At 45.9% G+C, this 72089-nt stretch overlaps 2 protein-coding genes across 2 annotated transcripts; one reads left to right on the top strand and one right to left on the bottom strand.

The window, feature by feature from the left end:
* Positions 1-51889: 51889 nt before the first annotated feature.
* Positions 51890-54795, top strand: LOC124698635 (transmembrane protein 230-like). The gene is made up of 3 exons (XM_047231110.1): positions 51890-52009; positions 53649-53917; positions 54509-54795. The coding sequence occupies exons 2-3, from the start codon at positions 53659-53661 to the stop codon at positions 54586-54588; spliced, it is 339 nt and encodes a 112-aa protein (XP_047087066.1). The 5' UTR covers positions 51890-52009; positions 53649-53658; the 3' UTR covers positions 54589-54795.
* Positions 54796-55565: 770 nt separating this feature from the next.
* LOC124702841 (formin-like protein 20) lies at positions 55566-58896 on the bottom strand. Its single transcript, XM_047235018.1, has 7 exons — positions 58877-58896; positions 58760-58845; positions 58452-58667; positions 57943-58343; positions 57618-57839; positions 56987-57530; positions 55566-56713 (listed from the first exon to the last, which is right to left on the bottom strand). Exons 1-7 carry the CDS (start codon positions 58894-58896, stop codon positions 55566-55568), a joined length of 2637 nt encoding a protein of 878 aa, XP_047090974.1.
* Between the last annotated feature and the right edge of the window lie 13193 nt (positions 58897-72089).

Raw genomic sequence — 72089 nt, 5'->3', positions numbered from 1 at the left:
GGTGTTTGAACAACAAGGAGACAATGTAAAGTCTTATAATAGTTACAATATGTTCATATGTGAGCTTTGTTGCACCTTTTATACTTGAGTTTGCTTCAAACAACCTTGCTAGCCTAGCCTTGTACTGAGAGGAATTCTTCTCGTGCATCCAAATCCTTGAGCCAATAACCATGCCATTTGTGTCCACCATATCTACCTACTACATGGTATTTCTCCGCCATTCCAAAGTAAATTACTTGAGTGCTACCTTTAAAATTTCTATCCTTTATCTTTGCAATATATAGCTCATGGGAAAATAGCCTTAAAAACTATTGGGGTGAAGAATATGTACTTATGTGTCTTATTTCTTAATAAGTTGCTTGTTGAGCGGTAACCATGTTTCTGGGGACGCCATCAACTTTTACCTTTGTTGAATATCATGTGAGTTGCTATGCATGTTCGTCTTGTCTGAAGTAAGGGCGGTTTTCATGATCAAATGGTTTGAGTATGCATACTGTTAGAGAAGAACATTGGGCCGCTAACTAAAGCCATGATTCATGGTGGAAGTTTCAGTTTGGACAATCAATCCTCAATCTCTTATGAGAATATTAACTGTTGTTGAATGCTTATGCATTAAAGAGGAGTCCATTATCTATTGTCTATGTTGTCCCGGTATGGATGTCTAAGTTGAGAATAACCAAAAGCGAGAAATCCAATGCGAGCTTTCTCCTTAGACCTTTGTACAGGCGGCATAGAGGTACCCCTTTGTGACACTTGGTTGAAACATATGCTATGCAATGATAATCGGTGTTAATCCAAGCTAATTAGGACAAGGTGCGAGCACTATTAGTATACTATGCATGAGGCTTGCAACTTATAAGATATCTTATACATAACACATATGCTTTATTACTACCGTTGACAAAATTGTTTCTTGTTTTCAAAATGAAAAGCTCTAGCACAAATATGGTAATCAATGCTTCCCTCTGCGAAGGGCCAATCTTCTACTTTATTGTTGAGTCAGTTCACCTACTTCCTTCTATCTTAGAAGCAAAAACTTGTATCAACTGTGTGCATTGACTCTTACATGTTTACTTATTGCACTTGTTATACTACTTTGTGTTGACAATTATCCATGAGATATACATGTTGAAGTTGAAAGCAACCGCTGAAACTTAATCTTCCTTTGTGTTGCTTCAATGCCTTTACTTTGAATTTATTGCTTTATGAGTAACTCTTATGCAAGTCTTATTGATGCTTGTCTTGAAAGTACTATTCATGAAAAGTCTTTGCTATATGATTCGAGTTGTTTATTCATTGTCTTTACCATTGCTTCGAATCGCTGCATTCATCTCATATGCTTTACAATAGTATTGATCAAGATTATGATAGCATGTCACTTCAGAAATTATCCTTGTTATCGTTTACCTACTCGAGGGCGAGTAGGAACTAAGCTTGGGGATGCTTGATACGTCTCAAACGTATCTATAATTTCTTATGTTCCATGTTACTTTTATGGCAATACTCACATGTTTTATATGCACTTTATATCATATTATGGCATTTATTGGACTAACCTATTAACAAGATGCCACAGTGCCAGTTTCTGTTTATTATGTCTGTTTATTGCAGAAAAGGCCCAAAAACCAAAGTGCTCGGAAAAATCCGGAAAAATCACGAAAATTCTATTTCGCCGGAAGACTCACGGAGCCGGAAGGGCCGGGCCGGAGGAGGCCCGGGGCCTCCTCCCCACAAGCCGGCGCGGCACGGAGGGTGGTCACCCCACCCTATTGTGTGGAGCCACCGCAGCCCTTCCGACGCCGCCTCTTCGCCTATATTATCCCTCGAGACCTAAAAACTCGACACAGATTGACGAAACTCCAGAAAGACTCCAGGGACGCCGCCGCCATCGTGAAACTCCAATTCGGGGGACAGAAGTCTCTGTTCCGGCACCCTGCCGGGACGGGGAATTGCCCCCGGAGTCGTCTCCACCGCCATCTCCACCGCCATCTTCACCGCCATCGCTGTCTCCATGATGAGGAGGGAGTAATTCAACCCCGGGGCTGAGGGCTCTGCTGTAGCTATGTGGTTCATCTCTCTCTTTGTGATCTAGTTGAATATCATCTATGTGCTACTCTAGTGATGTTATTAAAGTAGACTATTCCTCCTCCATGATGTAATGGTGACGAGTGTGTGCATCGTGTAGTACTTGGCGTAGTTTATGATTGTGATCTCTTGTAGATTATGAAGTTAACTATTACTATGATGGTATTGATGCAATCTATTCCCCCTTTCATAGTCTGTCGGTGACAGTGTGCATGCTATGTTAGTACTTGGTGTAATTGCAATGATCTATCATGCACTCTAAGGTTATTTAAATATGAACATCGAATGTTGTGGAGCTTGTTAACTCCGGCATTGAGGTGCTCTTGTAGCCCTACGCAATTAGTGGTGTTCATCATCCAACAAGAGAGTGTAGAGTGGTTTTATTATGTGATCAATGTTGAGAGTGTCCACTAGTGAAAGTAGGATCCCTAGGCCTTGTTTCTAAGCATCGAAACTCCGTTTACTTATCGTTACATTGCATGTTTACTTGCTGCCATATTTTATTCAGATTGTTATTACCACTCATATCCATCCATATTACTTGTATTTCACTATCTCTTCGCCGAACTAGTGCACCTATACATCTGACAAGTGTATTAGGTGTGTTGGGGACACAAGAGACTTCTTGTATCGTGATTGCGGGGTTGCTTGAGAGGGATATCTTTGACCTCTTCCTCCCTGAGTTCGATAAACCTTGGGTGATCCACTTAAGGGAAAACTTGCTGCTGTTCTACAAACCTCTGCTCTTGGAGGCCCAACACTGTCTACATGAAAAGGAGTGTGCGTAGACATCAAGCACTTTTCTGGCGCCGTTGCCGGGGAGGAAAGGTAAAAGGCACTCATACTCCGGTCCCAGGTAACTAAGTACTTTTCTGTTGCCGTTGTGTGTGTGCTAGAAGCTATTTCCTTTAGATCCTGCAATTGCATCTTTTTGTTTCTTGTTTTACACTAGTAAGGCATAATGGAAAACATCTGTGAGCTTTTTGTACTATTTCCTGAGTCAAGACATGAATGGTTTAATGCGAAAATTTAAAAACCTATGGAACCTTATTTGCATGCTAGTGTATCATCAAAAGACCACTATCATTATAATCATCATAAATAGGAGGCAAAGTATCATCAAAGAAAATTTTCTCCTCCATGCTTGGGGGACTAAAAATATCATCAAAGAAAATTTTCTCCTCCATGCTTGGGGGACTAAAAATATCATCAAAGAAAATTTTCTCCTCCATGCAAATAAGGTTCCATAGGTTTTTTAATTTTCGCATTAAACCATTCATGTCTTGACTCAGGAAATAGTACAAAAAGCTCACAGATGTTTTCCATTATGCCTTACTAGTGTTTTAACAAGAAACAAAAAGATGCAATTGCAGGATCTAAAGGAAATAGCTTCGAGCACACACACAACGGCAACCGAAAAGTACTTAGTTACCTGGGACCGGAGTATGAGTGCCTTTTACCTTTCCTCCCCGGCAACGGCGCCGTAAAAGTGCTTGATGTCTACGGGTGCTTCTATTCTTGTAGACGGTGTTGGGCCTCCAAGAGCAGAGGTTTGTAGAACAGACGAGCAAGTTTCCCTTAAGTGGATCACCCAAGGTTTATCGAACTCGGGGAGGAAGAGGTCAAAGATATCCCTCTCAAGCAACCCCGCAATCACGATACAAGAAGTCTCTTGTGTCCCCAACACACCTAATACATTTGTCAGATGTATAGGTGCACTAGTTCGGCGAAGAGATAGTGAAATACAAGTAATATGGATGTATATGAGTGGTAATAGCAATCTGAATAAAATATGGCAGCGAGTAAACATGCAACATAACAGTAAATAAACGGAGTTTCGATGCTTAGAAACAAGGCCTAGGGATCATACTTTCACTAGTGGACACTCTCAACATTGATCACATAATACAACCACTCTACACTCTCTTGTTGGATGATGAACACCACTAATTGTGTAGGGCTACAAGAGCACCTCAATGCCGGAGTTAACAAGCTCAACAACATTCGATATTCATATTTAAATAACCTTAGAGTGCATGATAGATCATTGCAATTACACCAAGTACTAACATAGCATGCACACTGTCACCATCACACTATGAAGGAGGAATAGATCACATCAATACTATCATAGCAATAATTAACTTCATAATCTACAAGAGATTACAATCATAACCTACGCCAAGTACTACATGATGCACACACCTGTCACCTTTACACCATGGAGGAGGAATAGAGTACTTTAATAACATCACTAGAGTAACACATAGATGAATAGTGATACAAAACTCATATGAATCTCAATCATGTAAGGAAGCTCATGAGATCATTGTATTGAAGTACATAGGAGAGCGATTAACCACGTAGCTACTGGTACAGCCCTTAGCCTCGATGGAGAACTACTCCCTCGTCATGGGAGACAGCAGCGTTGATGAAGATGGCGGTGGTGTCGATGGAGATGCCTTCCGGGGGAACTTCCCCGTCCCGGCGGCGTGCCGGAACAGAGACTCCTGTCCCCCAGATCTTGGCTTCGCGATGGCGGCGGCTCTGGAAGGTTTCTCGTACCGTGGCTTTTCCGTATCGAGGTTTTAGGTCAGGGACCTTTAAATAGGCGAAGAGGCGGAGTCGGAGGGCCGACGAGGCAGCCACACGGTAGGGGCGCCCCCTTGGGCCGCGCCGCCTATCATCCGGTGGCCCCGTGGCCCCCTCCGGTTTCTCTCGGGTGTTCGGAAGCTTCGTGGAATTCTAAGATGATGGGCGTTGATTTCGTCCGATTCCGAGAATATTTCCTTACTAGGATTTCGAAACCAAAAACAGCAGAAAACAGGAACTGGCCCTTCGGCATCTCGTCAATAGGTTAGTTCCGGAAAACGCATAAATGTGACATATAATGTGTATAAAACATGTGAGTATCATCATAAAAGTAGCATGGAACATAAGAAATTATAGATACGTTTGAGACGTATCACACAACAATGCAATAAAATAAAGATAAGGAGAGGTTGCTACAGTAGTAACAAGTTCCAAGACTCAAATATAAAACAAAGTGCAGAAGTAAAATAATGGGTTGTCTCCCATAAGCGCTTTTCTTTAACGCCTTTCAGCTAGGCGCAGAAAGTGTGAATCAAGTATTATCAAGAGACGAAGCATCTACATCATAATTTGTTCTAATAATAGAATCATAAGGTAACTTCATTCTCTTTCTAGGGAAGTGTTCCATACCTTTTTGAGAGGAAATTGATATTTAATATTACCTTCCTTCATATCAATGGTAGCACCAACAGTTCGAAGAAAAGGTCTTCCCAATATAATGGGACAAGATGCATTGCATTCAATATCCAAGACAACAAAATCAACGGAGACAAGGTTATTGTTAACCATAATGCGAACATTATCAATCCTCCCCAAAGGTTTCTTTATAGAATGATCAGCAAGAGTAACATCCAAATAACAGTTTTTCAATGGTGGCAAGTCAAGCATATCATAGATTTCTTAGGCATAACAGAAATACTTGCACCAAGATCACATAAAGCATTACAATCAAAATCATTGACCCTCATCTTAATGATGGGCTCCCAACCATCTTCTAACTTCCTAGGAATAGAAGTTTCAAGTTTTAGTTTCTCTTCTCTAGCTTTTATGAGAGCATTTGTAATATGTTTTGTAAAGGACAAATTTATAGCACTAGCATTGGGACTTTTAGCAAGTTTTTGTAAGAACTTTATAACTTCAGAGATGTTACAATCATAAAAATATAAACCATTATGATCTACAGCAATGGGATCATTATCCCCAATATTTTGAAAAATTTCAGCAGTTTTATCACAAGCAGTTTCAGCAGTTTTAGCAGTTTCAGGCAATTTTGCACGCTTTGCACTAGGAGTAGAAACATTGTCAACACCAATTATTTTACCATTGATATTAGAAGGTGTAGCAACATGTGAAGCATTAACATTACTAGTGGTGGTAATAGCCCAAACTTTAGCTACATTATTCTCTTTAGCTAGTTTTTCGTTTTCTTCTCTTTCCCACCTAGCATGCAATTCAGCCATCAATCTAATATTTTCATTAATTCGAAATTGGATGGCATTTTCTGTAGTAATAATTTTATTATCATTATCCTTATTAGGCATAACTTTCAATTTTAAAAGATCAACATCAGAGGCAAGTCTACCAACCTTAGAAGGAAGAATATCAATTTTATCAAGCTTTTCCTCAACAGATTTGTTAAAAGCAGTTTGCATACTAATAAATTATTTAAGCATGGCTTCAAGACCAGGGGGTACACTCCTATTATTGTTGTAAGAATTCCCATAAGAATTACCATAACTATTACCATTAGCAGAAGGATATGGCCTATAGTTGTTACCGGAATTATTCCTATAAGCATTGTTGTTGAAATTATTATTTTTAATGAAGTTCACATCAACATGTTCTTCTTGGGCAACCAATAAAGCTAAAGGAACATTATTAGGATCAACATTAGATCTACCATTCACAAGCATAGACATAATAGCATCAATCTTATCACTCAAGGAGGAGGTTTCTTCAACGGAATTTACCTTCTTACCTTGTGGAGCTCTTTCCGTGTGCCATTCGGAGTAATTTATCATCATATTAACAAGAAGCTTTGTTTCCGCCCCCAAAGTAATGGACATAAAGGTACCTCCAGCAGCTGAATCCAATAGGTTCCGCGAAGAAAAATTCAATCCTGCATAGAAGGTTTGGATGATCATCCAAGTAGTCGAGTCCATGGGTAGGGCAATTCTTCACCAAAGATTTCATTCTCTCCCATGCTTGAGCAACATGTTCATTATCTAATTGCTTAAAATTCATTATGCTACTTCTCAAAGATATAATTTTAGCGGGAGGATAATATCTACCAATAAAAGCATCCTTACATTTAGTCCATGAATCAATACTATTTCTAGGCGAGAGATAGCAACCAATCTTTAGCTCTTCCTCTTAAGGAGAAAGGAAACAATTTTAATTTTATAATGTCACCATCTACATCCTTATACTTTTGCATTTCACAAAGTTCAACAAAATTATTAAGATGGGCAGCAGCATCATCAGAACTAACACCAGAAAATTGCTCTCTCATAACAAGATTTAGTAAAGCAGGTTTAATTTCAAAAAATTCTGCTACAGTAGCAGGTGGAGCAATAGGTGTGCATAAGAAATCATTATTATTTGTGCTAGTGAAGTCACACAACTTAGTATTCTCAACAGTACCCATTTTAGCAGTAGTAAATAAAGCAAACTAAATAAAGTAAATGCGAGTAACTAATTTTTTTGTGTTTTTAATATGGAGAACAAGACAGTAAATAAAGTAAAGCTAGCAACTAATTTTTTGTATTTTTGATATAAGAGCAAACAAAGCAGTCAATAAAGTAAAGTAAAGCAAGACAAAAACAAAGTAAAGAGATTGGATGTGGGAGACTCCCCTTGCAGCGTGTCTTGATCTCCCCGGCAACGGCGCCAGAAAATATGCTTGATGGCGCGTGAGACACACGTCCGTTGGGAACCCCAAGAGGAAGGTGTGATGCGTACAGCAGCAAGTTTTCCCTCTATAAGAAACCAAGGTTATCGAACCAGTAGGAGTCAAGGAACACGTGAAGGTTGTTGGGGGCGGAGTGTAGTGCGGCGCAACACCAGGGATTCCGGCGCCAACGTGGAACCTGCACAACACAATCAAAGTACTTTGCCCCAACGTAACAGTAAGGTTGTCAATCTCACCGGCTTGTTGTAAACAAAAGATTAAACGTATTGTGTGGAAGATGATGAATGTTTGCGAAGAACAGTAAAGAACAATTGCAGTAGATTGTATTTCAGATGTAAGGAATTGGACCGCGATCCACACTTCACTAGTGGTGTCTCTCCCATACGATAAATAGATGTTGGGTGAACAAATTACAGTTGGGCAATTGACAAATAAAGAAGGCATAACAATGCACATACATATATCATGATGAGTACTATGAGATTTAATCAGGGCATTATGACAAAGTACATAGACCGCTATCCAGCATGCATCTATGCCTAAAAAGTCCACCTTCAGGTTATCATCCGAACCCCCTCCATTATTAAGTTGCAAACAACAGACAATTGCATTAAGTATAGTGCGTAATGTAATCAACACAAATATCCTTAGACAAAGCATCGATGTTTTATCCCTAGTGGCAACAGCACATCCACAACCTTAGAACTTTACGTCACATCGTCCCAGATTCAATGGAGGCATGAACCCACTATCGAGCATAAATACTCCCTCTTGGAGTCACAAGTATCAACTTGGCCAGAGCCTCTACTAGCAACGGAGAGTATGCAAGAACATAAACAACATATATGATAGATTGATAATCAACTTGACATAGTATTCAATATTCATCGGATCCCAACAAACACAACATGTAGCATTACAGATAGATGATCTTGATCATGATAGACAGCTCACAAGATCTAACATGATAGAACAATGAGGAGAAGACAACCATGTAGCTACTGCTATGGACCCATAGTCCAGGGGTGAACTACTCACACATCGATCCGGAGGCGATCATGGCGATGAAGAGTCCTCCGGGAGATGATTCCCCTCTCCGGCAGGGTGCCGGAGGCGATCTCCTGAATCCACCGAGATGGGATTGGCGGCGGCGGCGTCTCTGGAAGGTTTTCCGTATCGTCGCTCTCGGTACTGGGGGTTTCGCGACGAAGGCTTTAAGTAGGCGGAAGGGCGGAGTCGGAGGCGTCACGAGGGGCCCACACACTAGGGCCGCGCGGCCAAGACCTGGGCCGCGCCGCCTTAGTGTGTCGCCACCTCGTGGCCCCACTTCGTTTCTCCCTCGGTCTTCTGGAAGCTTCGTGCAAAAATAAGACCCTGGGCTTGATTTCGTCCAATTCCGAGAATATTTCCTTTGTATGATTTCTGAAACCAAAAACAGCAGAAAACATCAACTGGCTCTTCGGCATCTCGTCAATACGTTAGTGCCGGAAAATGCATAATAATGACATATAATCTGTATAAAACATTTGAGTATCATCATAAAAGTAGCATGGAACATAAGAAATTATAGATACGTTTGAGACGTATCAATTCCTTGGTAGTGACATCTCGGTACTTAAAGCCGGCCTCTGTTTCTGAGGTTCTTGATTGTTTCGCTATTAAGCGCTATCGCCTCAACAGATGTTCTGTGTTTAAAGTTTGCCGTCTCGCGAAAAGTCAAGCATATAAACCAGAAGAACGGATAAACCAGACACTTGCTTAAAACATATAAATTACATTAACTGTTCAAGATAGTCGAGTTTTTTCCGCCTTGACAGTTTTATGTTGTTCAACTGCTGCATAGTTTCAGCTTTAAAACATTTGTTCAAAGACCATTTTTGTTCCGCCTTACATTTGTTCGTTGAAAATGATCAAAGAAACAATTTAATACAAATATGTTTTTATGTTTATGTATCAGGTACATGACACTTGGACGTACAACAATCCTCGATTTAAGGTGTTTTCAAGCAGATCTAGCACCGCGCGAAGCCCCAGGGGAAGCTAGCCGGATCAAACGAGAAAAGGTTAGGCGGATCCATGGCGTGCACAGCTGAAAAAGCAACTTGAGTCTTGATTCCGCTATGCTTAGCCGGAACCAACCCTCGGGGGCTGCGGTTTGATGTTAGGTGAAAAGTGTGTTTCCTTTCGGGTATCAGTGCTGGAAATTTCCGCCTAGATGCTTGGGATTTACGCTATTCCTAAGTCACATATAAAGATAAAGCTACTCTAAAGAGCACCAAGCCGGATTTTCAAGTAAATTCACCTTGGCGCTCGGGGGCTACATCGATGAAGTTCTCTTTTGAGCAACAAGCCGGAAATTTTCCACCTTGACGCTTGGGGGCTAAGTTTTTGAGCATCGAGTCTCCTTGGAGCAAGCTGACTCAACGCTCGGGGGCTACATACATATGGTTATGTCAAGAAAAATTTCAAAGATGGCGAAAATCTGGCTAACTAGTCGGATCCGCACCTAATTTTTTGGTAGCCGGATCCGCACCTAATTTTCGGTAGCCGAATCCGCACCTAATTTTTGGTAGCCGGATCCACACCTATATATTTGGTAGCCGGATCCGCAACTAGTTTTTGGTAGCCGGATCCGCACCTAATTTTTGGTAGTCGGATCCGCACCTCAATTTTTGGTAGCCGGATCCGCACCTAATTTTTTGTTAGTCGGATCCGCACCTATATTTTGGGTAGTCGGATCCACACCTATATTTTGGCTAGTCAGATCCGAACCTACATTTGGCTAGTCGGATCCATACCAAAGATTACGTTGGATGGTGTCTTCGAAGAATCTGACCATTGGATCATGAAGTTTCCGACCAATACTTGGTTGGAGATATGAAGTTTGGAGTCCTTCAAGATTTTCTATTATTCGTTCCAGCCAAAGGATGAAGATACATGCGCAAGCTGAGCTGGATGGAAGAACGGTGAATCTTGGAGAACTCCGGGGGCTACTGTTGTGGATATACTTCATAGGTATACCATCGACATGGTCCGATTCCGGCAAGCCCGGGTGGCCCACAAGATGGTGGTGATGGCATATGGCCCACCGGGCAGCCCAGTTGTTGTTGATCAAGATGGAAGATGTCCAACCCAGGAAGAAGGAGTCGGATCCCAACCGACCTATGAGGTAGCCGGATCCGAACCGCCCTACAAAGGTAGCCGGATCCGAACCGCCCTAGGAAGGTAGCCGGATCCGAACCGTCCTACAGAGGTAACCGGATCCGAACCGCCCTAGGAAGGTAGCTGGATCCGAACCGTCCTACAGAGGTACCCGGATCCAAACCGCCCTAGGAAGGTAGCCAGATCCGAACCGTCCTACAGAGGTACCCGGATCCGAACCGCCCTAGGAAGGTAGCCGGATCCGAACCGCCCTACAGAGGTACCCGGATCCGAACCGACCTACAGAGGTACCCGGATCCGAAGAGGTCTATGCCAGGAGTCAGATCCGTGAAGGCCCATGAAGGAAGCCGGATCCATGACGACAAGTTAGGAATAGGTGGATCCTTGAAGTACACGGCAATGTAATATTCCGTAGTTAGGCAACTTGTATTCCGGGTAGGACTCTCCTTAGAAACCCTAGATCCGGGCGCCTATATAAGCCGGATCCCGGGAGCCCTGAGGGGAGATCTCGAGCTAGAAGCGAGACAACCACAACTCATTGTAACTACGCGAAAGCGCCCAGATAATTCCAGACAAGCAGCAGTAGGTCCTATCATCGTGCAGGTGTTCCGAAGCTGGGTAAATCGCGTACTACCGTCCCGTGTGCACTCCGCCCTATGGCCCCTACTGCTTCTCCCCTCCATGAGGATCCCTCCTCTAGATTACCGTCGAATAGGCAACGACAATACTGGTGGTGGTGATGGTACAAATTTTAGTCAAATTATTATTTCTAGCAATTTCATCTTCTCTTTCCCACCTAGCATGCAATTCCGCCAACATCCTAACATTTTCATCAATTCTAACTTGAATGACATTCAAAGTTTTACTTTCTTTAACATCATGAGACATAATATTTAATTTAAGAAATTCAACATCATGAGCAAGGCTATCAACTTTAGAAGCAAGAACATCAATTTTGCCAAGCATTTCCTCAATAGTTTTATTAAAAGCAGTTCGTTTACTAATAAAGTCCTTAAGCATGACTTCAAGATCAGAGGGTGCACTTCTATTATTGATGTAGGAATTACCATAAGAATTGTCGTAAGCATTACCATTATTAGAAGGATATGACCTATAATTGTTGCTACCAAAGTTACTCCTATAAGCATTGTTGTTGAAATTATTGCTTTTAACGAAGTTCACATCAATATGCTCTTCTTGAGCAACCAAAGAAGCTAACGGAATATTAGTTGGATCAACATGTGCTTTACCATTAACAACCATAGACATAATAGTATCAATTTTATCACTCAAAGAGGAGATTTCCTCGACAGAATTTACCTTCTTACCTTGTGTAGCTCTCTCGGTGTGCCATTCAGAATAATTTATCATCATATCATCAAGTAGTTTTGTTGCAGCCTTCAAAGTAATGGACATAAAGGTACCTCCAGCAGTTGAATCCAGAAGGTTTCTTGAAGAAAAATTTAGTCTTGCATAAAAAGTTTGGATGATCATCCAAGTAGTCAGTCCATGAGTGGGACAATTCTTTACTAAAGATTTCATTCTTTCCGAAGCATGAGCAACATGTTCATTATCAAATTGTCTAAATTTCATTATGTCACTTCTCAAAGATATAATCTTAGCAGGAGGGTAATATTTTTCAATAAAAACATCTTTGCATTTTACCCAAGAATCAATACTATTTCTAGGCAAAGATAGCAACCAATCTTTAGCTCTCCCTCAAACAATTTCAGTTTTATAATGTCACCATCTAGATCTTTATAGTTTTGCATCTCACAAAGTTCAACAAAATTATTAAGGTGAGAAGCGGCATCATCAGTACTAACACCAGAAAATTGTTCTTTTATAACAAGATTTAACAAAGCAGGTTTAATTTCATAGAAAGCTGCTTCAGGAGCAGGTGGAGCAATCGGATTACAAACAATATCATTGTTGTTTGTGCTCGCAAAGTCAAACAACTTAGTATTTTCAGCAGAACTCATTTAAGAAAAATTAAAACTAAGCAACAGAAATAACAGCTATAATAGAAACTATTTTTTGTGTTTTTGATATAAAGAAGCAAACAAGAAAAAATAAAGTAAACTAAGCAAAACAATAACGAAGTAAAGAGACTGGAGATGAGAGACTCCCCTTGCAGAAATCCTCTTTCTCTCCGGCAACGGCGCTAGAAAACAGTCTTGATGGTGCTTATCGTAACACAGACTTCACAATGTTGGGGAATCCAAAGAGGAAGGTATGATGAGCACAACAACAAGTTTTCCCTCAGTAAGAAATCAAGGTTTAATCGAGCAGTAGTTGAAAGGCGTGACTTCTAAAGATGTTGCTAGCTGACTATTGGCAGGGCGCACTACCGGCGTCAGCAACAACGTGGAACCTAAACACAACACAACCAAAGTACTTTGCCCCAACTTACAGTGAGGTTGTCAATCTCACCGGTTTTGCTGAATACAAAGGATTAAACGTATCGAGTGGAAAGAGATGTTTGCAATAATTAAAGAGAGCAGTGCTTGCGGAAAGTAAACAGAACATGATTGCAGTGGATGAATTTATCAGTGTAAAGGAAAGGACCAGGATCCACAGTTCACTAGAGGTGTCTCTCCATAAAGATAGATAACATGCTGGGTGAACAAATTACAGTTGGACAATTGACAGAATAAAGACCATACATGACAAGATGATTACTATGAGATTCATTTGGGCATTACAACATAATACATAGACTGTAATCCAACTGCGTCTATGACTAATAATCCACCTTCCGGTTATGGTCCAAACTCACGGTGGGCATTCGGGTAACCCGAAATTTTCGGGTCGGGTTTCTCGGGTATTCTCAAATTCGGGTTTGGAAGATTGGCACCCGAAAATCATCCCAAAAAATAGAGACCCGACAGATCGGGTACCCGGGAAATCGGGTTCGGGGCTCGGGTTTTCCCGAATTCCCCGAGATGAATGGGATGCTGGGCATCGAGGTTGCGTCTTCAAGGTCGCTGCAAGGATTTCCTCGTTGGGGAAGTGATATGCGCGGGTTCTGGCGACCTCGACAGAAGGCCATGGACCGCCGGTCGACACAAGGGCGGGCGCGGGATCGAAGAGAGAATGGCAGAAGGCGACGGTGGCGCTAGAAGGAGAAGGTGATGGCGCGCATCGGCGGCGGCCAGTGCGAGCCTGCGAGGTCAAGGTCGAAGTCTGGAATCGGGATCTCGTGGAATCTCGCTCGAGCGCTAGATGCGTGATGCCTGGATCGAGTTAATGAGTTACGAGTTGGGGTCTTGGGGGAGTTGTTGACCAGTGGATTGGGCTCATACGTAAGTAGGTTGCTGCCTTCTAGGCCGAGGCATGGCAGATTTGGCCCAAGGTCGGGTTAAATGGTCCGTTCGGGTCCCCGAGGCTTCCACCCGAGTTTCCCGATATTAATTCGGGTTTCTGGATTTAACACCCGATTTAACATCCGTTTTTTCGGGTTTCGGGTTATTCGGGGTCGGGTCCGGGTAGTTCAGGTTCGGGGCTCGGTTTCGGGTTTTATGCCCACCGTGAGTCCGAACCCTTCCAGTATTAAGTTGCAAGCAACAGATTATCGCATTAAGCAATGTGTGTAAAGTAAACAATAGAATTACCCTCGGATAAAACATTGTTGTTTTCTCCCTAGTAACAACATCACATCTACAATCTTAGAAGTTATTGTCACTCTTCCAGAAAACTAGAGGCATGAACCTACTATTGAGCATAAATACCCCTCTTGGAGTCACAAGCATCTACTTGGCCAGAGTATCTACTAGCAACGAAGAGCATGCAAAATGACAAATAACATATGACAAGAATATATAATCGATCTCAACATAGTTTTCAATATTCATCGGATCCCAACAAACACAATATGTAGCATTACATAAGGATGATCTTGATCATGTAGGGCAGCTCACAAGATCTAAACATCAGGCACAAATTGGAGAAGACAACCATCTAGCTACTGCTATGGACCCATAGTCCAGTGATGAACTACTTACGCATCACTTCGGAGGTGGGCATGGCGATGTTGATGCCTTTGGCGATGATCTCCCCCTCCGGCAGGGTGCCGGGAAGAGCTTCAGAACCCTCCCGAGCTAGGTTCTACAATGGTGGCCGCGACAGAACTTTTCGTGGATGGAGGCTCGGATGTTTAGGTTTTTCCCGAGATCGTGAATAAATAGGTGGAAGGGCAAGGTCGGTGGAGGCCAGGGGGCCCACACCACCCCTTAGAGCGGGTCCAGGCCTGGCCGCACCAAGGCATGGCGTGGCCGCCCTATGGCTCCTCTTCGACCCCCCCCCCCTTTGGACACTGTCTTCGTTACGGAAAAATATTGACTTCGGCTTTTGTTTCGTCCAATTCCGAGAATATTTCGTGTACAACTTTTTCTAAAATACAAAACAACAAAAAATAGAGAATTGACACTGTGACATCTTGTTAATAGGTTATTGCCGGAAAATGTATAAAAGTGTAACAAAGTATGAGCAAAACATATATAAATTGGTATAAAACAAGCATGGAGCATCAAAAATTATAGATACGTTTGCGGCGTATCAACAAGCGAAGAGTACAAAACGACCTAAGGAATGATATTCGTTGATCCTACTACACACTAAATCATAAGCAGTTTATCTACTGAAGCATATATGGAATGGAATATTATGTGGCAGATGACATGCCAAATATCAATTGTGCCCAACGGTCCTAACCAAACCAAAGAACATTCGTTTGGGGTAGTATCAAATATGCTCCTTCTAAGTTTTATAACATCTTATTTGGCCAACTTCCAGAGGACAATGCATTCAAGGAAATTTAGAAATCTAAGGCTTTGCCTAAATTCTTCATTGCTTTTGAGTGTTGCTCATGCATGATAGTTTGAAACTTTGAATACCATGCTTAGGAAGCATTGGAAACTAGAATAAAATCAATTCCCTGTTCTTTGTCATGTACAGATGCTTGAAACAAGAGGTGCTAGGAGGAGCTGAATATTTCTTGGGACATGTCCCTCTAGCTTAGTGACCAGTTTACCGTTGCGTGGTCCCTGCTTTACGAAAGTGTTGGCATGCGGCAACTTGGAACAAATGAAAGGAGCATAAGAGCATCTCCAGTCGCGTCCTCCAAAGCGGCGAGGCGCATCACACATTTAATAGGCCCAGTCGCGCGTCCTAAAGGCCATTTCCACCCGGCGCGGCCCAATACGTTGTCCAGTGCCCGTGGTTGTTCCCGCTCCACAGGGGAGGCTCCGGGGGCGTCGGACATAGCGAGAACATAGGCGGGTACCCACCTATCAGCGACCACATCCAGAACAGTTGGTTCCCACCTTTTATTTCTCATCGCGCGTCCCCTCCCGCCTCCCACCCTCCGCCGTCGCTCGATTTGCCGGCCGTCTCGACAACCAATATCTCCTGAGTCGGGCACCGCCGTGACGGATGGCTCCCTCGTCGTCCTTTTCGCCGCCGCCGCTTCGCCAATGCGTCCTAGAATGCACCGGCAAATCCCCCTCCTTCACGCATAGAAGGTGTTCGGTGGCTTGTCTGGTAGGCACGACAGGTTGTTGTCCGTTGCCTCCTCTGCCGCGGATGAGTTTTAACTATTTGTTTTGCTTCAGAAATGGATAGTGAGGATGAGATGATCGTGCAAATGATGGAGGACGAGCAAGCCTTCGATGACGAACTTCGGGAGCATTTGTCGATCATCGCGTCCCTCCAAACATGCTTGTCGTTGCCTAATCGACGGTACCTCGGAGGAGGGATCCTCACGAGGGGGAGAAGAAGTAGGGGCCATAGGGCGGAGTGCACACGGGACGGTGGTACGCGAGTTACCCAGCTTCGGAACACCTGCACGATGACGGGGCCTACTGCTGCTTGTCTGGAATTATCTGGGCGCTTTCGCGTTGTTACAATGAGTTGTGGTTGTGCCTCTAGGGCTCCCGGGATCCGGCTTATAAAGGCGCATGGATCTAGGGTTTACATGGAGAGTCCTAGCCGGAATACAAGTTGCCTAACTATGGTACAATGTCTTGCCGTGTACGTCAAGGATCCGCCTTCCTCTAAGTACGTGCTGGATCCGGATACTTCATGGGCCGTCACGGATCCGGCCTCCTTCGTAGGTCGGTTGAGATCCGGCTTCCTGTTCCTGGGCTGGACTTCATCCTTCAGGATCTACAGCAACTGCGCCGCCCGATGGGCCACATGCCTCACCACCATCTATGGGCCACCCGGGCTTGCCGGATCTTGGCCATACCGTTGATATACCCATAAAGTATACCCACAACAGTAGCCCCCGAAGTTCTCCGAGATTCATCATTCCTCCGACTTCATTCAACTTGGATCCGAAGAGAATCTTGAAGAGCTTCAAAACTTTTACTTGATTCCGGGTTCATTCACTCGGAAATCCTTCGTCTTCAGATTAGGTATCACAACGGAGATTCCTTTTTTCCCGCGCACAACCTCCTTTTTTCCCGCGCTAAATTTTCGCAGACGCAAATCTTCAGCCGAAAATATCGGGAGTGCATGGTTAAGTTACCTCCACGTCGTTTTACCGCATTTGACCTAAGACACGTGTCATCCATCCAACGGTGCGACCGTTCCATTTCCACCGTTGGATCCGAATCCCGAATCTCCGCGCGTGGCCTATAAATACCCCCGCGGCTCGGTAATTCCTCATTCTTTCACCGCACCTCACCACTTCGTCTTCTTCCTCGCGCCGTGGCGCCCATCAAATCTCATCTCCGGCGAGCTTCGCCACGGTGAGCTTCGCGCATCGCCGGCCCAGGCTTCTCCTCGTGCCAAGATTCCCACGGTTGAACGGGAAACCCTGTCCGCCGCCGATTCGTGGTCGCGCGAAGCGATTCCCTGCAAGTCCGGCGACCTTGACTCCACCGGAGCTCCATCGAGCCACCGCGCCATTGACGGTACGTGCGCCGGCCTTGTAGAAGAAGAAGTAGTTGTAGTATAGTTTTTCCCGTTACTCAAATTAGCTCGCATGGGTGGAGCCGGAAGCATGCCTCACGGTTCTCCTCAGTGCACTGGTAGTTCTCCGAGTAACCCGGAACCCAGTGCCATGGAACCAATTTGCCCGGATCCCATTGCGTTCCTACCACCATATGTTTCCGACATCCGGCTAGCTCAACCATTTTCCGCATCTTCCAGCACCACTCTGATACGTCTCCGACGTATCGATAATTTCTTATGTTCTATGCCATATTATTGATGATACCTACATGTTTTATGCACACTTTATGTCATATTCGTGCATTTTCTGGAACTAACCTATTAACAAGATCCCGAAGTGCCGATTCTTGTTTCTCGCTGTTTTTGGTTTCGTAAATCCTAGTAACGAAATATTCTCGGAATTGGACGAAATAAAAGCCCAGGGGCCTATTTTCTCACGAAGCTTCCGGAAGTCCGAAGGAGAGACGAAGAGGGGCCACGGAGGGGCCACACTATAGGGCGGCGCGGCCCCCCTTGGTCGCGCGGCACCGTGGTGTGGGGCCCCCGTGCCGCCTCTTGACCTACCCTTCCGCCTACAAATAGCCTCCGTGACGAAACCCCCGAGCACCGAGAGCCACGATACGGAAAACCTTGCGAGACGCCGTCGCCGCCGATCCCATCTCGGGGGATCCGAGAGATCGCCTCCGGCACCCTGCCGGAGAGGGGAATCATCTCCCGGAGGACTCTACGCCGCCATGGTCGCCTCCGGAGTGATGAGTGAGTAGTCTACCCCTGGACTATGGGTCCATAGCAGTAGCTAGATGGTTGTCTTCTCCTCATTGTGCTTCATTGTTGGATCTTGTGAGCTGCCTAACATGATCAAGATCATCTATCTCGTAATTCTATATGTTGTGTTTGTCGGGATCCGATGGATAGAGAATACTATGTCATGTTAATTATCAAGTTATTATACATGTGTTGTTTATGATCTTGCATGCTCTCCGTTTCTAGTAGAGGCTCTGGCCAAGTTTTTACTTTTAACTCCAAGAGGGAGTACTTATGCTCGATAGTGGGTTCATGCCCGCATTGACACCGGGACGATGATGAGAAAGTTCTAAGGTTGTGTTGTGCCTGTTGCCACTAGGGATAAAACATTGATGCTATGTTCGAGGATGTAGTTATTGATTACATTACGCACCATACTTAATGCAATTGTCTGTTGCTTTGCAACTTAATACCTGGAGGGGGTTCGGATGATAACCTCGAAGGTGGACTTTTTAGGCATAGATGCAGTTGGATGGCGGTCTATGTACTTTGTCGTAATGCCCAATTAAATCTCACTATACTTATCATGTCATGTATGTGCATTGTTATGCTTTCTCTATTTGTCAATTGCCCGACTATAATTTGTTCACCCAACATGCTTTTATCTTATGGGAGAGACACCTCTAGTGAACTGTGGACCCCGGTCAATTCTTTAATACTGAAATACAAATCTGCTGCAATACTTGTTTTACTGTTTTTTCTCTGCAAACAATCATCTTCCACACAATACGGTTAATCCTTTGTTACAGCAAGCCGGTGAGATTGACAACCTCACTGTTTCGTTGGGGCAAAGTACTTTGGTTGTGTTGTGCATGTTCCACGTTGGCGCCGGAATCCCTGGTGTTGGGCCGCACTACATCCCGCCGCCATCAACCTTCAACGTGCTTCTTGGCTCCTCCTGGTTCGATAAACCTTGGTTTCTTTCTGAGGGAAAACTTGCTGCTGTGCGCATCATACCTTCCTCTTGGGGTTGCCCAACGAACGTGTGAAATACACGCCATCAAGCTCTTTTTCTGGCGCCGTTGCCGGGGAGATCAAGACACGCCGCAAGGGGAGTCTCCACTTCTCAATCTCTTTACTTTGTTTTTGTCTTGCTTTATTTTATTTACTACTTTGTTTGCTGCATTATATCAAAACACAAAAAAATTAGTTGCTAGCTTTACTTTATTTGCTATCTTGTTTGCTGTATCGAAAACACAAAAAAATTAGTTTACTTGCATTTACTTTATCTAGTTTGCTTTATTTACTATTGCTAAAATGGACAACGCTGAAAATACTAAGTTGTGTGACTTCACTAGCACAAATAATAATGATTTCTTATGCACACCTATTGCTCCACCTGCTACTACAGCGGAATTCTTTGAAATTAAACCTGCTTTACTAAATCTTGTTATGCGAGAGCAATTTTCTCGGTGTTAGTTCCGATAATGTCTGCTGCCCATCTCAATAATTCTGTTGAACTATGTGAAATGCAAAAGTATAAAGATGTAGATGGTGACATTATAAAATTAAAATTGTTCCCTTTCTCATTAAGAGGAAGAGCTAAAGATTGGTTGCTATCTCTGCCTAAGAATAGTATTGATTCATGGACTAAATGCAAGGATGCTTTTATTGGTAGATATTATCCCCCTGCTAAAATTATATCTTTGAGGAGTAGCATAATGAATTTTAAACAATTAGATACCGAACATGTTGCTCAAGCTTGGGAAAGAATGAAATCTCTCGGTTAAAAATTGCCCAACCCATGGACTGACTACTTGGATGATCATCCAAACCTTCTATGCAGGACTAAATTTTTCTTCGCGGAATTTATTGGATTCAGCTGCTGGAGGTACCTTTATGTCCATCACTCTTGGTGAAGCAACAAAGCTTCTTGATAATATGATGGTTAATTACTCTGAATGGCACACGAAAAGAGCTCCACAAGGTAAGAAGGTAAATTCTGTTGAAGAAACCTCTTCCTTGAGTGATAAGATTGATGCTATTATGTCCATGCTTGCAAATGGTAGGCCTAATGTTAATTATAATAATGTTCCGTTAGCGTCATTGGTTGCTCAAAAAGAATATGTTGATGTGAATTTCATTAAAAATAACAATTATAATGATTCTAGGCCATATCCTCGCTAATGGTAATTCTCATGGTAGATATGTTTCACCTAATGAAGAGAAGATGTTGGAAATTGAAAGATCCGTTAAGAGCTTCATGCAATCACAATATGAGCAAAATAAATTGTTTACTAAAACAATGAATGAGCAATCTACCTTGTTGAAGAATATAGGGAATCAACTTGAAAATCTGAATAGGGAGATCTCGGGGTTACAAACTAAACTTGCTAATGCTGAAAACCGAATCTCATACATGTCTGCATCACAATCTTCTTTAATTAATAAAATGGCTGCTAAACCCGAGGATTTAGATGATAAAATTACTACTACAGCAAATGCCATCCAAGTTAGAATTAATGAGAATATAAGATTAATGGCTGAACTGCGAGCCAGGTGGGATAGAGAAGAAAATGAAAAACTAGCTAAAGAGAAGAATATAGCTAAAGTTTGGACTATTACCACCACTAGCAATGCTAATGATTCATATGTTGCTGCACCTCCTACTATCCATGATAAAATAATTGGTGTTGGCAAAGCTTCTACTCCTAGTGCAAAGCGCGCAAAATTACCTGAAATCGCTAAACCACTGAAACCGCTTGTGATAAAACTGCTGAAATTTTTTCCAACCTTGGGGATGATAATCCCATTGCTTTAGATTGTAATGATTTAGATTTTGATGATTGCCATATCTCTGAAGTTATAAAGTTCTTACAAAAACTTGCTAAAAGTCCCAATGCTAGTGCTATAAATTTGGCTTTCACAAAACATATTACAAATGCTCTCATAAAAGCTAGAGAAGAAAAACTAAAACTTGAAACTTCTATTCCTAGAAAGCTAGAGGATGGTTGGGAGCCCATCATTAAAATGAGAATCAAAGATTTTGATTGTAATGCCTTATGTGATCTTGGTGCAAGTATTTCTGTTATGCCTAAAAAAGTCTATGATATGCTTGACTTGCCACCATTGAAGAATTGTTATTTGGATGTTAATCTCGCTGATAATGCTAAAAAGAAACCTTTGGGAAAAGTTGATAATGTCATATTATGGTTAACAATAACCTTGTCCCCATTGATTTTGTTGTCTTGGATATTGAATGCAATGCATCTTGCCCCATTATATTGGGAAGACCTTTTCTTCGAACCGTTGGTGCTACTATTGATATGAAGGAAGGTAATATTAAATATCAATTTCCTCTCAAGAAAGGTATGGAACACTTCCCTAGAAAGAGAATAAAGGTACCTTATGATTCTATTATTAGAACAAATTATGATGTTGATGCTTCATCTCTCGATGTTACTTGAGATACACTTTCGCGCCTAGCTGAAAGGCGTTAAAGAAAAGCGCTTATGGGAGACAACCCATGTTTTTACCTACAGTACTTTGTTTTATATTTGTGTCTTGGAAGTTGTTTACTACTGTAGCAACCTCTCCTTATCTTAGTTTTATGTTTTGTTGTGCCAAGTAAAGTCTTTGATAAGAAAAGTAAGTACTAGATTTGGATTACTGCGCAGAAACAGATTTCTTTGCTGTCACGAATCTGGGTCTAATTCTCTGTAGGTAACTCAGAAAATTATGCCAATTTACGTGAGTGATCCTCAGATATGTACGCAACTTTCATTAAACTAGCATAGTGGCCCGCGCACATGCGCGGGCAACATCTGAATTGCTCATTTTATTCTCATTTTAGTTCATTGAAATTATTCTTAGGACCTATAAAATTTATTGTGTCTAGTTTTAATGTAGTAACAAAGGACCTATAAGTTTGTTTATTAAGCCCATTTTTTTCCCTAAAATTGACGAAAGATTATTTTTGTTGTAAATATCTAAAAAAAGTATTAATTATTTTTCAAATTATATTGGGTTCTCAAGAAGTTAAGATCACCATTGATAGTGAGCAGGAAATTAGAGCGAATTAAGGAGAATATGATGTTGTATTTTTCTTGCAAATATATAATGGCCTATCCATTTCTCACGTTGGACATCCGATGGATCTCAAGCTCCAAACGCTGGGCATGACGCTTGAGAATCTCTTCCCGAGTTCCACAGGCTTCAGCAACGCCTTGCACTACCAACGCTGTGGATGTAGCATTCAAGTTCCAACAGATTTCTCGCTTCAAAATTAACCTGATGTGGCTCATGTCCAATGATGGGCGCCAACAAACGTGACACGGCATGTTCATTTCTACATATATTGAAACAACTACTGCTAGTTTACCTTTTTTACTTTTTTACTCAGTGGACATTAGGCATTGCATGTTAAGTTGTCAACTAATGCTTATGTGGAACCTTATATGCGGTAGTATTTTTAAGGGTCATAACCCATGAAGCTTTAAATTTTGATGTTAGTACTATCTTAATATTTTGATTTTCTTCATGTAAATAGACCATTAAGCTATCTAAAAAGATATATTCCCTTACGGTTAAAATACTTCTCTTGTTTTAAGATAGTACCATTCTAATTCAGTAGTACAAATTGTGAAAGCAGTTAAGAATAGTACATTTATTGGGATATGTATATACTTTCTTGGCAACATTATGGACCCATTAAATTAGCAAATTAGCAAATAACATTACATTATAAGCAACACTTATAATATATAGGGTTATACATTTCACGGATAATGAGTATATGTAATACAAAATATTGCAGATGTTTTTTTTTCACCCTCAATTTTTTTGCTGGAGTATGAGTGTTATTCTACATTATATTACTCTATGATTAAGTGCGCTATTAGAAAATTAGATTACAGTATAATTATATTTCACTCTCTTCCCTCAGACGTCCCCCTTTTCCCCCATAGCTTACCACTTCATTCCTCTTTGGCGGCTTCTCCCCTGTGGTCTCCAAATTTGGTGGCCTCCACCTCAGAGAATCCACCAAAATTAGATCGCCATTGTCCTTCGTTGCCGACGGTTGTGGCCTAGAAATGGATCATTAGATACTGTTGTTGGAGGGCCATGGCGGATTTTTGGGCTGAAGAGCGCCAGACATGTTCGGTTCGATCAGGAGAGCGAGGTTGGCGGCCGAGGTTGCGGCTTATGGCTTTGAGGTCTGCCAGCCGTCTACTTGGAGAAGAATAGACGTCCTGGTGCCTGCTTTCTTTTGGAATCGGCAAGGACGCAGCCATGAATTGGTACCAGCCTCTTTTATTTATTTATTTATTTATTTTGTTTCTGCAATATTTTAGGTTCACAATTGAAGCACGAATCATTGTCTTGTGATATAGCACGATTTTCTTTTCTCAGCTACATATGGGCCCCCCAGGTTTAGATTTCTCCATTCGTAGTATTAGCATGCCTAAGGTAGCATGAACAAAAAATTCTAAAAAAAAAGGTAGAATGAACAAAACTATTATCATTTTTATGTCGAAAATCTGCATAACGAATGTGAAAATATTATTTTAATCATGTTTTCGGCATCTTGAAATTGATAACCTATTTTTCAAACCTATAAAAGATAGTCTAGTATGTTGATCTGTATTAGAGCATTCATTCAAGGACATGATTCATATGTGTTCGTACAGACTATAGCTAGTACAATATTTGAGAACCATCTAGATTCGTTCGTTTACCTTGTCTTCAGTTCCGGTATATGTATGTTCTCCAAATTTCGATATATGAGCTTGCTCGCTGAACATTAAGTCAACATTGGAAAGACTCTTTTAAAATGGACTTTTGGATGGCCATGTCGGTACCAGATATCGTGGGAACTGGGAAGTAGATGACCATGTGTGTATCTATAATTATACTCCCATAACACAAAAGAGGAACGTTTGGTAGTTTTGGAATAACTCCTAGGTGGGATCAAATAGAAATATAAAGTTCGACATATTTTAAATAGAAGCAACATCAATAGCAATGCTTTATTGATCAAATAAATTATTTGACAAAGCGTCATTCTATAATCAAATGAGGATAATACAAACATCAATTCCTCCAAATTACAACGGTAAAGGGTACTCAAATTTATCTATCGGAAATATAGGGATGCAAATCCTTGTCTGAGCGACAACCACTTCAGGAATACAATGTTCAGTTTTTCCTTAAAAAAATGTGGATGCACAAAATTATTTTGTACTGTGGCGGTTGGCCTCGGACTTCTTGGGGCGGAGGTCGAGCAGAGGCGGGATCAGGGCATGCAGAGGATATCTCCCTGGACTCTAAATAATCAGGAAGCAGTAAATGAGAACATGTAGCAGAGTACCAAATTGAATATCATGGTATATCCGCAGCTATGAGTCTCCTTTCATGTACCGTATCATATATCTTCAATTTATTTCCAGGTGTGATGATATGCCATTATCTGACAGACCTCATTAATTGAAGAGGTGTAGCTTGAGATTCCTTCCTATATCTTCAGGTTCGAATAGATGATTGGGTTAAGAAAATGAAGATTCTACATATATTTATTGTTAGTCTTATTCTGCAACTATAGAGGAAATAATCAGGAAGTAGTAAATGAGAACATGTAACAGAGTAGCAAATTGAACATAATGGTATATCCGCAACTATGAGTCTCCTTTCATGTACAGTATCATATATCTTCAATTTATTTCCAGGTTTGATCATATGTCAATAGCTCGTCATCTTGGTCAAGTCTACATTGGAGAGAATAATATATTAAAGCAAACAAAGTGTAGCAGACTACTCCAGGAAGAAAAGGCATTTTGCACCTTGGCCACTCTGCTGTGTTTCCCATTTGTGTAGTAATTGAGCTGGCTGTTCATCTAACATACATGGCCAGAAAAAGAAGGCTTAATGGGCCGCATTTATTCTGGGACAATCAATTGGTTTGAGAAGTGAATGAATAAAGTTTCTGTCTGTGGTCAGCTGAGATATATACATACTGAAACTTTAAATAGGAGATCATAGAGGAACCAAAAAAACGAAAATTAGAAGCCCATGGTTGGAGAAAAGATGCATGATTACCAACATGATAACATGGGCAGAGTGGGAGCTCCACAGCTGATGGAGCTAGTCCCTTCAGAGCTGCACTGCCATGATGCTCAGTTGCTTTGCCGTTTTCTTAGCCAATACAACTCCTTATCGCATTCCAGTCATAGTTGGCCTCCACCGTACCTGCATGGTACCAGCATGTATGATATGGTGACGGATAAACTCTAATATTTCTGTAAAGACGAATTTCTTTATTTCTAATCGCAAGTTTACGATCAGATTGGTTTAGGGTCACCCAAAAAAATCACTTAGCATCAGCGAGCACACTTTCGTTTTATTGGCCCTGTCGTCGTTGGTATCAGACTGGCCGATGGAACACAATGGTCGGGACAGTAAAATTGACGGAAGATTTAGTTAATAGAAGGTCTAATCCAGATGCAGGCCTTGCTTTATGGTTTATGCTTCTTGAGTACCCGTAGCTGAATCCTCAACCATGTCATGGATCAAACTTGCCGGACAACCTTGCCACTGAAAGCTACAAATCAACAAATTAAAATAGTCTAAACAATACCTGTACGTTCCCAGGGAATTGCACATGGAAAGAGCAGTTTTACATACGTGGGAAATTGAGGGACCACAGAACCTGGATCTGCCGTCTGAAAGCAGCAGCGGGCCTTTGAGCACTGCCATATCCTTTTTTCGTTGCATCTCCTCCTATCGAGGGGGGCAAAGGCCATGGCGGCGGTATTGTTCCTTCTTTTGTCGTACGGAAGTTAGGGTTGACTCTTTCTATTCCTTTTGCATGCTGTGTTTTTTTTTTTGTCGCTCTATTCGTTTTGCTACAGGACGGGATCGTGGGTGGGAGTTGACAGATAAAATTACCGGCTGAGATATACTAATGACTAAATTTAACGGTCCGATGTTTCTGATTTTTGTGAGATTTTCTAGCTAATTCTCTAATTTCTGGTTACCCCTTAATGTACTTTTAATATATAATAGATTTGAGCATTTTCGTTTGAGCAAGTCTGGTGGCCTAATAAAATCCATCTTTACGGACTGTTCTGTTTTGACAGATTCTGTCTTTTATTTCGCATTGCCTCTTTTGCTATGTTGGATGAATTTCTTTGATCCATTAATGTCCAAGTAGCTTTATGCAATGTCCGGAAGTGTTAAGAATGATTGTGTCACCTCTGAACATGTGAATTTTTATTATGCACTAACCCTCTAATGAGTTGTTTCGAGTTTGGTGTGGAGGAAGTTTTCAAGGATCAAGAGAGGAGTATGATGCAATATGATTAAGGAGAGTGAAAGCTCTAAGCTTGGGGATGCCCCGGTGGTTCACCCCTGCATATATTAAGAAGACTCAAGCGTCTAAGCTTGGGGATGCCCAAGGCATCCCCTTCTTCATCGACAAATTATCAGGTTCCTCCCCTGAAACTATATTTTTATTCGGCCACATCTTATGTACTTTGCTTGGAGCGTCGGTTTGTTTTTTTTGTTTTGTTTGAATAAAATGGATCCTAGCATTCACTTTATGGGAGAGAGACACGCTCCGCTGTTGCATATGGACAAATATGTCCTTAGGTTCTACTCATAGTATTCATGGTGAAGTTTCTCCTTCGTTAAATTGTTATATGGTTGGAATTGGAAAATGCTACATGTAGTAACTCTAAAATGTCTTGGATAATTTGATACTTGGCAATTGTTGTGCTCATGTTTAAGCTCTTGCATCATATACTTTGCACCCATTAACGAAGAAATACTTAGAGCTTGTTAATTTGGTTTGCATATTTGGTTTCTCTAGAGTCTAGATAACATCTAGTATTGAGTTTTGAACAACAAGGAAGACGGTATGGAGTCTTATAATGTTTACCATATGTCTTTTATGAGAGTTTTGCTGTACCGTTCATCCTTGTGTTTGTTTCAAATAGCCTTGCTAGCCTAAACCTTGTATCGAGAGGGAATACTTCTCATACATCCAAAATCCTTGAGCCAACCACTATGCCATTTGTGTCCACCATACCTACCTACTACATGGTATTTACCCGCCATTCCAAAGTAAATTGCTTGAGTGCTACCTTTAAAATCCCATCATTCACCTTTGCAATATATAGCTCATGGGACAAATAGCTTAAAAACTATTGTAGTATTGAATATGTACTTATGCACTTTATCTCTTATTAAGTTGCTTGTTGAGCGGTAACCATGTTTACGGGGACGCCATCAACTATTCCTTGTTGGATATCATGTGAGTTGCTATGCATGTCCGTCTTGTCTGAAGCAAGAGAGATCTACCACCTTCATGGTTGGAGCATGCATGTTGTTAGAGAAGAACTTTGGGCCGCTAACTAAAGCCATGATTCATGGTGGAAGTTTCAGTTTGGACACATATCCTCAATCTCATATGAGAATAATAATTGTTGCCACATGCTTATGCATAAAAGAGGAGTCCATTATCTGTTGTCCATGTTGTCCCGGTATGGATGTCTAAGTTGAGAATAATCAAAAGCGAGAAATCCAAAATGCGAGCTTTCTCCTTAGACCTTTGTACGAGGCGGCATGGAGGTACCCCATTGTGACACTTGGTCAAAACATGTGCATTGCAAAGATCCGGTAGTCCAAGTTAATTAGGACAAGGTGCGGGCACTATTAGTATACTATGCATGAGACTTGCAACTTGTAAGATATAATGTACATAACTCATATGCTTTATTACTACCGTTGACAAAATTGTTTCATGTTTTCAAAATAAAAGCTCTAGCACAAATATAGCAATCGATGCTTTCCTCTTTGAAGGACCATTCTCTTTACTTTTATGTTGAGTCAGTTCACCTATCTCTCTCCACCTCAAGAAGCAAACACTTGTGTGAACTGTGCATTGATTCCTACATATTTGCATATTGTACTTGTTATATTACTCTATGTTGACAATTATCCATGAGATATACATGTTACAAGTTGAAAGCAACCGCTGAAACTTAATCTTCCTTTGTGTTGCTTCAATACCTTTACTTTGATTTATTGCTTTATGAGTTAACTCTTATGCAAGACTTATTGATACTTGTCTTGAAGTACTATTCATGAAAAGTCTTTGCTATATGATTCACCTGTTTACTCATGTCATCACCATTGTTTTGATCGCTGCATCCACTACATATGTTTACAAATAGTATGATCAAGGTTATGATGGCATATCACTTCAGAAATTATCTTTGTTATCGTTTTACCTGCTCGGGACGAGCAGAACTAAGCTTAGGGATGCTTGATACGTCTCCGACGTATCGATAATTTCTTATGTTCTATGCCATATTATTGATGATACCTACATGTTTTATGCACACTTTATGTCATATTCGTGCATTTTCACGGAACTAACCTATTAACAAGATGCCGAAGTGCCGATTGCTTGTTTTACTGCTGTTTTTGGTTTCAGAAATCCTAGTAACGAAATATTCTCGGAATTGGACGAAATAAAAGCCCAGGGGCCTATTTTCTCACGAAGCTTCCAGAAGTCCGAAGGAGAGACGAAGAGGGGCCACGGAGGGGCCACACTATAGGGCGGCGCGGCCCCCTTGGCCGCGCGGCCCTGTGGTGTGGGGCCCCCGTGCCGCCTCTTGACCTACCCTTCCGCCTACAAATAGCCTCCGTGACGAAACCCCCAGTACCGAGAGCCACGATACGGAAACCCTTACTGAGACGCCGTCGCCGCCGATCCCATCTCGGGGGATCCAGGAGATCGCCTCCGGCACCCTGTCGGAGAGGGGAATCATCTCCCGGAGGACTCTACGCCGCCATGGTCGCCTCCGGAGTGATGAGTGAGTAGTCTACCCCTGGACTATGGGTCCATAGCAGTAGCTAGATGGTTGTCTTCTCCTCATTGTGCTTCATTGTTGGATCTTGTGAGCTGCCTAACATGATCAAGATCATCTATTTGTAATTCTATATGTTGTGTTTGTCGGGATCCGATGGATAGAGAATACTATGTCATGTTAATTATCAAGTTATTATACATGTGTTGTTTATGATCTTGCATGCTCTCCGTTTCTAGTAGAGGCTCTGGCCAAGTTTTTACTTTTAACTCCAAGAGGGAGTACTTATGCTCGATAGTGGGTTCATGCTCGCATTGACACACGGGACGATGACGTAAAGTTCTAAGGTTGTGTTGTGCTTGTTGCCACTAGGGATAAAACATTGATGCTATGTTCGAGGATGTAGTTATTGATTACATTACGCACCATACTTAATGCAATTGTCCGTTGCTTTGCAACTTAATACTCGGAGGGGGTTCGGATGATAACCTGAAGGTGGACTTTTTAGGCATAGATGCAGTTGGATGGCGGTCTATGTACTTTGTCGTAATGCCCAATTAAATCTCACTATACTTATCATGTCATGTATGTGCATTGTTATGCTTTCTCTATTTGTCAATTGCCCGACTGTAATTTGTTCACCCAACATGCTTTTATCTTATGGGAGAGACACCTCTAGTGAACTGTGGACCCCGGTCCATTCTTTAATACTGAAATACAAATCTGCTGCAATACTTGTTTTACTGGTTTTCTCTGCAAACAATCATCTTCCACACAATACGGTTAATCCTTTGTTACAGCAAGCCGGTGAGATTGACAACCTCACTTGTTTCGTTGGGGCAAAGTACTTTGGTTGTGTTGTGCAGGTTCCACGTTGGCGCCGGAATCCCTGGTGTTGCGCCGCACTACATCCCGCCGCCATCAACCTTCAACGTGCTTCTTGGCTCCTCCTGGTTCGATAAACCTTGGTTTCTTTCTGAGGGAAAACTTGCTGCTGTGCGCATCATACCTTCCTCTTGGGGTTGCCCAACGAACGTGTGAAATACACGCCATCACACTCCAGGCCGGATCCCCTCCCTTAAAGAACTCCAAGAAGAACTCGAAGGTCAAGCAAGGATGGCAACCAAGGTGCAGGAAGCGGAAAACAAGAGGGCTTCTAAAGCTCGGATCCGCGAAGGAGAACGGGGTCAATGGTGGCCCTGTGAAACCACTGATGTGGAGCTCAGAGAGCTTCAGAACGAGGGTATGATCTCCGCCTACTGGAGCTTCATACGTGACACCGACGTCCCCAAGCCCGGAGCTGACGAAGTGGTCATGACTAAAGCTTGGGTGGAGCGCGGACTGTCGCTCCCCTGTTCAAAGTTTTTTCTCTCCATCCTCAGCACATATGGGCTCCAGCCGCACAACATCTGCCCAAACTCATACCTCCTCCTCTCCAACTTCGTTACACTTTGCGAAGGGCATCTCGGAATCCGTCCGGATGTCAAGTTATGGCAGTTCTTCTTCCGAGTGAAGAAAGAAACGAAGGAAAAAAGTAATGGTGAACTGTGGGAGCATGACGTTCATGCTCCGACCTGGACGCATGTATCCACCTCACGATTCGCACGAATCCGTCCGGTACTGGAACGCCGGATGGTTCTATGAAAAGAACATCTCAGTTCCGAACGTCCACGACGGCCTGCCCAAATTCGTCAACGAGCCTCCGGAAGAACTTGCGAGCTGGAGCTTCGTTCATTCACTCGCCCAAACTCCGATCTTGGAGAAGGCAGCGCGGAGAATATCTTGGCTAGTCCATGATGGGCTAACCGGAGCTCAACTCACACTTAGTTGGTTCACCCGGCGGATCCAGCCACTGCGGCATAACGCGCGATTAATCTGCGCATACACCGGGGCGGACGACCTGCTCCGGGCTACCCGCCACGACCTTCCGGCTGACTCTCTGAAAAGGAGAATCAAAACGCTTGTGAAGATAGGCCGGGGCCAGCCGGTCCCGGAATTGATCAAGGATATCTACACCAACGACCAGTGTCCTCCGGTAAGCTCAGTTTCCTTCGTTATTTCAAACTTCACAAGTTTTTAGATATTGATCTTAACTTATACGCTTATTTCTTCCAGCTCGATACTCTGGCGGAGGAAAACTTTCGCACCATTCTTCGTGTTCCTGTCAGCGGCGACGGGGCGGAGGAGGTTCCGGACGACGAAGAGGAGGAAGAGGAACAGGCACCCCGCAAGGCGGCCCCTCGACCTTCGAAGCGTCCCCGCGCCAAAGCTTCCGGCTCAGAAGCCGGAGCCAGCGGCGAGGCCTCCACCAAGAAGCCAAAGACCGTGAAGCCCCCTCCGCTAAATTCGAAGAGAGCGGAGCAAGCACGTTTGAAAATGCTGGCAACAGCTGGCAAACGCTCGCGCCCCATCATCCCCGGCGCCCCGTAAGTTTCCGAGTATGGTACATCTCTACTTGGATAAAGTTGTTTATGACGTGAACCCCTTCGCTCGCATGTAGGAATCCAAGCACCGCCGCTACCCGGACCACCAACCAAGAGCCCATCACCAAGTACATGAAAAAGTCTCCGGCTGTAGGTCCACCCACTCCAGCTCCGCCAAGCACGTCTCATACTGCTCCTCAAGCGTCCCCTTCTCAAGCTGATCGTTCTCCCCCTCCTGCCGCCAATACTCCACTGGAAATAGTTCCGATTAGCAGCGAAAAGGTGGGCGGAGAAGATCCTAAAGACAAAGGACCTGCTCAAGATGAAACAGGAGTACAAGGTCAAGGAGAAACCGAGGTTACTTCTTCCGAAAGAACCGGAGCCGGTGCTGGCGATGTTGTCGTATTTCCGAAGAATTTTGGAGATCCGACTGACCTCACTTCCACCCCCAAGGCATACGCAACTAAGTTTTTCAATAAACTTACTGAGGCGGAGAAATGGGAACTTGAACAAGACTTGCTCAACGCCATGTTGGACAACGCCTGGGGGAAACCTGATGTTGCCACAGCGGAGATTCAGGACTTCAAGAAGAACGTCGGCCATTTCCTCGACAAACTCGTCTGCAAGCAAAAGGTACCCCCAGTAGCCCCCAAGCATGTAAGCGGAAACGTAGATGTACGTTAGCGCTTAAATGCTTAGACGAATATCACTTCTGGAAAGATTTTTAAGTCGATGCAGTAGCCCCCAAGCATTATGGCGGAAAAGTTCCGGCAATAATGCTTTAAAGGAATCCACTGAAGCAGGCGGAATTCTTACTCCTGCTCTGTCTAACTTTACAGGAACAGCAGGCGCTGCATTATGAGCTGCACAAAAACATTGCCCTTCAGCGCCGCGTTACCTTAAGTCAGGCGGAAAATATCCGGACTCTGAAAGATGCGAATGCAGATCTAAACAAACAACTGGCGGAAGCCCAAGGTTGGTTTCCGCCCTTTGCTTATCACTGAATTCGTATTGCGATTTTAACCTGTGTTATTATAGGTGCATCCTCGTCCCTTGCCACAGCCTCCACGGAGCTTGAGAACCTGCGCTCCTCGTACCAAGCATTGGAGACGAAGCTAAAGGAGGCGGAACTGAAAAGGGAGCAGGCCGAGAAACAGCTGGCGGAGAAAAGCTCCGAGCACGCCAGGGAGAAGGGCGAATTTGTATTGAAGAGAAATGCTGACAGCGAGACCATCAAGAGGCAGCAAAAAGAACTCACTGGGCTCCAAAAATATATGGAAACCGCGGAACATCATTGGGACGTGCTTAGTGAGAACGTCTTGGGTACTATTCTAGAACCTTATACAAATGCTTGCTCCGACCTTTCTCGTGTGCTCAAACTGTATACTTATATCCGATTATCTCGTGCAGAACCTCTTGGGTATCCGGAAAAGCGTCGGAATTTGTTCCCCCGAGACGATCTCCTTCAACTTGCAGCCGATGATTGCAAAGACCTCATCTCCGCCTCCCGGAAGATATGCTACAACTTGTCCATCAAAAGGAGTCGTACTTGCAGAGTTCACAAGCTTATACAAAAGATGGACGTTCTTCCGGAGCTGGTGACGGATCTTCAAGCATCATCAGCCCGAGGGGCAGCTGCGATGGCCTTGACCATGTGCTTGACGCATAACCCGGAGCTTGATCTTGACCAGGTGACCGCCGGAGTTCCTCCGGACGCGAATGTCAATGCGCTCTTAGATGCAGTAAACGGCTACGACACCCGCATCGCGCGCAGGATCCGGCACGAAGAATTCTATGACAAGTTCGTGCTTCCCGCGGACGAACCCCTGGAAGCAGAACTTCAGGAGAAGCGTGACGTGGAGGCACGTCCTGCGGAATCCGGCACCCAGTTTACCTGGACCAGCTCCAAGGATGCTCCCCAAGAGGAACCCAAGGACGGCGCTGCGTCTTCGTCGGAAGAAACTGACGAGGACGTGTCGTCTCCGGCAAAGGATGCCGAGGAAAATGACCCAAAGGGCAAAGCTTCTCCTGCTAAGGGAGAGTGAAAACTTTATTCCTGCGGAAAAAACAATGCATCATTTTGGCCCCAGCGAGGGTTTGTAATAAGACTTTAAATTCTTAAGTAGCTAGGGACGAAACAACTATGCATGGGCGGAAACAACTTATCCCTGCTATCCCTTAATATTATTCTCGCATGTTTCGTTTTTGTTGGAAAGCAAGTGCTGATGTTGATGTTTTTCGGCTTACTCGCTTGACCTTCCGCGAGCCGGAAGACCTTTAACCGGAAACGCCGCCGCCGGCGACGAAACCCAGTGGTAATCCGTCAATAACCGCGGAAACAAGCCCCCAGCCAAGGTGCCGGAAATCGCTACTAGGAATCCACGAATTCGCAACAGAAAACATTTCGACCAGAAAACTTAAGCTTACGTCCTGAGGGACGATTTTTGAAAATCACAACTTTCATACACGCCTAGGTAAATGAACAAGTAAAGGAGGTAAATGACTCATAGAGTGAACCAAAAATGAACAAGTAAAGGAGGTAAATGACTCATAGAGTGAACCAAAAGCTTTATTTCATTGATCATGTATAATATTGTTACAAGGTATGTAATTCTATGCTAAGTGTGGAAAGGACGTAGCTGTGCGATGTTCCAGGGGCGATCTGTTTCGTCGTAGATGTCCTCCGGATCCTCACGCTTGCGTTTCCGGCGCCAATTAGCAGGTCTGTCCCTCAGCTCTCGGAAATCAACAAGGTAGTACGATCCGTTATGAAGCACTTTGCTAACGACGAAGGGTCCTTCCCATGGAGATTGCAACTTGTGATCTTTCACCTGGCGAAGGCGGAGAACCAGGTCTCCGGCCATGAATGAGCGACTCCGGACTCGACGACTGTGATATCGTCGGAGCTTCTGCTGGTAGATGGCGGAGCGCTGGTCAGCTAAATTCCGAGCTTCTTCGATCAGGTCCACAGATAGCTGTCTGGCCTCGTCAGCTGTTTCTTCATTATAGGCGGAAACTCGCGGCGAATCGTGGATGATGTCGGAGGGAATCACGGCTTCGGATCCGTATACCAGGAAGAATGGGGTAAACCCTGTTGACCTGTTAGGGGTAGTTCGCAAACTCCACAAGACATCGTCCAGCTCGTCAGCCCAAGCTCCGGCTGCTCGTCGCAGCGGTTCCTCGAGGCGTGGCTTGATTCCTGATAATATTAGACCGTTAGCCCTTTCAACTTGACCATTGGATTGTGGGTGAGCCACAGATGCGAGGTCCAACCGAATCCCCATTGTCTCACAATAATCCTTCAATTCTCCCTGAGCGAAGTTTGTGCCATTATCTGTGATTATGCTGTGTGGGATGCCGAATCTCATCACGAGGCTGCGAGACAAATTTTAGTGCCGTAGCACCGTCGGCTTTTCTCACTGGCTTTGCCTCGATCCACTTGCTGAATTTGTCAACAGCGACCAGTAGGTATTCAAAACCACCAAGAGATGATCTTTTTAACTTACCAACCATATCGAGCCCCCAGACCGCAAATGGCCAGGTGATAGGTATGGTCTTCAGCTCTTGGGCTGGAGCGTTTGGTTGAGTAGCGTAGTACTGACAACCTCGGCAGGTCTTGACTATCTTGTCGGCATCTTCTTTAGCTGTGAGCCAGTAAAAGCCTAGCCGAAAAGCTTTTGCAACGAGTGACCTGGGAGCGGCATGGTGCCCGCAATCCCCTGCGTGGATCTCTCTGAGGATTTCAATGCCATCTTGATTAGAGACGCATTTGAGAAACACCCCTGTTGCGCTTCGTTTGTAGAGTTGTCCATCAACAATTGTGTAGGACCTTGCTCGTCTAATGATCTGTCTTGCGAGGACCTCGTCCTCTGGCAACTTCTGATCAATGAGGTAGTCCAGGAAAGGCTGCGTCCAGTCCGGAATGATAGCCATCACTTCTCTAGCCGGAGATACTGCCACCTCTGGGTTTTCCGGGTTAGCGCCCTTCACCGAGGGTATCCGTAAATGCTCCAGGAAAATTCCACGCGGAATTGGCTTCCTGCCGGATCCGAGCTTGGATAGCATATCTGCCGCTGCATTGTCGTCTCTCCGGACATACTTGACTTCGTATCCTAGAAAGCATCTGGCGATCTCGTCAACTTCGTCTCGGTAAGCCGCCATGACGGAATTTCTGGCGTTCCAGGTTCCGGCTACTTGCTGTGCCACCAGGTCGGAATCTCCGCAACAGATGATGTGCTTGATCCCTATTTCCTTGGCGATGCGCAGTCCGTGTAGTAGAGCCTCGTACTCCGCCATGTTGTTTGTAGCTTCGAAGTGGATCTGCGAACGTCATCGCGGTTCTTCTCCCAGTAGGGGACTTCAGGGTGACTCCGGCTCCTGAGCCTTGATGCTGCTTGGATCCATCGAAGTGCATAACCCATGTCTCTGGTTCCGGCTCCAGATTAGCATCCGGAGCTTCTGTCCAATCTGCAACGAAATCCGCCAAGACCTGTGATTTAACCGCGGTCCTGGCTTTGTAGCTGATATCGAAGGCGGATAATTCAATGCCCCATTTTGCTGTGCGTCCTGTTGCGTCAGCGTTGTTGAGAATCGTTGACAGCGGAGCCTTGCTCACGACTGTTACTGGATGTTCTTGGAACGCTTCCTGCTGCCCAGGAACACTCCGTAGGCTAACTTCTGAAAGTGAGGGTAGCGCTGTTTGGATTCCGTAAGGACCTGTTATCACCAGATTTTGGACGAATCCAGAGGTGGGCCGGGCTTGGAAGATTACCTGTGGAAGAATTCTAAGGCGGCCTGGCACGAAGGGTCTTGGGCTGAATTGCCCGTGTATCTTTATTTAGTAGTTTATTATTTTAGTTTAGAGATAGAATCCTAGTCGTGCACGGTTTAGTGCACGCCCTCATTAGAAAGTCCCCTGGACTATAAATATGTACCTAGGGTTTATGGAATAAACAACAACTCACGTTCAACCCCAAAAACAAACCAATCTCGGCGCATCGCCAACTCCTTCATCTCGAGGGTTTCTATCGGGTAAGCGACATGCTGCCTAGATCGCATCTTGCGATCTAGGCAGCACAAGCCCCACGTTGTTCATGCGTTGCTCGTAATGAAGCGTTTTTGATGGCGAGCAACGTAGTTATCATTAGATGTGTTAGGGTTAGCATTGTTCTTCGTTTAAGCATGCTTACGTAGTGCAACCCTAGCATATCTAGCCGTCCTCACGCCTATCTCAGGTGTGGGGGCGGCACCCCGCTTGATCATTATTTAGTAGATCTGATCCGTTACGATTGCTCCTTGTTCTACAAGGATTAGTTTAATATCTGCAATAGTTTGGCCTTACAATGGGGGGAGGATCCAGAGTGGCACGTAGGGTGGCGTTCGCAAGTCCTAAACGGGATGTTCCTAGGATCAACTTCATGTTGGTTTTTTGGCCTTGTTTAGGATCGGCTTACGAGCACCGTGCGTGGCCGCAAGGCCCAACCTCGGAGTAGGATGATCCGGTTATGCGGTGAAAACCCTAAATCGTCGTAGATCTCATTAGCTTCATCTTGATCAAGCAGGACCACCAAGTATTCGTGCACCCCGTACGGATCATGGGTGGATCGGCTCTTTGAGCCGATTCACGGGATAACCCGAGAGCCGATCGAGGCTCGTATTTAACGTTTACATGTATGCCCTGCAGGAAACTAAGCGAGGCAACCTCATCACCTTCCCGACCAGGTATAGGTCAGGTGGCACGCCCTTGCACTTCGCAACGCCGCGTGTGACCGGAAGAGCATTGCGGGCCGTCGCTCGGAGGGGTCTCGGCCAGCCGCAGCTCTAGGCTCCCCCGGCTCTACGGTGTTGACAAGGCCGCTGCCCGCCGGTGGGTTTTGGCAGTCAACACATTCTGGCACGCCCGGTGGGACAATCGTCTACCTCAACCACATCGCCATCTACATCTGAGATGGCGGACGGCACGCCGGTCACCTACGAGGATCCGCCCGACGACCTCAAGAAGCAATACAACGAGATCAAGGCTACCCTCGAAGCCGACCTCATCGGCTCTTTCCAGAGAACCCGTTCTGGTGGCATCAGATGGAAGGGGTTCTCACCAGAAGGTGCACTCGATGGGATGGACCTCTCTACCTCGTCGGAGGAACGCACCAGGGGTCTGCGGCGAGGAGATCAACTACCCGGTGGCTCACTCGCTACACCGCCACTCCGAGAACTTGGTCAACGTGCTCGGAGCGTGTCGCTCTGCGCGTGATCCGAGAGATCATGAGCCACCAGTACTCGCCGTCGGGACCAGCTCTCGGGACGCATCAAGGAGAGTTGCCGTTCCGAGTCCCGTCCACCGCTGCCATTTGCGTTGGCAGCACTCGCTGAAGTGCCGACTACACCGGCATTCCTCGTCTACAGAATTGGTGGCGACCCCAGTGACTACCAGTTCTTAATGGAGGCGCCTAAGGAGATCCCTCATGGGTACGCGTGCATGTATGTGCCGGATTGTGGTGACCGGGCACTCACAAACCAGGCCACAACATCGGGGACTCCGGCGAAGACAGGAGGAACGTCGGCGACAGAGCGGACGTGGCTAACTAAATACGCCACACCGACGAAACTCCCGAGCCCGGCTCCTGCAGGCTGGCTCGGAGCTGGAAAAGCAAACGTGGCAGGCCAAGTACGCCACCCGGCGAATCTTCGGAGTGCAACTCCTACGGCCAGCACAGCGGATCGGATCGGTACCATACCGAGAGACCAGTTCGGCATGATGCCGAAAAGAAGGGCAGTCGGCTATTCCAAGCCGTACCACGACGATTACGAGATGATCCCGCTGCCACCAAAATATCGGCTCCCTGACTTCTCCAAATTCAGTGGATGAGATGGCTCCAGCTCCATCGAGCACGTCGGCCGATATTTGGCTCAACTAGGACCGGCTTCGGTGTCGGATCAGCTACGCGTGAGGCTCTTTTCACGGTCCCTCACGGGATCGGCTTTTGGATGGTACACCTCTCTACCAGCGAACTCCATCCAGTCTTGGAAGCAATTGGAAGAACGAGTTCCATATGCAATACCATTCGAAGCTTCCGAGTCCGGCATTGCCGATCTAGCACAACTACGCCGAAGCGCGGGGAAACGGTGACGAGAATACATCCAGCGCTTCAGGAATCTTAGGAACCGATGTTATTCGGTTCGTATAACCGAAAAGGAAGCGATCGAGTTGGCGGTAGCGGGCCTTGCAACACAGCTCAAGGACATGGCCTCCCAAGCAGATTATCCCTCGCTGGCGCACATGGTTCAGAAACTATCGGCATATGAACAGCGCCACCCCGACCTGTACCAAGACAAGTTCAAGCGTGCAGTAGTCATGGTCGATACGGAGGAGGATGAAGTGCCTGCGGGAGGCCAAGAGATAGCAGTGGCTGAGTGGACTCAGGGGGGAACCCCCGTGGCCTGCAAATGGGTAAAGCCACCGGGGCCGCCCGGGGGATTTGATTTTGATGTGACCAAGACTCGAACAAATCTTCGACCTCCTGCTCAAGGAGAAACAGTTGACGGTTCCTGAAGGTCTCAAGTTCCCCACGGCGAAAGAGCTAAACGGAAAGCCGTACTGCAAATTCCACAACTCGCTTTCCCATGCCACCAACGACTGCCGGGTGTGGCGCCAGCACATCCAAGCGGCGATAGAGAAGGGGCGGCTAATTTTCAACCAGTACGCCATGAAGGTCGACACCCAACCCTTCCCCGCCGTTAACATGGTAGAAATCACCTACCTGAAGGTTGCCAGCCAGGTCCCTCGTTCAGCATCAACATGGTAGGACCTGGAAACCACTCTGGCAAAGATGGAGATGAGGGCAGCTGCTCTCACAGCAAGGATACAGAAGAGGCCGCTCTACGCGATCGGCTCCGTCATGATGGCAAGCGCTATGTCACAGAGGGAGAGGTGAAGAATATAAGATATCAGCGACCCCTCTCTGATCATCTCCTCAACAAATATGTTAGTCAGTATGGTCAACGCCGGCGACCCAATTACGGTGATAGAGAAGATCGTTTGGCTAGAGAAGCCAGAAGACATCGTCGGCAGAATCGCGATGAGGAGGAGCACGAGCGCTGTGCCACGGAAGCATCCAGGGAGCAAGATGACAACACCAGACACTGGGACTGCCCCTTCTTCAGACACTGCTGGGATTCAGGAATGAGCCGATTGCCCACAATCGGCAATTGCCCAGAATGCAATCAGAAAAGAAGGAGGCAGCCAACGTGTCTGTGTTCGAGCGCTTAGGGCCTCTCCCGCCACAAAGCAAACGCGCTGAGTCACCTCGTTGGGCAGATCTTGAAGATTCAGAAGACGAGGGAGAAGTGGAAGAAGACAGGTACCACCGGCCAAGGTGGTGCCCTGACGGACTCAGCCGTTCCCAAAAGCGCAGGGTTCAGCGATTGCGCGGCCTGGAGGAGGCCGAAAGGTTGTACCTGCATACGCTAAGAAAGGCACGGCCTGATCTGGCTGCAAAGGTTCAGCGAACCCTGGATGAAGAGGGTCGTCCACGGAAAATGGAGTGGCGCCCTAAACAGAGGAAAGCCGATGATGAGACATCGGCTGGCACAAACATGGTACTCGTCTTGCCGATAGAGCGTAGCGCTCCACGACTCTACGGAGCACACAAGGTGGACGACAGCAGGCGCATCAAGTCAGGAGGTTGGGTTGGTTTCATCCAGCCTGACCAAGTAGCAAGATCAAACCAATGGGCAAACCAGGAGAGGCTGATCCTTGTGATCGGCCCCAAAAATTTACGAAGGGAACTTACAAAACCTTCAACGAGCAAGCAACGTGGAGGCCGATTCCAGCAATCGGCCAAAATTATCCTCACCTGCCTTTCTACCTGGGTTCAACATGTTATCCAACAGAGCCGATACCATCAATTTTCTTGACAGAATCGGCTCGGGGGGGCACCCAGGTATATAAAAATACGAGGATATGCAACAGAAGCATCTCATCTTTTGTTGATGGGTATTGAAATATGGGGGCCGATGTAAGTCGGCCGTAAAAAAAAAAAATGAAAATTTGAAAATTTTCGAGCACAGCCGATGCAGCAGACATCGACTTCAGAATCAAGAAACAGCCGATGCGTAGCCATCGACTCTAGTTGTGCGAGGATTATCAAGCCTTCACCAAATCCAGGACTTCCAATCTGTGGGGCTAGTGCAGCTGAAACGAAAAATTATCGGCCGACAGAGGAAGAAAGAGGATCGGCTGTGGCACATTCTCGCCTCGAGAAAGAGCTCGGGGGGCAGCTCACCTTGAAGGCTTTCCGCTCAGAGAAGCCGATTTGTGTTCAAATCGGCTGACGCTGCATAAGGAACTTCCCCACACACGATCAGGCCCAGGTCTCCACAGTTCATGCGCGTATTCCTCGTCTCTGTTTTGCATTGACTGAGACTCGGGGGGCAACAGGCCTGGTAGATCGCTCTGTTGAAGGACCGATGCGTTGTTATCGGCTCGTTACACATTGGCAGAGAGGCAAATCGGCTCAATCAAACTCAGAAGAAATCGGCAAACTCGAAATGGGGAACAGTTCTTCATTGATAGGCGAGATTTCTTACATAAGGAGCTAATTGCCCTCAAAAGGAAATACTAGGGGGTACATTGCCCCATCTGCTATTACTGGCCCTATGCTAGGGGTCCTATCTACGGGCCATCACTGCCTTCGTCGTCATCCTCGGAGCTCTCATCGGCACTGCTGCCGATGGGCTCCTCGTCGCTACTCCCGTAGCCCTCCACGGGGGCTTCGTCCCCGTCTTCGTCATCGCTGCTGTCGTCGTCCCACCACATGCGAAGGCGCTTTGCTGGTGGGTAGCCCTCGAGGGAGTCGTCGTCATCGTCCTCCTCCTCCTCTTCTTCCTCCACCACCCCCTCGGAGGAGGTGAAGTCGTCCCAGGAGAAGAGATCGTCGTCGCTCTCCTCCTCCGATTCCCCGCCGGCGAGGAAACGGAGGTCGCTCTCCCCGTCCGTCGAGGATTGGTCGTCCTCGGACCAGATGGAGAAGTCATGGTCCGACTCCTCCCCGGCCTCAATGGCGCGGCGGATGTTGGCCGCATGGGCCTCTTGTGGGCTCGGTGCTGGCATCGGTTCGGGGGAAGAGGATTCAAAGGAAAGTCCCGACGAAGCAGAAGAGGAAGAAGACATGGTGCGCAGAAGGGTTTTTTGGGTGCCGATGGTTGGAACAGAGGAAGAAGATGAAGAAAACTAATCAATCGGCACAGTTAAATAACGAGAAGCCTGGTGAAGATTTAATGTATAAGTTCCCGAGGAGATGACGCCAGTGCTATCGAATTTTGCAGAGAAGCTGAGAGGACAGGGCACAATGATGACGGATACTGCGACGGCTCGCTCTCGCTACGACATGACCCTTCGAAGGGAAAGCATAATGATTTTGGAAATGTTATTTCCAAAACCAGGGGGGCATGTGTTATCACCAGATTTTGGACGAATCCAGAGGTGGGCCGGGCTTGGAAGATTACCTGTGGAAGAATTCTAAGGCGGCCTGGCACGAAGGGTCTTGGGCTGAATTGCCCGTGTATCTTTATTTAGTAGTTTATTATTTTAGTTTAGAGATAGAATCCTAGTCGTGCACGGTTTAGTGCACGCCCTCATTAGAAAGTCCCCTGGACTATAAATATGTACCTAGGGTTTATGGAATAAACAACAACTCACGTTCAACCCCAAAAACAAACCAATCTCGGCGCATCGCCAACTCCTTCATCTCGAGGGTTTCTATCGGGTAAGCGACATGCTGCCTAGATCGCATCTTGCGATCTAGGCAGCACAAGCCCCACGTTGTTCATGCGTTGCTCGTACTGAAGCGTTTTTGATGGCGAGCAACGTAGTTATCATTAGATGTGTTAGGGTTAGCATTGTTCTTCGTTTAAGCATGCTTACGTAGTGCAACCCTAGCATATCTAGCCGTCCTCACGCCTATCTCAGGTGTGGGGGCGGCACCCCGCTTGATCATTATTTAGTAGATCTGATCCGTTACGATTGCTCCTTGTTCTACAAGGATTAGTTTAATATCTGCAATAGTTTGGCCTTACAATGGGGGGAGGATCCGAGTGGCACGTAGGGTGGCGTTCGCAAGTCCTAAACGGGATGTTCCTAGGATCAACTTCATGTTGGTTTTTTGGCCTTGTTTAGGATCGGCTTACGAGCACCGTGCGTGGCCGCAAGGCCCAACTCCGGAGTAGGATGATCCGGTTATGCGGTGAAAACCCTAAATCGTCGTAGATCTCATTAGCTTCATCTTGATCAAGCAGGACCACCAAGTATTCGTGCACCCCGTACGGATCATGGGTGGATCGGCTCTTTGAGCCGATTCACGGGATAACCTCGAGAGCCGATCGAGGCTCGTATTTAACGTTTACATGTATGCCCCGCAGAAACTAAGCGAGGCAACCTCATCACCTTCCCGACCAGGTATAGGTCAGGTGGCACGCCCTTGCACTTCGCAACGCCGCGTGTGACCAGAAGAGCATTGCGGGCCGTCGCTCGGAGGGGTCTCAGCCAGCCGCAGCTCTAGGCTCCCCCCGGCTCTACAGTGTTGACAAGGCCGCTACCCGCCGGTGGGTTTTGGCAGTCAACAGGACCTCGCTAATATAGTAAACTGGCCTTTGGACTCCATATTCGTGACCTTCTTCATGTCGTTCCACCACGATGACGAGGCTGATGACCCTGTTGGTGGCTGCCAGGTAAAGGAGCATAGGCTCTGACTCTCCTGGAGCTGCTAAGATGGGTGGGGAGGTAAGTATCTCCTTCAACCCTTGTAATGCTACATCCGCTGCCTCGTCCCAGACAAACTTGTCTGTTTTCTTCAATAGCTTGTACAGGGGAAGTGCCTTCTCGCCAAGACGGCTAACAAACCCTGCGATTGCTCGCGACGCAACCAGTGAGTCGTTGCACATCTTTGAGACAAGTTGGCCTTTTGATGCACAAGATTGCCTTGATCTTTTCCGGGTTCACTTCAATGCCCCTGTTAGAGACAATGAAGCCAAGGAGTTTTCCGGCTGGTACGCCAAATACGCACTTCAGCGGATTCAACATCATCTTGTACCGACGGAGATTCTCAAAGGTTTCTGTGAGGTCGCTGATCAAGTCGGATCCTTTCCGAGTCATGACCGCGATGTCGTCGACGTAGGCGTGTACGTTCCGGCCGATCTGGTCCTTCAAACACCGCTGCATCGTACGTTGGTAGGTGGCACCTGCGTTTTTCAAGCCAAAGGGCATAGTAACATAGCAGTAAGTGCCAAATGGGGTGATGAATGAGGTCGCCTTTTGGTCAGACTCCTTCATCCGGATCTGGTGATACCCGGAATACGCATCAAAAAAACACAGAAGTTCCGCCCCTGCCGTCGAATCAATGACTTGGTCAATGCGCGGCAGGGGAAACGGATCTTTTGGGCAATGTTTGTTCAAGCCGGAGTAATCGATGCACATTCTTAGTATTCCAGTGTTCTTTTTGGGTACAAGGACGGGATTTGCGACCCAATCAGTATGGATTACTTCTATTACAAACCCTGCCTCTAGTAACTTTGCTAATTCCATTCCTATGGCGCGGCGCTTCTTATCTCCAAAGCGTCGCATAGCTTGCTTCACCGGTTTAGCCCCCGGGTTTATGTTGAGGTAGTGCTCGGCGAGTTCCCTTGGTACGCCGGACATGTCAGAAGGTTGCCATGCGAAGATATCCATGTTAGCGCGAAGGAACTCGACGAGCGCGTCTTCCTATTTGGGGTCCATGTTGGCTCCGACTGAGACCTGCTTGGAATCGTCGTCTTCCTTGAAGTTGACTTTCTTCGTCTCTATCGCGGCCCTGAGGAGTTTTTCTGTTCGGAGATCTGCTTCTTGGTGGTCTGCATTTCAGTCGGATCCACCGCGGCCCTGTAGCCTTTCAGCTCTTCTCCGGATATCACAGACTCTGCGAAGGCGGCTTCGCCCAACTCGCACTCATGAGCCTTTTTGTAGTCTCCGGTTATGGTGATCATGCCGTTAGGACCCAGAATCTTGAGCTTGTTGTAGATATAGCATGCTCTTGCGTGGAACTTGTGGTAGGTGGGCCTGCCGAAGATGACGTGGTAGGAGCTCTTGAAGGGCACAACTTCAAACGCGATCTTCTCTTCGCGGAAATTGTGAACATCGCCGAAAGCCACGGGAAGTGTGATGCTACCGAGGGAGTTCGCCTTCTTACCCGGAACCACACCGTGAAACTCAGTGTTGCTGTGTTTGAGCTGTTCCTTGGTGAGGTTCATCCGCTCCAGAGTCTCCAGGTACATGATGTTCAAGCTGGCTCCACCATCCATGAGACACTTGGAGAAGTCATACCCGTCTATGCGGGGACTTACAACCAAGGCGTAGTATTCTTTTGGCACAATGGCGGGATGATCCTCCCTGTCAAATGTGCATGGAACTTCCGACCACCTGACATACTTGCGGCACGGCCGGAAGCTGTGGCGTTCGGGATCCGGGTAGGCTGACTTTATAGCGCGGACCGTTGGGGTTCCGAGGAAAGTGTGGTAAGCCCCCACGCTCTTTTTCTCGAAGGGGTTGGATTTACCTGCGGATCCGGCTTTGGGATCCGGCGAGTTATCATCCTCGTCCATCGCCTCGGAGCTGTCCTCCTCCTTGTCTTTGTTCTTGCCCTTGCCTCCTTTGCCACGAGGGCGGTGCTTCCGGGCTCGCTTGTATCCTGCTTCCGGGTCGTTCTTTAGATCGTTGACCCACTTGCAGTTGCGATTGGTGTGAGTGGACTTCCCTGTGACCGGATCCAAGTGGGCCAGGAAGGGCATGTCTCTGTACTCCTCGTAGGTTTGCGGGGCGCGGGATCCGCCAGCGGTGACCTCAGTGCCATGCTGCTGACCCCTGCCAGCTCCGGCTCCACGGCCGCGTCCTCTTCCGCCTCCTGAACCTCCGCGTTGGAACGCCATGGCGACCATGTCGGATCCGCCACTCTTCTGGTCATCAGGGTTTTTGCGTTTATGGCCGCTGTTGTTGCCGTTATCACGGTTCTTCTTTTGTTGGTGTAGGGGGATTGCTGTAGCTGCGATATCACCGCCTGCGTCATCATCGGCGGCAGTATGGTCGCTGGCAATGGAGATCATCTCATCCAAAGTCAGTTTATTTGCGTTAGCTAGACAAGTGAGCTTATGCCTCAGCAATCCTCCTCTCTGCAGTCCACCGATGAAGGCGTACATGGCAGTGGTGTGGTCGACGTTTTCGCACTCATTCCTGCATGCCAACCATCGTGTGAGGAAGTTTCTCGAGGATTCTCCCTTCTTCTGGATACAAGCTTGTAGGTCGCTTGCCGTGGCAGGTCTTTTGTAGGTGCCCCTGAAGTGTTTCTCGAAAGCGGTCTTCAGGTCGAACCAGCAAAAGATGGAGTTCTTCTCGAGGTCGGCTGAGTCGGATCCGGGCTGGACCTACAAGGTACAAGCTGGAGCATGCGGCGAGCGATATTAGGGGTTCCTCCGGCAAAGGTTCTTGCATTATAGTAATCCTCAATCCGGGTATCCGGCCTTTCGGTGCCATCATAATGCTTCAAGTTTCCGGGTAGCTTGAGGTTCATCCGTGGCTTTGGTTCCTCTCGAATCATCCTGCCAAAGCACTTCGGTCCGATGTAGTCGGTTCTGTATTCGTTGAGGCGTTCCCGCGCGTCGCGCGAGCCGTGGCGGGGGGATTGTGAGCGAGAGTGAGATCTCCGGCCGCCGCCTCCGCCTCCACCTCCGCCGCCACCGCTGGGTGGTGGTGAGGGAGATCTGCGAGGGGGCCGATCCGACCTCTTGCTTCCGCTTTCAGATTCTCCCCGGCCCTCCCGGTGCGGCTCCGGCCACGTGGCTGCCTTCGCCGTGGCGCTGGCTGCCCTGGTCGTTCCGGCTCCGGCGGGGCTCCGGGTCGCGCTCCTCATTCCGGCTCCTCCTAGGCTCGGGCTCACGATCGTTGTTCTGATTCCGGCGAGGCTCCGGCGTGCGCTCCCTGTTTCTGTTTCTTGAGGGCAGCACGTTGTCGCGGATAACAATCCCACCATGCCCCTGGGGCCTGGTGTTTCCGGATGGACTACGGCGGCGAGGGGGACGCGGGTAACCATTGGGCGGAGGAGAGGGGTTGCGGTACTTGTCTCGTCCAGAGTACATTGCGTCCTTTCCCTTTCTCGGATCTGACGGTGGCGTCTTTGATGGTACGGGGATCGGATTTGGGTGTTCCCGGCTTTCCTTCTGCGTTCGAGGATCCGGTTCGCGATTCGTCATCTCGATGGTGATTGTCGTGGGCGTCCTTCTGCGCAGTGGAGACGCAATGCTCCGGGTTAGATTCCAACTTGCGCGAAGTGTCTGCCTTGCTCTGCTGTTTGACCGCTGAAGCGACAAGCGTGCAAACGTAGTCGATGTCAATCTCCTCGTTACTTTTCTTCAAGATCTCTGCAGCTTTCGTCATATTGTCCTTTGGGGTTGCGAACGGCTACTGCTCCATTGGAGTTGCGAAGGTGATCTTGCGGGGAGCTATCAACTCACGCCGGACCTTTGTGACCTCCTGATGAGCTTCAACGATCTTGTCCTCCCAATGCTTTCGGAGTTCCTTGACTTTCGCCAGTCCTTCGTCCACCTCCTGCTCACGCTGGATGAAGTCTTCCACAAAAGCTGCGGCGTGCTTCCTTTCCTCCGGCATGGCGGCTGCGGTGTCCTTAAACTTCTTGGCTGTCGCCAGCAGCTCCACTCTCTTAGCTTCTAAAGCTTCTACGTCTTCGGGAGTGATGGGTTTGTTAAGAATATCCGAGCGATAAACCGCATCCATGCCTGCTTATGCGACCATCTCTTCAGGCGACAAGAGGCTCTCCGAGGAAGAATCCCTACGGGGTCGCTCCCGCGACATTGGAGATCCGTGGTGGGATGCGATTGGGTGCCTGCCTCTTCTGATCCGTTTTCTCCCAGCGCCGCTATAGTTGCAAGTACCTGCTTTGGTGGCGGAATTAACTTCAGGCTGATCACCGTATCCATATTCCTTCACCTTGCGATCGAACTCTTCAGTGTCCATGGATTGGGTGTCTCCGGAAATTGGGCTTAGGTTGCCCAGAATCGACTCTTCAACCGGATCTCCGCTTTCTCCGATAGCTTCTTGCTGATCCGGAGCAGCGTTGTTTTCCGGGGCCTCCACCTGCTCGGGACCAGCTCCGGCTTCTTGAGGGGCGGTTCCGGCGGTATGGGGCAAGAAGTGCACGAAGTGACACCTTTGCTTTTCTAACACCTGGGAGACCCAGGCGGATCTGCATTGGTCTTCCACCGTTACTTCCTGCTCAGGGGCGGATTGGGTGGGATTTGATTTTTTCAGATCTAAGGCGGAATCTTCGCGAGGAAGTTCTGCGTCTCGAGATCGGATCTTCGCGGCTGCGTCCCGCTCGGCGGCGGTCGCGTCGGCGCTACTTACTAGTGGGTTTCCGTCGGAATCGACGGTTTCCCGATGAAGATGTGTATGCCGCCAAGCGGGACGATGGAGAGCTTGACGGGGTCGGTTTTAGCCGGAATCCAACACTCATCCGGAGGGACGATCGGCGAGACTTCCGGCGTAAAGGACACGCCCCACAGCGATGGTGTCGTCGTAGCTTCCCATGGCGGAACCCTCCCGGTTCCGGCCTCCGGACGCCGCGAGGCCCCACGGTGGGCGCCAGCTGTTGTTGCCTAATCGACGGTACCTCGGAGGAGGGATCCTCACGAGGGGAGAAGAAGTAGGGGCCATAGGGCGGAGTGCACACGGGACGGTGGTACGCGAGTTACCCGGCTTCGGAACACCCGCACGATGACGGGGCCTACTGCTTGCTTGTCCGGAATTATCCGGGCGCTTTCGCGTTGTTACAATGAGTTGTGGTTGTGCCTCTAGGGCTCCCGGGATCCGGCTTATAAAGGCGCACGGATCTAGGGTTTACATGGAGAGTCCTAGCCGGAATACAAGTTGCCTAACTACGGTACAATGTCTTGCCGTGTACGTCAAGGATCCACCTTCCTCTAAGTACGTGTTGGATCCGGATACTTCATGGGCCGTCACGGATCCGGCCTCCTTCGTAGGTCGGTTGAGATCCGGCTTCCTGTTCCTGGGCTGGACTTCATCCTTCAGGATCTACAGCAACTGGGCCGCCCGATGGGCCACATGCCTCACCACCATCTATGGACCACCCGGGCTTGCCGGATCTTGGCCATACCGTTGATATACCCATAAAGTATATCCACAACAATGCTTGACGCCGACACGGAGAAGAAGAAGAGGCCGCACCGTGGAGGTTCAAAGCCAGGAAGAAAGAGTCGAAGCCCCTGCACAGGATGGAGGGGCATACCATGCTGCACAACGACTACTTCGCAAATGGCGCAACACAGGCTGACAATTTTTGGCGTCGGTATTGGATGAGCAAGGGTTTGTTCATGAATATCCTCCACGGCGTTCGAGAGTTCGACCCCTACTTCAAGCTTAAGCACGACGATGTTGGCACGGTCGGGTTCTCGTCGATTCAGAAGTGCACCGCCGCCATGAGGATGCTTGCATACGGAGCACCTGCCGATACACATGACGACTGCCTCCACATGAGTGAGTCTACTTCCATTGCATGTATAAGTTTTGTCGAGCTGTGGTGGGAAAGTTTGACAAGTACTACTTGACTACTTGAGAGGGACAATTGAAGAAGAGACTGCAAGGATCATGGTCCAAAATGCAGCGAGAGGATTCTCTGGGATGCTTGGAAGCATCGATAGTATGCACTGGTCATGGAAGAACTGCCCGTTTGGTTGGCAAGATATATACAAAGGGCTTCATGGATATTGCAGTGTGATGCTTGAAGTTGTGACAAATTATGACATATGGATTTGGCATTCTTTCTTTGGCACAGCGGGATCACACAATACATAAACGTGTACGGTCTCCAGTGTTTAGCAAACTAGTGGAAGATCATGCTCCACCATGCAATTATGAGATCAATGTCCACCAATATACCGAAGGCTAATCTCTAGCTGACGATATATATCCAAAATGGGCGAATTTTGTTAATACAATCACAGTGCCATCAGGTTAGAAGAATTGCCACTTTGCTTTGCGACATGAGGCTTGCAGGAAGGATGTCGAGCGGGTATTTGGTGTGCTTCAAGATCAATTTGCTATTGTTTGGTACCCTGCTCTAAGCTAGTCTCACGACAAAATGTGGGAGGTGATGTAGGCTTGTGTGATCATGCACAACATGATCATCGAGGATGACCGCAAGAATCGGGTCAGGAAAAAATGTTGGTCCCCATGAGTGCCAGGGCCCTCTTGCGGAGGTTGATCATGAGGTGCCTGCAGATTTTGCTGATTTTCTCGCCGTGCACACAAAGATCCATGATAACAATATTCACGAGCAACTTCAACATGATCTCGTTGAGCATCTGTGGAGGGTCATAGGATTATCAGCAATTGCGGCGGTGCCTTGATCTAGCCTAACTTACTATATTTGTTTAATTTTTATTGTTTGTTGTATTTTAATTTGGAAACAATTTTAGCGAACATATTTATTTGTATGCTATGTTTAATAAATTGGTTGTGTTTTTCGAATACTCTAACAAAAAAATTAGGCCCTCATTTGGGGGCGCGATTGGGCAGCGACACACCCAAACATGGCACCAAACATTAACGTACTCCAAAAACTCGATCCTACGTGATTTAGGAGCCGCTTCAGGGGACGCGACTGGAGATTCTCTAATTAATTTATTTTCTAGCATCAGCACACTCCTTTGGACGGTGGAGAGTTAGGTTCCAAAGTGATCACTCTTACATAGGTTCAAGGTTAAGGCCACCTTAGTTCAACTCTTTATCTGGGTGTTTCATTTTTGTTGTTTAGTTCTATGTCTCCTTCTGACTTTTTCCCTCCCTAAGCCATAAGTGTACTTTGTGGCATGTGTTTTTTTTGTTTTAATATAAAATTTACATGTAGAGACTTTCCCTACGATAAAGTGGTAAAAAAAACCAGTCCCAGTGCCCTAAAACATCAACCATAATCCGAGCAATTCGGCGCGTATCAAGTTGCTGATGGACCATGCATCGGGGAGGGCGGAGGAATGAACCAGTCCAGTAATCCACCATAGAACATAATTTTATAGTGTATTTATTCAATATTTTAATTATTGATTTTTCTCATTGGTTGGTAGTCACGATTAGTAAGATTTGGCTTCTATTTTGAATTCTGAATTTGCAAAAATATTGATGATGTCATCACTTTGTATTTGCATGCATACAAATAATCGTCACATGATCCTATTGTTGTATTATGTGACTATTATTTGTTTGCATCATATTTTATCATTTTCGTGTAGCTTGAAACACAAAGAATTATGCATTGATATTTTGCACACTTGGAGGATACATGATCACACTTTTTTTCAAGATTTTTTTGAAATTTGTACATATAATTTTCAATTTTTTAAACTTGTAAATATAGTTTCCAATTTTTTAAAATTAAAGCAACCTATATAATTGTTCTTAGTGAAAATTCTGTGGTGCACCAACACAATGTAATACCAACTATAGATTTTTTTTCAGAGGACAAATTATAAAGTTAGAGAGTAGAGACGCCGCACTTCAAAGAAGTATGATATTTCCTCTATCTGGAAAAAGATGTAATACATTTGAATTTGGACAAATTTGCTATATCATTTTCGGGATGGAGCGAGGATCTTTGTTGTTCCTGTCTGTTTCAGATGATTCGATCAAAAATCAGGTCATTCACTTATAAACCTACTAGGTAGAAATGTCTTTTTTCTTATAATTGCAAAGGCCCATTTTCCTCCAAATTTGCTTCGTAAAATGTTCGACTGAAGAATGGCCAACTGGTGATCTTCGTAGTGCGTCTTGAATTATTTGAGAGATTTTATAATTTGTCATACTTTTTTTACGTCTCTATTATTTGTCACGTAACCACCACTCATTGTGTGGTGACTATATATGTAGAAAATGATAGAGGTTCGGTGGAAAATGTGTCAAATTTTAAAATATTTCGAATTATCCCAACGACAGCTAAAAATATTCCCAACAATTCCTTTTCCCCTATACTGTAGCAGTCTGCAAAGTCTTACCCCTCCTTTGAATCGATCGATCCCGTTGGTCGATCCTCCCTTTCGATCGTCGATTGTCGCTGGAAGATCCCACTCAATCCCAACGCCCTCCATCCAGTTCGCTCGCCTCGACGCCCCCCTGGTCGGGTAGGACTACTGGCATCCGGGCGCCGGCAGCAGCGCAGGTAAGGCTCCCTTCGTTCCATTCCCTTTCACTTTTCTCCCCAGATTCTTCTCTTAGTAAACCCTAGGTTTGATATGGTGGAATTATCTTTGACCCTACGTTCTGTATCTGAGAGCCCAATTTGTTTTCTCAAAAAATGGATGTACCATTTGATTAGCTCACAAAATCATTCTCGTGAAAAAGATTTGAGGTACATTTGTTTGCGAGAGAGTATTTGAGATAAAGAAAGAGAGAACAGAATTGTGTCTACTCTTTTCATGGAGAGGGCAGCCGGGCTCAGGAACGGAGCTGTGTTTTCATCTTTTGATGTATTTCTGTTGCAATAGACCAATAGTCGGCCTGTGTCGTAAAGTTACAAATGATAAACTAGGACATCTTTTGATGTACTTCCAGGGCAACTTAAAAAGATGCTTGCAAACTAGGGGAAACTACAAATGTCTGTCAAGTTTGGGAAAATTTCGCCTCCAGATTGTATCAATGCAATGGCTGTGCAAGTCTTTTGTGTAGTACTGAAGAGAAAAAACATTGTATGATTCTTAAAATCCAAACACTAGGTAACTTAAAATCCATACACTAGACCACATGGAATATTATGGCGTGGAGGTCTTACTGAACATAGGTACATATATACTCACAGCTAGGTACCTTAAGATGGAGATGTGAATTTTAAGCATGTTTTTTACCATCCACATCTGTATAATGATGCATCATACCATATGATTATGTCATGCTTTCATAAGACAAGAGGTTATGTGAATGGAAACCATGATACTTCGTCCACTCATAACCCCTAGAATCGATGCAGTCAAATCATTCTAATTCAACCAACGATACCATTATGAGTATGTGGATTACATATATGGAAAGGAAAATGGTATGCTTGTATTTGAGTAATCCTTTCATAAATCATAACTTCTTTTTATAACTTATGCAAAATATAGAGCAGAAAACTTAGTGATTCAAACTGCGTCTTCTTGACTTTGAAATGTAAATACATTTCGTTTATTGATATAGATCGTGTACAAGAGATCTCAAAGAAAAATCTATTAGGAACAATTGGAGTAAATGCAAATGCATTTAGATGTTGAAATTTACGGGAATCTTCCTTGTGATGCATAAGGTTACAAAAACCCAAATTTATTAACTATTTTTTCATTGTGTTTTGCCTGTTCTTGCTGCTAATTTCAAATTACATGTAGAATTGAACTCCTGATGAGCTTCACTGAAAAACCTTGATATACGTTTTCTTAGTTATATGATGAGATTTGAGCCTGTTCCCATGGAAGATTGCACATGAAATGCTTAATGTCCGTTGCCTGGCATTAATGTACAGTAACATATTTTAGATGGCTTCCGATTTGGATAACTTCAGTTTTCTAAACCGACACCATCAATATGTCATATGTAATGTCATTATCTTGACTGCTTAAATTTATAATGCAACCTATATTGGCAAAACAGGTACTTTCAGTTATTTGTATTCCGAAAAGTGTACTTTTGAGTTATCTTCATTCATTGGTGGTGCTTTCACATTTTTTTATTTCAAATTTCATATTAAAAGTCAATCATGCTCTTTCGTCTTATGTTTATTACTTTGGTAAATTGTCTACATGTATTCACCGTTTGTGTTCCCACTGTAGATACTGCATTATGACGGCCAGACGCAACGTTCCTTATTCTGTTCTTCCCACAGAGGACAAGGATGAAGACAATGTTGATCGTCGGTTCACATACACTCCAAAATCCTTGAGGAGGATCCCCTGGAAGTCAATTGCCCTAGCATTGTTCCTCCTCCTCCTAGGAAGCTCTCTTCTGTTCCTTTCATATTTTATATCCACAGGTCACATGGAAGGTGACAGCTCTCAGGTGTATGGTTTACTGTTCCTGGGTATCCTGGCCTTTCTTCCTGGTACGCTAATGTCTATCCCTTCAGTTACCGTAATGAGATTGATATGTGACTATTTCATATTCCAGTATGAGTATTTTCTTCCTCAAATTATTCCATGAAAATTTAGACATGCTACCTTCAAACGTGTGCCTTCTCATTATGTACACTTCCTATAAAAACAATGGCCACTTGTAAAGAATGGCCACTTCCATCACTTGGAATAAGTTATGTAATATAAGATACATTGTTGATATTTAACCATTACTGGTAGTACACTCTTACATTGAGATTCACTGTTTATGGTGATAGGAAATTGACAGATACCCTTACCGTTAAGGGTTTTGATAGGCAGTTGACAGGTATACTTATAACGTAAGATGAAGCAGGTCCACATCTCAATTATTATGCTGATAACAGAAGTTTCCTTACTCTTCTGAATCATAACTATTACGTGGAAAATAAATATTTTCTTGCTCCTTAGCATCTCAATTAACAGATTGTCCGTGGAAAATTATGTCCTTTGGTTTGGTTGCAGAAAAACATTTGTAGAACTGATCTGTTTTCCATAAGAGCCAGTAATTTTTACATGTACATATTTACATTATTCTGCAGGATTTTATGAGACTCGAGTTGCTTACTATTCATGGAGAGAAGCACCAGGGTACACATTTGCATCCATTCCAGATTATTAAGCCTTCGATTTTAACTCATCAACTGGGCCGTAAAGATATTGAACACCAAGGACAAAAACATGAAACTTCATGGAGAACCAGATGAGCACTTAGTGTTAGTAGTTAGTACTGTAAACAGTTAACATGTAGATGAATTCACCTTATGATTACTGTGTCACATAATGTGTTGCTTCATCAGGGAAGCAAGACAAGAATAATTTACATTTGCTGCCGAGCTAAAGCTACTTTCTTGTCTTTGTTTGTTGCTATTTAGACTTCTGCTTCTTAGCTACCTCATTTATTAGTTTCATGGTTCTGGTATGTTAATCAACACATATATTCTTAAGAGTTTTCTTCTGTTTTCCTTGCTGTAATTACTATATACTTATCTGCTTTTTCTGTCACTTGCACAAGCATTGTGTAGTTCCTCTGAATGCTGATACGTGAATTGTATGTAAGTATGCTCTCACCAATATTCTTATGCGTTTTAGTCTGTGACAAAAGATGTGATGCATTCTTTGGTTTCAAATGACCATACTGCTAGTCCGGTACAACAGAATTTCCTTGTAAGATTGATATGCATACATATTCTGCTAAAAGAATAACCAGTTCATCCTTAATCCTGAATATGTGACACTGAACACCAAGGTTGTCTACGGAATCCTAATTGTGAGAATGAGCATGAGACATGCTATCAGTTTTGGTCGTTTTTTGGGGCTCAGGACAACACAAGTTATGGCCCTGTGTTTTTTATGCATCTCAGATATATCTTGACAAATTTGACTCCTGTACATGAGCTAAAACGCACCAATTGTTCATTGTAACTAGCAAACAAGTCAATTCAAGATCACGAGCTAACCAAAGGAATCACAAGCCATGAAGCTGTTCCAGTTATCAACACCCCCCAACAGTCTCCATGCTCAACAGCTCAGTGTTTGTTGTTAGGGAACTGAGGTACTATGTGACATTGTGATTACAAATACATTCTGGAGCAGAACTCAGGAACTTAATCTCGTTGGCCTTGCTGGTGCAGCTCCAGTTCTGTTATTGTCTTTGGAGCTGGAATGGGTAACTGTGCTCTTTGTTGATGGATGTGTTCTTGTTGATTTTGGCGATAGAGGGGACAAACTTCTGGCACTGGCTCTGGATGGTTCTGGATGGTTCTGGATGACTCTAGATGTTTTTGGCGATAGGGAGTGTCCATCGCTCGCTCTTGGGGTTGATAGAGATTTGGATAACTCGCTGAGTGATGCACGGCGAGGCAACCTGACTGGAGCTGATGTGCCCTGCTGCATATCTGGCCGAGCAACTGGCACTGCTCTGTGGGCTTTGGAACCAGCCAGTGGCGATCTTCCTGGGGATGAAGGCGGTGATATGCCATGTTTATTTGCTCGGGGTGACAACGAAGAAGCAGCTATGTGAAATCCGGAGCTAGGACGAGATGTGTTGACACCAGGGAGTGAAGTCATAGTCCTGATCTTTCCTGAGGAAGCAATAGTTGCCATTTCTGAGATTACTGGCAACGACAAGGATTTCTTCATAACGGCTGTTCGACGAGGAGTGTCTACGACTGATGATACTGTTGCCTCTTGTTTTTGTGTTTTCCCAGTCATAGGGTTCTCAGAGGGACGAGTAACTGGTTTCTTATTTTTATCCAATGGACTATGGCTGCCTTTGTTGTCTTGTTGATTTAGCTCTCGGCCTAGAGGACTCGGTGCAAAAGATGGAGTTGTGTGCCGGGTGAAAACTATTTGTTTTACCTCTGACCTTGTGGCAGTGCCATTTGCGAAATTCTTTTGAGCCGTCGGATCTCCCCTTGCTTGTTGTTGAGAACTATGCTTCAAGTGTTCCTTAGAAAGGTTAGATGTTCGTCTTGCTTGAGCTGCCCCTTGCTTCAACCTGTTAGCAATGTCATATTCTTTGGGAGGAGATGAAGTTGTCTTTGCTTGAGGCGTACTGCCCCTGGAGCTAGAAGTAGCAACAAGTGCCCCCTGTTGTGAGGCTACTCTATTTGATATTGTAGGATTCTTATCATCTGATCCAGTATCTTTCCTGATTTTCTTTCTAATGATGGGAACTGGTGAGATAATGGCAGCTTGTTTCTGTCTAGTTTTTCTCATAGGCTGGTGGTTTAGGGCTCCATATGCTGCCTCATTGCTTTGGCTGACTTCATTGCCGCCTTCTTGCATGGGAATCTGTCCTTCAGGGACTGCTCCATGTGCACTTGTGTTAATTTGAGAACTAATTGGCATCTCTTCATCCATATTACTTGTGGGGACAATTGGCGGAATAGAACTGCTGCTTCCAACTTCCAGTAGATCAGCTTGTTTCTGCCTAGTTTTTCTCATAGGATGGGGGTTAAGGGCTCCATATGCTGCTTCCTTACTTTGGCTGACTTCATTGACACTACTTGTACTACGGCCATCTTGCATGGGAATCAGTCCTTCTGGGATTGCTCCTTCTTGTGCACTTTTGTTATTTTGGCAACTAGTTGACATCTCTTGATCCATACTTCTTGTGGGAACAATTGGTGGAATAGAACTGCTGCTTCCAACTTCCAGTAGATAACTTGTTTCCCCTAATCTAGGATCTTTGCTTTGTCTAGTAACATTCCCTCCATGGATCAGCCCAGCCTCATCATCAGTGCTAATACCTCCTTTCTCTTCGGAACTATTACTTGCGCTATCTGATGCCCCGATATCATCATCATCTCCTCTCTCTTCTGAACTACCGCTTGCACTGTCTGAAGCTCCGGTTTCACTCCCCTCTGTGTGGAGATCTGCCTCTTGACTGTAAACTTGTCGTGAAGTTTCGCCATGCCATTCATGATCCTTTAGATCAAAATCCGAGTCGATCAAGATCTCGTCAAAGTCATAGAACTCATCTTCATTTCCAAGTGATGAAAGTTCACAGTCGTCATGGCTCTCATCAATGTCTGATAGTTCCACCTCTGAGAAGAACACCTAGTACAAGGAATGCAGATGTTCATCAGACGGGACACCAATAAACTGTACCATTTCAAGGGAGCAGCAAGGGTTGAGAGTATATACCTCAATCTTGAAGTCCTGTTGAAACTTCTCCTTGCTGCCATTCCATGGCAGATCAATGTCATCCAGGGTGAAAACCATCATGTTAGACCGCAGAAAACAAGTGTTGAACATGACCCTGAACATTATATCCTCATGATTTTCATCACCAACATGGATGCACTCGATGACCACATCACCTTGTATCTGACACCCAATGTCAGCCTTGATCACCACGCAATCTGCCTGTAATTGAGACAAGGAAGGATTATATCATGACATCATATTCCTGAAACGAAGTAGAAGATTATATGAAACCATCATTCCTAAGACCATTGTGAGACATCACCTGCTTATAGTGCTTGAACTGTTGCTTGATCCTTGATGTGCTAAACAGAACCTCGGGCGACGCATCGGTGTGCGGCAGACGCGGCTCGCCGTGGACACGAACAACCGGCCTACAGCCACCGCCGCCGTCAAAATCCGGAACAGCTCTGAAGATCAGGCAGTCCAGGACGAAGCGCTCCTGCTTGGCGATGCCAATCAGGGAGCCCTTGTCCCTGAGCCTTGCCACATACTGCAGATACCTCAGATGAGACGGCCGCGGATCCAGCGGCGAGCCGGCACTGAGCATCTCCACCGGTGCTCTCCCGTACACCGCATCCAGAGTCCTCTGCTCCGGCGCGGCCTCCTCGATATACACCAGTAGGCTAGCCATGGCGAAGGCGAGGACAGGCCACGCCGCGCCGTTGCGGCCATCGCAGTGCATGAGCAGGATATTGCGCTGGTGTCCGGACACGAGCCAGTCCACGCACGAGCCGAGGAACGTGCGTATCATCGGGAGGGAGAGCAGCGGGCAGCCGGCGTACCGGGACGGGTAGTCGGTGACGACGGCGGTGGTGCCCTGCCGGAGGAGGGAGTGGACGGCATCGGTTCCGGTCGGTGCCGCGGCGAAGTTGATGACCATGAGCGAGGCGTACGGGTTGGAGCCCTTGAGCTGGATGATGGTGCTGGTCAGGTAATCTTTGTGCGTGTCCTCGTCGAGTGCTTCGGTCGACATGCAAGAGTTGAACACTGCAAAGAGAGGGGGGAAACAAGAGGCATATGAGCCGAGGGACACTAGCTAGGTTTTGCTTGTGTGTTCTCGGTTCGACGAGGGTGCGTACCGAAGACCCGCTCAGAGACAGGCGACAATCCATCCATGGCCTTCCGAGCGAAGAGCTTCCTCATGAGCGCCATGGTGGCTGAATGTACCTGCCAAGGGGAAAAGGAAGAAGAGAAGAGAAGGGAGATGAGTTGACATGGAAATGGGCAACTGAGATCCCTGTGGTTAATTGGTTATCGATCGGAAGGGGGAGGAAAGCTACGTGCGGGGATGGAAGACGCTGAGACGAGTTCATGCTGCGCAGCGCGGGGCGGGCGCTCTGAGCTGTTTCTTCTCCGCGTGTGTGATGTTTTTTTTTAATCACCAAATAGTGTCCACGTGTGTAATGTGAGTGGACAATCACGATAACTGGTCGTTTCTGCGGTTATCCACGATTTTGACGCGCTGGTTTGTCCAAAACGACAAAAACAACTCTTTATCGATCCAAACTATTTTTTTAAAAAAAATATTGGGTGAACTATTTCAAAAAGTAGCGCCTGGGCCTGGGGCGCTACCCTCAACCTGGTAGTGCCGAGCTATGGGGCGCTATGGAACTACATGCGCGACAAATACGGACCCAACAATTAATACGGTAGCGTTATTGTCCGGGCCGCTACCTTTATAGGTTCCGGAGAATATATATTAGACTCAGATTGGTGAAATTTTCAAAGTCAAAGATCTTTTTAAATTCGGAGTGGGGCGGCAAGGCAATCCGAACAATCTCACACATCACATCAAGTCCTAATCTTATTGATGTAGTTCTTGAGGAATTACAATGGTGTTGCCTTGCCGGGACCCGAAGAGCTGTGATGAGAAGACTCTCTCTGTAACCCTCTGGTATCACTGGAATCCAACCCTCTTTTTTGTTGGGACACCTCTCCTTTTATATCCGGGGAGAGATCTTGATAATGCACACGTGTAGGAGATCAATTGTAGTACATTTTGAATAGAAAAGATTATAAAACCCGCGAGAAGCTGAATGTATTAGCTAGTAAATTCAACAATTAACGATACAAGATGTGAGATTTGCATTTTCTGATTTATGGTTTCGGGAAAGTAAAAACACATAAAGGAACATCGTAGTAAAGTAAATTAATGTTATTCTTAGAAAAACCTCAACCCTCTCTTCAACAAGAGGAGAAGCTTGGGTGTGTTTTTATATGAGACAAGTGTTCCCAAGGATGACATAGACTTCATGGCATAAGGATTTGTAGTTCACTATGGTAAATACTTTGGCATGTTTTATTCTAATCAGATTGAGCCTAAAATAGGTGCATCCACAAACGTAAGCAAACACACCCCTAATGATTAGTCTATTAGCCATTTACATGTGCCAACTAGGTATTCATTAAGACATAAATGTCCAACCATTGCCTTAGGTTCTCAAGTATTCGGTCATATAACCCCCTACAAGGTATTAACTTGTCAATGCCTACAACTACAAGTTGTAGACTAGGGTTTCGTGGAAAGTAGAGGGCAAATAGATCTCGAAGGTTTCAGCCGAAAAGGTGCTCGATCGCTAAAAATCAGGGTTGTGTTGACAATGAATCGATCCTTTCTTTCTCCCTCGACTCCCCCTTTATATAGGAGGCGGAGCCGAGGGTTTCGTGATGTACAAGTTACAAACATCGGGAGACTATTTGATTTCGTCCCGTATAGTTACAAGTCTCTATTCCTGATATATCTCTATCTTCCATATCGACGTTTTATTGGGCTTCCGGGCTTTGTAATCTTCGGATCGTGGGCCTTCAGTAAACTCCGGGTACCTTCTTCGGCAGGCCCATTAGGGATGCCTATGTCAGTAGCCCCCGAGATTTTGCTTGAATCGTAGAATCGAGTAAAATATCCATCATTACAATTAACTCATAATTTCTTCGAGTCAGTAGACAATTTCCATAGAACAGTTATATTTTGTGCAGGGATAATGGTAAATGGGGCTGGTTCATCTGACGGATCAGGTACCAGTTAACTGCTCTCGTGGCAATCCCGCAAGAACCTACTTCAACGGCAAGTCCTTGGACACGACCCCGGTATACTAGCGTAATTCGACATGTGCCGCTTAAGGTCTTACCATGATCTGAATTCCAGTCATATTTTATCGAGTACCTAACGCGTCCGTTAGGATTTTTCTTTGTATCTGTTGATACGGAAAAAAGTAGCAGAGCGCATTCAGGTGCCATACCATGCCACACAGGACGGATCCCGGGGACTTACCTTCGTAAAATATTACGGCATTCAGAGATTTTTTCGTGGCGGACGCACTCTGAGAATATATTGTTGAGTGACTTTTCCGGCTGCTGGAATGACATATTTATTCGAGTCATATAATGACTTACTATCTTGACCTCCCGATGGGAGTATATGAAGAGTTATGTTTTAACTCGAACATGTACAATGATACTCCCTATATTTCATCGGGTGCGCGACCAGCGCTCCCGATGGGAGTAGCCCCCGAGGCTACAACCAAGTGCTTGTACTTGATCGTAGGCTCAACTTTTTGTTGTCTTGTCGCTATATTGTCAACTTCCCATCTTTTTTATTTTTATCGGGTGCGCGACCAGCGCTCCCGATGGGAGTAGCCCCCGAGGCTACAACCAAGTACTTGTACTTGGTTGTAGGCTCAATTTTTTCTATTTTATATCCGCTCAATATTTTGTTTTGCTGACTCTCCCTCTTATCAGAAATATGAACCATATTTCTGATAAGAGTAACCCCCCGAGCGTATGACCAAATGCTTTTGTATTTGATCAAAAGCTCTCGATGTTTTTCTGGTTAGCTCACTGGCGCTTTTCCCCGTCGCTATATTTGATAGAAACACTCGATATTTTTCTTCAGAATGATGTCATTGCTGACGATAGCCACGACCACCTCCTTGAAAACCACGGCTCCTGTCAAGTCTCTGAAGTGTGGGTCCAAAGTTCTGCACGGTCGACACATTGCGCAAGTGGGGGACACACGTCCTCCGCAATTACCGGCACGCGCGCAGTAACTTCTATCCAATAACTTCTTGTCGAAAAGACGATTATACCCTTGTTGACACGCGTAAGGTGTAAGATTCATTTCCCTTTCATCCAACGGTGCGACGGGTCAGTTCCTCGCTATAAAACTGCCCCTTCATCCTCATTCTCCCCCTTCGTTGCGCCGCTCATCTCTCTCCTCTCTCCAGTTCCGCCATTGCCGTCCTCAAGCTCCACACGCTCGTGCTTGCAATCATCCTCCTTCTCCACTAAAGCTCAGTTCTATGCCGCCGCACACCAAACTGCTGAGGCACACCGCTCCAGACACCAACGCACCGATAGAGAACGTGGAGATCTCTGGATGGGAGAGATCCAAAATCTCCAACTAGGATCAGAAGACCCTCAAGAAGCTTGGCCTGGTCAAAAAGGAAGGCTCGCTGATCTTCCCTGGCGACGAAAGCTGCCTGCGTCCTCCGATTGGATACCAGGCAACTTTCATCGATCACCTCATTCACGGCCTTTCCACCCCCATCCACGAGTTTCTTCGTGGACTTCTCTTTGTTTACGGGATTCAGCTACATCAGCTGACCCCCAACTCCATCCTCCACATCTCGATTTTTATCACCCTGTGCGAATGCTTCCTCGGGACCCATCCTCATTGGGGCATGTGGAAATGCATTTTCTATCTCCGGCGCAACAGCTCCCGCAATGTCTCCTATAATGTGGGTGGCGTTCTCATCTGCGTCCGACCCGACGTTGACTACTTCGACGTCAAATTCCCCGACTCCGTCCAAGGTGGCGCAGAAGGTGGTTGTACGTCCAGGAGGAATACAACAAGTCCCAGGAGTACAACATCGCTCCTTTTGACGGTACCGCAAAAATTCTCAGGCGCCAATCCTGGGACGCCGAGGCTACTGCCGAAGAAAGAACAGCTACGGATGCTGCGATGAAGCGCATCCACCAGCTCCAGAACACCCACGGTGATCGAAGAACCGTCGGGTGTTCAAATCACTGCTTATTTCCTTAGGATTAGGGTGCAGCCTCTGCAGGCTCGCAAGAACCCCCTTTGGATGTGTAAGGGTACATTGCCCCTATGTGTGGTTTTGGTAATTAATGACAACCCCTATGGACTAATGTTTTCATTGAGTTTATATGAAGGAATATTCCATAGGTACTACTTGCTCTCCATGTGTTGGATTCAAGTATGGATGCCATGAAGATAAAGGTATATCTTGTGTATTGGCATCAAGATCATCGATACAAGGTTGAGTTGGGCAAGTTCAAGATGAGCGTCTCAAGTGAATCACATACTTGAAGCTTGCCGTCCATTGGTGATAATGGACATGTGAAGATGTGCATCAATGGGGCTTTCCCATCATAGTGTATTGGAGAGTATTTGTGAGTCTTCACGAAGCAACATTGATCAAGTGAGGCATTCCGGCTTGAGTGAAGCTTGAAGAGTTATCATCAAGATCAAGCGGGATGCGCAAGGCAAAGGTATGGAGTTGCTAGGTTTTCCTTTTACCGGTCTCAAGGTGGATGTTGGGAGACCGGATTATAGGATAGATAGCCGCACTATTAAGAGGGGCTTTCGGTTAAGTAACTTGATCACATCGTCTTAGGGAGCTCAATCCTTTGCATAATTTGCATATCCTTATTGCTTCTTGTGTTTCTCTGTGTGAGGTTCTTGAGCTTGTTGCTAGCTTTACAACAAGCCCAAGTTCATCGAAAACGGAATCCGCATGCATCTTCTATTGCGTTTTCGAGTTTGGACGTCTTCACCGTTTCTTGATGGTGGGAGACTCCCTCTCTAAAATCATCTAAAATGTTCTGTGAGGAGTCTCCATAATATCAGGGGTTTTTGTTGGGGTTCTATTCGTCGTTATCTTTCCAACAAAATTGGTTTCATGTTAATCGGAGTTCGGAAGCAATAGTTATTAAAGAAAAGGTAAAAGAGAAAAAGAAAAAGAAAAGAAAAAAAAGGGGGGGCGGCCGGTTGCCGCCCGCCTGCCGGACCGCATGCCGGCCCACCCGGTCGACCGGGCGGCCACCGGCCCGGGCGCCGAGCAGCCCAGCACTGCCATGGACCAATCTCGCAAATCCTCCGAACGCGAGAAAACTTCTATCCGACAAGCTCAGGAAGCTCTGGAACTGAAGGAAATTGCGCTGGCCGAAGCTTTACAGGCTACCTCGCGAGAAAATTATATGCTTGACCTGATGACTGACGCAAGTCTAGATATGGCGGGTACGTTGCGCTTCATCTTGCTTTTTCCTCGACAATGCTCGTATGTTTTGTCATATGTTGCTTTTGTTTTTTGGTCTAGGTTCCTTTATTGATGCTGTTGCTGAAGATCAACGCGTTGACTCGCGGGTTGAGGTCCTTCTCCGGCTTGCCAGACAAATGGCAGTGATTTTTGGGCTAGCGAGGATCGCACCCGACGAATTGTTCGATTCCAAGATCGTGCTGCTCAGGTCCGAGAATATCTTGAGTTCTGCACTAGTACCTTAGCCATGGTGTATAGCGCTATGTTTCCTCGGAATCCTCAACCCGAAACTTTTCCTGAGTTGCTGAAGAAGTTCAAGAATGTTAATCAGATCCATAACTTTGTGAAAACCCAACTGATGGCTGGCGCCATGTTTGCATTGATCTGGTTGAAGATTTTCCACTCAAAACTGGATCTGGATAAGGTTATCGACGTGTTCTACGCCAAATTAAATAAGAGAAGAAGAAACGTCGACAAGCTCAACGATGCAGTTACGCCGGTTGCCGAGAAGATGATTGAAGAACTCCCGAGGGTTGATGCTGTTTTCTTCCATGATTATCACTATGCGGATGTTCCGGATGCTCCTGCGAAGGGTGGAAGAGTAACGATAGATGATCTTGCTATAATTGTTTTGTTTTTTCTTTCTATTATGCTCAATGTTGGGTCAGAGTGTAAAGTTACTGGGTCACTTGTACTGTAAACATTATTTGCGAGACTCATGTATAGTCAAAGCAAGTTTGTACGTTTTTTGTTTCCCTCTAGCCCCGAGTGTTTCGGTGGTCATATCTATGTTTATTACTCGCAAGGTTTTTAAAACCAAGGCAAATAGTTTCGAGCTATATTTTGTGAGAGCCGAATATATATTGTGTAATTCTTTGGGTTCGAGTACTCGATCCTGACGAGGAAAAATATATATCACCAATATTTTTACTATATTGCAGCATCGCGAGCCCGCCTCATTAAAAACTTTCAGCCCCACTCGGTGCCCTGAAAGGAAAATAGTGCGTCTGAAAACTCGCGAGCTTTTCAGTACATTGTGTGTTTACATATGTAACTCTATTTTGGCTACTACGCGTAGAAACGTATGAGCTGCGCCATGTTCCAGGGGTTTTTGTTGGGGTTCTATTCGTCGTTATCTTTCCAACAAAATTGGTTTCATGTTAATCGGAGTTCGGAAGCAATAGTTATTAAAGAAAAGGTAAAAGAGAAAAAGAAAAAGAAAAGAAAACAAAAGGGGGGAGGCGGCCGGTTGCCGCCCGGCCTGCCGGACCGCATGCCGGCCCACCCGGTCGACCGGGCGGCCACCGGCCCAGGCGCCAGGCAGCCCAGCACTGCCATGGACCAATCTCGCAAATCCTCCGAACGCGAGAAAACTTCTATCCGACAAGCTCAGGAAGCTCTGGAACTGAAGGAAATTGCGCTGGCCGAAGCTTTACAGGCTACCTCGCGAGAAAATTATATGCTTGACCTGATGACTGACGCAAGTCTAGATATGGCGGGTACGTTGCGCTTCATCTTGCTTTTTCCTCGACAATGCTCGTATGTTTTGTCATATGTTGCTTTTGTTTTTTGGTCTAGGTTCCTTTATTGATGCTCGTTGTCTGAAGATCAACGCGTTGACTCGCGGGTTGAGGTCCTTCTCCGGCTTGCCGGACAAATGGCAGTGATTTTTGGGCTAGCGAGGATCGCACCCGACGAATTGTTCGATTCCAAGATCGTGCTGCTCGAGGTCCGAGAATATCTTGAGTTCTGCACTAGTACCTTAGCCATGGTGTATAGCGCTATGTTTCCTCGGAATCCTCAACCCGAAACTTTTCCTCGAGTTGCTGAAGAAGTTCAAGAATGTTAATCAGATCCATAACTTTGTGAAAACCCAACTGATGGCTGGCGCCAGGTTTGCATTGATCTGGTTGAAGATTTTCCACTCAAAACTGGATCTGGATAAGGTTATCGACGTGTTCTACGCCAAATTAAATAAGAGAAGAAGAAACGTCGACAAGCTCAACGATGCAGTTACGCCGGTTGCCGAGAAGATGATTGAAGAACTCCTGAGGGTTGATGCTGTTTTCTTCCATGATTATCACTATGCGGATGTTCCAGATGCTCCTGCGAAGGGTGGAAGAGTAACGATAGATGATCTGCTATAATTGTTTTGTTTTTTCTTTCTATTATGCTCAATGTTGGGTCAGAGTGTAAAGTTACTGGGTCACTTGTACTGTAAACATTATTTGCGAGACTCATGTATAGTCAAAGCAAGTTTGTACGTTTTTTGTTTCCCTCTAGCCCCCGAGTGTTTCGGTGGTCATATCTATGTTTATTACTCGCAAGGTTTTTTAAACCAAGGCAAATAGTTTCGAGCTATATTTTGTGAGAGCCGAATATATATTGTGTAATTCTTTGGGTTCGAGTACTCGATCCTGACGAGGAAAAATATATATCACCAATATTTTTACTATATTGCAGCATCGCGAGCCCGCCTCATTAAAAACTTTCAGCCCCACTCGGTGCCCTGAAAGGAAAATAGTGCGTCTGAAAACTCGCGAGCTTTTCAGTACATTGTGTGTTTACATATGTAACTCTATTTTGGCTACTACGCGTAGAAACGTCGGAGCTGCGCCATGTTCCAGGGGTTTTTGTTGGGGTTCTATTCGTCGTTATCTTTCCAACAAAATTGGTTTCATGTTAATCGGAGTTCGGAAGCAATAGTTATTAAAGAAAAGGTAAAAGAGAAAAAGAAAAAGAAAAGAAAAAAAAAGGGGGGAGGCGGCCGGTTGCCGCCCGGCCTGCCGGACCGCATGCCGGCCCACCCGGTCGACCGGGCGGCCACCGGCCCAGGCGCCAGGCAGCCCAGCTCCCAGTCCGGTCCAACCGGGAACTTGACCGGGCCGCTTCTCAGTCCGGCGGCCCACCCGGCCTGCACCCCCGTCGCGCCCCCGCGCGGCCAGCACTCCGCGCCGCTCGGTGCTCCTGGGCCGCCGCCGCCCACGCGGCTTGGGCCGCTCCCCCGCGCGGCCTGGGGCCTTTCCGCCGCCCAGTGCGGCGCGCGCCTCGCCCAGCTGCTGGTCCGGCTGGGCCGGACCCCGACCGGCTCGGCCGGCCACGGCTCCGGTCAACCGGCTGGGCCGCCGGCTGGGGACTTTTCTCGGCCCGTTTTTCTGCCTATTTCTTTGTCTTTCCCCCCCCCAACGGTTATTTCTTCCTCCCTTGCTATAAATACCTTTCTCCTACCTTGAGACAAGGTGTTCTTCCTATTCTCTCACCTCCATTGTTGCTATTTGAAGAACTTGCTCTCCCCCTTGATTCCTCCAACCATTCTTGCTCATATTTGAGGATTTGAGAGAGGAGATCTAGATCTACACTTCCACCAAACCGTTTCTTCTCTAAGTGAGGGAATCTCTTGGGATCTAGATCTTGGAGTCTTTGGTTGACTTTCCCCCTTGTTCTTCCTCTCCAATCTCATCCTAGCATTCGTTGCTTTGGTGGGATTTGAGTGTGAAGGACTTGAACACCTCCGGTGTTCTTGCTTTGCATCATTGCATAGTGTTGAGCTCTCCACCACGATTTGTTCGAGTGAGAGACCGTGAGCTTGTTACTCTTGGAGGGTGACCTCCTAGTTGGCTTGATGATTGGTGCTCCGGTGATCTCTTCAAGAAGATTGTGAAGAGGCCCGGGCTTCTCCTTCGTGGAGCTTGCGAAGTGGTTGTGGAGCTTGCCATCTCCGGAGCGGAGGAAAAGCTAACCATAAGGAAAGGGCCATTATCCTTCGTGGGTGTGGTTCGGAGAATAGGGTGAGCCTTCGTGGCGCGGGGAATCCTTCGTGGGACCTCCACTCCTCCAAACGTGACGTACCTTGTTGCAAAGCAAGGGAACACGGGAATACATCCTCGTCTCCGCGTGCCTCGGTTATTTCTATACCCGAGCTCTCTTTCCTTGTGATAGCCATCGTGCTTGAAGTACATATATCTTGGTATCACTTGTGCTACATATATCTTGTGCCTATCTTGCTTAGCTCTAGTTGCTATTGTTACACTTAGTTGAGCTTAGCATATTTAGGGTTTGTGCTTGTAAACTAAACGATAGTTTAATTCTGCATTCATACAAGACAAATCCGCAAGAGTTTGTAATTGCCTATTCACCCCCCCCCTCTAGGCGACATCTCGATCTTTCAGGATGTATGCTCGGCGAGAAAACGTTGACCGCTTATCCAAAGATCTCTCTGTGAAGGACTTGGAGAAGCTCATTCGATGTTTTTCCTCGTTAAGCAAGAAACACGATGTTCCAACCTCTTGCCGCGTGGAGCCATATAGTGGCAACCACGCCCTTCCCGAAGTAAGTAACTTTTTCTTCGAGTTGTGCATTTATTTTTCGACTACTTTCTCATTTGTTTTGTATATTCACCTTGATCTTGCTTTTTTATCTTGTAGAACCACCAAGTTCTATCTTCTCTTCCTCCCCTTCATGAAGGTGGAGAGGTGGACGAGCGAGCTGTTGTCACTGACGACTCGCAAGAACCCTCTCGTCTTGAGAGTGAAGTCGCAGGATCTCAGAAATCCGCGGCTTCCTCCGAAAAAACTGAATCGGATCCTTCCAAATCAGGACGCTCTCCTCCTTCCGCCGTTTCTCCAAGGAGTAAGAGGAAAAGGGATGAAGTCGAAGATTCCGGCACCTCCAAGCCCATGGACCTAGCTGACGAAGAAACGTCACCCGAAGAAGAGGGTACCTTCAACCCTTACGATGACGCGGGTTCCGTGAGCTCGTAAGCTTCTTTATTGTTATTTTTTATCCAACTTCTTTTTCATCGGTATACTCATTTTTATGTGTTGACAGTGGCGAAGAGGAAGAAGAGAAAGAGGATCCCGAGGTTCATGGTACGGCTCTAACGAGTACCTCCCACACCTTGGTTCTCTCTGAAGAACCGCCGTGCTGCCAAGGAATCTTTGCCTCCCCCTCAACAAAACATGGAAACATCGACTCCTCTAGCCAGCCCCCGAGCCCCCTCGCCAAAGAGAGCAAGGATTGGGGCTGGCGATAGCCATGCGATTGTTGCGGGGAATTCCTCGACTCCTTCTTTAGACGATGTAAGTCTTTTTATTTTTGATTCGCTATTTTGTTTTGCCAGTCTATCTTTGATCGTTTGTTGATTTTGATCTCTTCTGAACTTGTTTCATGACGCTCTTTATAGCCTGTGATGAAGCATCTCATCAAACTTGGGACCCAATTTATTGGGTTTCACGATGCAGCCGAAGATCTGGAGGTAATGCCCGCTTTATTCTGGGTGACCCATTTTTCTCGGCAAATATATTTTGTATCTGACAAAGGATTTTCGCCTTTTGACCTTCTTTTCAGAGAACCTCGACCGAGCCGAGAAACGCGCTGATGAGTTGGCTGTTAAGCTTGAACAAAGCGAAAAGGCTCGCGAGAAAGCTGAACAAGATGCCGCTGCTATTGGAGATCTTCGCCAAAGGCTCCACAATGCTGAAAATGCTCTAAGCGAGAAGGTTTCTCAGCAAATCGCGCGTGAGAATGCCATCATAGATCGTTTGGAGACCCAGAACCGGCGATTCGTTAGTAAGTGTTTTCCTTCGCCTGCCTTTGTTTTTATCTTACTTGCTTCTCTGAATATTGATGAGCTTTTTCTTTGCTCCAGCAGGAAGGATGGGTGAGGATTTTACCTTGCACGAGGGTCCCGAGGATCGTCTTCTCGACACTCTTTCAATCCTCGAGCTGCACGGCGACCTGGCGCGTACTAATATTTCCGGCGCTCGTGCCGCTTTTAAGAGATTATTCCCTCACTTCTTTCCTAAACAAACACAACCAGAGATTTTCTCTGAGCTTATGAAACGCTTCCAAGCTGAAGAAGATCCTGCCTTGGTTTACCGGCGGGAAAACTTGAAGGTTGGAGTCGAGGGAACCATAGCTCCGGTTGCCGATAGCCGCCAAGATGTCGACCGGGCGAAATCTGCAGCCCCCGGGGATGAACAAGGAGAAATGGAAGACTTTGGTGAAGGCCGCAAAGCCTCGCTCGAAGAAAATCCTCACCTTCTTGGGGCACAAACCAGCTGCATCTGCTAGCATCGCTAAGCCGGAGGTCAAGTAGACCAACCTATCCCTTTGTCTTTTCTTTTTCCTTTTGTATTTGTCGCTATCCTTATGATTTGCGACTATCTTTGTCGACTCGTTAGGAGTCAACTTTTGTAAGGGGCCCCAATTATGTAAATACCTGAACTATTAATGAAAAACGTGTCCTTTGTCTGAATGATTGATGTCGACAATTCTTTCTTCCAGTTCGTATTTGATAACTATTCCGAGGCCGCTGGAATCCTCTCGCTTCTCCCGCCGCGTCTCACTCTAAACGGATACCCGGCGATGTTTTGTTGGACGATTCTTCGTGTGCTGACTCGATTCAGCAAGAACCGACCGAACTTCGACAGAGAACTTCAAGCCATGAAAAAACAAGCCATCACTGCCATGGACCAATCTCGCAAATCCTCCGAACGCGAGAAAACTTCTATCCGACAAGCTCAGGAAGCTCTGGAACTGAAGGAAATTGCGCTGGCCGAAGCTTTACAGGCTACCTCGCGAGAAAATTATATGCTTGACCTGATGACTGACGCAAGTCTAGATATGGCGGGTACGTTGCGCTTCATCTTGCTTTTTCCTCGACAATGCTCGTATGTTTTGTCATATGTTGCTTTTGTTTTTTGGTCTAGGTTCCTTTATTGATGCTCGTTGTCTGAAGATCAACGCGTTGACTCGCGGGTTGAGGTCCTTCTCCGGCTTGCCGGACAAATGGCGGTGATTTTTGGGCTAGCGAGGATCGCACCCGACGAATTGTTCGATTCCAAGATCGTGTCTGCTCAGGTCCGAGAATATCTTGAGTTCTGCACTAGTACCTTAGCCATGGTGTATAGCGCTATGTTTCCTCGGAATCCTCAACCCGAAACTTTTCCTGAGTTGCTGAAGAAGTTCAAGAATGTTAATCAGATCCATAACTTTGTGAAAACCCAACCGATGGCCGGCGCCAGGTTTGCATTGATCCGGTTGAAGATTTTCCACTCAAAACTGGATCTCGGATAAGGTTATCGACGTGTTCTACGCCAAATTAAATAAGAGAAGAAGAAACGTCGACAAGCTCAACGATGCAGTTACGCCGGTTGCCGAGAAGATGATTGAAGAACTCCTGAGGGTTGATGCTGTTTTCTTCCATGATTATCACTATGCGGATGTTCCAGATGCTCCTGCGAAGGGTGGAAGAGTAACGATAGATGATCTGCTATAATTGTTTTGTTTTTTCTTTCTATTATGCTCAATGTTGGGTCAGAGTGTAAAGTTACTGGGTCACTTGTACCGTAAACATTATTTGCGAGACTCATGTATAGTCAAAGCAAGTTTGTACGTTTTTTGTTTCCCTCTAGCCCCCGAGTGTTTCGGTGGTCATATCTATGTTTATTACTCGCAAGGTTTTTTAAACCAAGGCAAATAGTTTCGAGCTATATTTTGTGAGAGCCGAATATATATTGTGTAATTCTTTGGGTTCGAGTACTCGATCCTGACGAGGAAAAATATATATCACCAATATTTTTACTATATTGCAGCATCGCGAGCCCGCCTCATTAAAAACTTTCAGCCCCACTCGGTGCCCTGAAAGGAAAATAGTGCGTCTGAAAACTCGCGAGCTTTTCAGTACATTGTGTGTTTACATATGTAACTCTATTTTGGCTACTACGCGTAGAAACGTCGGAGCTGCGCCATGTTCCAGGGGTTTTTGTTGGGGTTCTATTCGTCGTTATCTTTCCAACAAAATTGGTTTCATGTTAATCGGAGTTCGGAAGCAATAGTTATTAAAGAAAAGGTAAAAGAGAAAAAGAAAAAGAAAAGAAAAAAAGGGGGGGGAGGCGGCCGGTTGCCGCCCGGCCTGCCGGACCGCATGCCGGCCCACCCGGTCGACCGGGCGGCCACCGGCCCAGGCGCCAGGCAGCCCAGCTCCCAGTCCGGTCCAACCGGGAACTTGACCGGGCCGCTTCTCAGTCCGGCGGCCCACCCGGCCTGCACCCCCGTCGCGCCCCCGCGCGGCCAGCACTCCGCGCCGCCCGGCGCTGCTGGGCCGCCGCCGCTCACGCGGCTTGGGCCG

The sequence above is a fragment of the Lolium rigidum genome, chromosome 3, assembly GCF_022539505.1.
Source record: "Lolium rigidum isolate FL_2022 chromosome 3, APGP_CSIRO_Lrig_0.1, whole genome shotgun sequence".
Classification (NCBI taxonomy): domain Eukaryota; kingdom Viridiplantae; phylum Streptophyta; class Magnoliopsida; order Poales; family Poaceae; genus Lolium; species Lolium rigidum.
This window is presented reverse-complemented; position numbering and strand designations above follow the sequence as displayed.

Excerpts from the sequence above, each read along its gene's own strand:
- LOC124698635 (XM_047231110.1), top strand. The coding sequence starts at position 53,659 with ATGACGGCCAGACGCAACGTTCCTTATTCTGTTCTTCCCACAGAGGAC. Across the intron at positions 53,918-54,508 it reads TATCCTGGCCTTTCTTCCTG|GATTTTATGAGACTCGAGTT; the intron begins GTACGCTAATGT and ends ATTATTCTGCAG.
- LOC124702841 (XM_047235018.1), bottom strand. The coding sequence starts at position 58,896 with ATGTCAACTCATCTCCCTTC. Across the intron at positions 58,344-58,451 it reads CCCGTCCCGGTACGCCGGCT|ACGGCGCGGCGTGGCCTGTC; the intron begins GCCCGCTGCTCT and ends GCGATGGCCGCA. Across the intron at positions 56,714-56,986 it reads GATTCCCATGCAAGATGGCC|CATATGGAGCCCTAAACCAC; the intron begins GTAGTACAAGTA and ends GCAATGAGGCAG.